Below are 61,334 nucleotides of genomic sequence, written 5' to 3' on the forward strand. Positions count from 1 at the left end.
GCGTGGGTGGGGGAGGGAGTGGTTGGGTGGTTAGTTAAGGTAGGGGTTAAGTGTTAGGAGGTTAGGATTGGGGCTTAAGGGTTAGGGTTAGAGGATTAATTAGGATGAGTTAATTAGTATTAATGAGTAACGTAAACTTAACACCGTTAGTCATTCAGGGCATTTCGTGAATTTTATTGAAATAGTAAGGGTATCTGGTACGTTTTTTAAAAATTAAAGATACCACATAAACTTTGAAAAAACATAGGAGTATCTGGCGAGAAAACCCAATAGATTGCTTGCTATAATTGAGATAGCTAAGTGCAGTACATCCACATGAAAATTGAAAAGCCATATATTTTGTGGGGGCAATGAAATCTCTTCCTAGTAAAAGTATCGAATTGTCATTCGTTTTGTACTAAATCAACCTAAAATAGTACTGTTTGCAAAGATTCCACCCTAAAATCTGTTTGGGTACAGTTCTACAGAAACAATGTGCTCAAGTAATCTGCGAAAAATGTGTTTCCTGTCGACTGTCGTACGTGGAAAAGCTTACTATTTAAAGCAATCGTGATTCGTGGGTGTAAGGTTGTATACCACATTATTGCTCAACCTTAAGCAGAAACCTCATAAAATCACAATTGGTTGACTCCAATACTACTATTATCATACAAGTTAACTCAGACATTATTAAAGCTTGAATTGTAAGACTTTATTCGACATAAATATAGAATTAAATCAAACGTTAAATGATCAATAAATGTTCAGATTTGCTGATATAGAAGTGTTGTTGCTTGTTGAGTTGTTTCAACTTAATTTTCAAGTTGGTATTCCAACCCTAAAAAAGCTTGTTAGAAGAGCTGTACACATTACATTTCAATGGAGTCTAACCCGACTCGAATAAGGATCAGTAAAAAAAAAAAAAGTAGACTTGTATATTAAAAAGCAATGTGAAGCAAGTTTACACGTTTAATGGTACTATCCCTTTAGTTGTATGTTTCGTTCGATATCATCATGATATATTAAAAAAAATTCATAACATGCATGTTCTGTACAACATTTGATCTCATGACCTTAATTCGTATAATAAAGTTCTAACTAATGAATTATGTAACATTCGATGCTCTCTTATAACATAAAATTTTAATAACTCGGAACATCGCTTGTGTCTAATAACTAGTTAATTGATCAATATAGTGTTAGATTCAATTATTGTAGTTGGTGTTGAGCTTCTAGACGTATAAGTTGGCATACATCATTACCAGTCCAAATGGGGCATATTATAAAAATTAAAAAAAAAAACTAATTAGAAAATTAGTTATCTCCAAACAATCTTTTCAAATATCAATGAAATCAAAAATTAAATGACAGAAGTGCTGACAATTGATATCATTAATATCGTCAAGAATTGTCAGTAAAAAGTATAGAAATCAAAGACTATTTTTTAATAATAATATATATTGAGACAAACATAGTAATATTAAACTTAATGAAAGTTGTTTTGATGATATATAATTGAAAATATAATTATTTAAATAGTGTAAAAAGAGCTAAAAACTTAATTTTCCAATCTAAATTGAAATCAATAAGAGTTTGAGTTCAAACCAATACAATTCGAGTTTTCATACACTAGATTGAATCCGATCCGAAATATCCAAAATTTTAAACTATGTTTTTCGCTGAAATAAATTTGGTGCAAGTATCAAAATAAAGTGTTCGACAATAGAAGTAATTCATACAATTCCATAAAAACTCATTAATAAACTAATAACAACTCATAATTCATTACAACAGAAGGTTAAACAACAACATAAAAACATGTTTAACTACACAGTAGGTTTAACTTTACAGCAACAAGTCAGGGTTTAAACTTTTAAGGGAAGGTAAAGGTTGCCCGACATATATGTGGGGTTTTTTTCTATAAAAGAATCAATCAATATAAGCCCACTCATAAAATAAAAAATATAGAGCATATTTACTATTCGGATATATTGGATTTCCGGATCCAATAACACTCAATCCAATCAAATCCGAAAATTTGTTTTTTCAAAAAAAAAAATCAATATGAATCCAGCCCAAACATAATCCATATTCAATTCGAATTACTAATTCGGTTTGAATTTAATTAAATTTTAGTTTATATCCGAATAACTTTCACCACTAATGGTTTCAAAGTTTATGAGAATTTATTAATTGTGTGCAAAAGCTAAATTATCATATTGTTCTAAAGACAACCAATAGACTGAAAAATAGGCCCACCACATACATCACGGCCCAAACGTAATTCTCAATCTTCAAAACACAAACATATGCAACCAATAAGGCAATAATTAGGCCCATAAATCATAGTGGGCCTCTCCTGCGCCCAGAAGATCCACATAAATATCAAAAATGAGAGGTGGAGGTTGAGAAGACAAAAAAGATAAGAAAACAAGAGACTAAACTTCAAAATCACAAACATTTAGTACTATCTTTTTGGTCAAGTTATTTGTTTTGCTTGAACATAGAAAAAAAACACAAAGTAAGAAGATTTATAAGCAAAGAAAACTCATGGAAATATTTGAAGTTGGACCATGTAAGAGCTCCTATGAATTGGGGTATCTAATAGGAGAGAAATTCTCATCCTTAATAAACAGCAGATTAGCAACAGACCTTATTCTCCAAACACAGCTTCGCCCTTTCGCTAAAACCGATCTTGCAAAATCACTTATCGATTCTCTTTCTAACAATAACCGCAACAAGTTTGCGCGTTACTGGGATGAGCTCATTGGGATTGCGGAAGGAAGTGGCATTCCTCTCCTTGATGTACAGATAACATACTTGTTTTTTATTTGCTTTAATGTACATTTTGGAGAAATAGTCACATTCTATTCTGTTAGACCGTCTAACTTGGTCACAGAAGAAGATTATGCTGACCGTTTGACACAAAAATTTGCATTAGTATTCTGTCAGACAGTTTAAATTGGTCACAGAACATTATGGTGACTGTTTAACACAAAAATTTGCATTGCCAGAGTATTTCAAAGCACCATGTGTACTGCAATTATGTTTATGAAGTCTTTTCTTTTCCTGTGTTTATGTGTGCAGATAATACTAATCAACTTCAGGAAAGAGATATTAGCATTTATGCCAAAGAAAGAAGGCGCGAGCACACCTGTAGAAGATACGCCAGATGATTGCTCTGATGTTCTGGTAGTAAGTAATAGCATAGCCATTGCAGCACACAATGAAGACGCAAATGTTGCTTTAGTTGGTCACACGTACGTATGCACTGCATGTTCCATTCAGTAAAAATATTTCGAGTTAAGACATAAGCGTTGAGAAGTTACATACTTACATGAACTGAGCTAAGTACTGGCCAAAACTGACTGTAGTTTGACATAAGACTATATGAGATACTTCTAAGAAAGAAAAGAAACAAATTAACATCCTTCGCTTGCAATCTTCTGATCTTCATCTTGTGTGTTGTAGGTATTTGATCCGAGCAACTTTAAGCAATGGACATTCTTTTACAGCATATACATATGCAGGAGAGCTCCCAAGCTGTGCATTTGGCTTCAACAGCCATGGATTGGTACTTTCTGAACTTTATTATTATGTGCATAATACACTTTGAGGTCACATTTTTATTCTTGGGGGAGTGGCGCAAAAATTAGGTTCATAGCAGTTTTAGATGCAACAGAGTTATATCAGGAGATCCCACCTATAGATTATTCATAACTACATTTGGTTCTGAAACAGTTAATAAGTACTTCATTTTATCGTCAAGTACCATTTTGGACGCTTGACACTCAGCATGGATAAAGACACCATGATATATACTTTACCAAAAACTTCCAAGAACTACATAAAATAGACGAATTAGACACTTGGGTATATCCGTATATATCCGTATCCTATATGGATACCGAGTCAAGGATATGAAGAAACCTGCTTTCCTGCATCTTCTCTGAAAAATGTAGCCTTTCACATAGAATGGATTTGTTTCATCATTTATGTACCTTCATGATGTTTTTCAAGGCATTCACATTGAACTCAGTACCACCTCGTGACGATGAAATCATAGCTGGAGGTATTGGACGAAACTTTATTTCAAGAGATCTGCTTGAAGCAACGAACATAGGTGATGCACTCAAGGTTAGAGCTTAAAAACCATATATTCTAATAATCATTATCCAAATGGAGCAAAAAGTTCCCTGTGAGTAATCTTAATAGTCATTATACATGCATCTTTTCAGAAAATTCAGTCATCAGAAGTGTCTGTTGGACATAGCTATAACCTAATCGATATACCAACACGCAAGATTCTGAACGTGGAAACAGCATCGAGGAATCGATCATCAGTCTTTGAGATCAATGCAACACCATTTTTCCATGCAAACATGTATCTTCACCTTCAAGTTCCACAGGTAAGAAAGAATGATCTGAACTAACTCTTCATTTAACCAAACAAAAATAATTAATTCTAACAAGAAATCATGTCTTGTTATCAAAGATACAGGATGAAAATTCAAGAAGCAGACAAGAAAGAGCATCTTCATTGCCAAAAGAATCAATAGATGATTTCCTTTCACTTCTTGGAGACATAGATGACAAAAGATATCCCATTTACATGACAGGTACACAGCGACATGCATATGATCCCTTCTTCTTATACGCGATTTTAGAGTAACTTCATGCAAACCTGTTTTTGCAGGACCGACATTGTACACGTTGTGCACAGCCGTGTTCAATCTTGATGGACCAACACTATCTATCATTGAAGGGAACCCAAAAGAAGGAAAGGTTACTCATTTATTCCAAATGCATTAGAGGCTCTTCAACTATCAAATGCTCTTTCATGAACAACAATCTCAAAGAGGTTCGTAGAGGCCAATTGCGTAGCCATCCGAGCGTCTCATGGCTGCAACATAATTACAATGGCAAGAAACAAGTATTAGATGCTTTTGAATTGCAAGATAATATTGTATCTGTATTCTTTTACGGCATAATTTTTAGAAAAAAGGTATACTTGCTAACGTTTCCATGGATTTTATACTTAACTGGACCATCCAACTCTGCACCTAACAATGACAACATTAACACCTCCTGCATAACATCCTCACTGTGGAAATGCAAACATAGTAGCTCTAAAGTGAGATGAAGTCATGAAGTAATTGGTAACCTCTACTTGAAGAACAGTATAGATATTCTTTTCTGTTAACTTACATTTTGCTCTAAAAAACAAAGGAGAAGGGAAATTAGAAGCCATTTTTGTAAGTTGCCAAAAAAAAAACATTAAGAGAAGGAAGCCATTATTGTAAGAGCTACAGTTGCAACAAATGTGAATAATCGAGAACTAAACGCTCGAAAGCATCCAGAACATGAGCATGCATTCAACAAAAGCTATTAAAAGACAGAGGGAGTATGTACATATTTGTAAGATCATTACAAAAACAAAAGCTATGACACAAATTTCATACAAAGTCCAAATAATTAAACTTTAAGAAAGAAGACAATTGATGAAAGGAGCTCTAAAAACATGTTAGCAAGACAAAAAAAATCAGTAAGCTATACATTTAAACTTCTGCAATGTCTCTTTATAATTCATGATGAACCTTTTAGAATCTTCAAACGTGAACGCTGCCCCTTTGACTTGGGTTCTAGTAACTTGGCTTTTAGAGAATTCTCTCTAACTGACTGCATTTTTGAAGATGATTCAGAAATTCTGGGATCTGGGGATTTCATTCTTGTCATCCACTGTCTTACAGGGCTGGCATTTCTCTTCAGTGTAGAGGTGTTACTCGAAGCAGCTTCTTTATAGTCATCATACTCGGTAGGAAAACTTCCACCTTCCGACAGTAGCAACTCACTAATTAGTTTATCAACTGTTTTCGAGTTTGACCCATGCCCCTCTTCATCGTAACTCTTTTTCTTTTGATACGAATCATAAATTTCAGACTTCTGCAGCATGCTGATCTCGCCTGGGGTTGCTTCACTGGCTTTCATGACCTGCAGATCAATTTCACGAGGAGTGGTTTGAGGTTCCGACATCTGAATACTAGGAGGACTTTGACCCTTCCTCCTCCTGTTTAATGCTAGCTCTTCCTGTTCCTCGTAGTGGCTGGGGCCTGCTTTGTTTCTCTCAGCATAGCGGGAGTCAGAAAAGGCAGAATCTTCAGGGGCTGTCCCAATCTCAGGAATCGACTCGAGCGAACGGCGCCTTAAACGGCTCTCTTTGTGATGATCAATAGTATCCATATTGTCTATTTTTGGTGTTTGTCGGGTTGTGAGAAATGTCTCTATTTCCGGTCTCAATTTATCAACTATAGATGCTCTTTCTGCTCCCGGGTCTCTCCTTTGCTCTCGTTCATCAAGCCAAGATTCAGCAACGTGTAAGATCAAATTATCATGACTACCAATACCATTCCAGTCTTTCTCAGAATTTTGTTTGACATCATGCATTTGTTTAGCATATTTCCTAATACTTTTAGCAAACTCATCACAGAGTTCTTCAAGAAGGTCACTTGATTTCTTTTCTTTTTCAAGATCTTTTACAGTAGTTGAAAAGGAAACCTTGATTTCGAACAGTTCTCTAGCTAGCTTCCTATGTAAACTTTCAGATCTTTTTCTCAACTTCCTTTCATCTCCTAATTCATCTCTTACGGACTGAAGAGCAGCCTCTACTCGCTCTTGTTCTTTGCTCTTCTTGTTAGCTAGGTTATTATCTTGTGAGATTTGTTTCATCAAATCATTAATCTCATGTCGATTCGCCTGCTGATCTCTGAGCAACTCTTTGATCTTACCACGGGCATGATCCAGCTCGTTTTTCATAGCTTTCACTAGAGACACATTGGAAGCATGCTGCTCTTCTAGCGTCCATATACGGTTTAACACTTTGAGCAATTCGGTCGATGTTTTAAAGCCGTAATTAGGGTCACCAATCCTTCCCCTTAACTCAATCGAACTGCCGGGAGTTACTGCTGGATTATATGGAGCCATCTGAATAAGGACAAACCAAACCATTAAGAGCAGAAAAAGTAACATGAAGAAAAATTGATCCCGCAAAAAGGCTATCTTAGCTAGACTATTCATTATTACTTGGATTCTTCATATTGCCTCAAAAACCCATGTCGATTCCCCGACATTGTAACATGAATATGGCCACTTCTATACTTCATATTTGGAGAAGATCCCGAGTTTTTACAAAATAGCCAAGCCAGACTCTCAGTCTTAGTTACATGTCCAATCCAAGTCTTTAACCTTAATTACTTATAACTTAACTTAGACTTGCTCGAAAAACTGCAAATTCTAGCACTTGGAACAGGTCTAGAGATGCAATTTGCTACTTCAGTAATCATTATGCTGTAACGGTACTTGTACTACCTGCTAATTTGCACCTTAACCATGGACCCCCCCCCCCCCCCGGAGAGGCAATGGAAGTATAACACTAATTCAAACCTCAGACATGTAACTATACATGTTCAACTATTCATTTCACAGCTTGGATTACCAACATTTTAACATGGGCTATGCATACTCGACAATTGAGATATAGGGCCAAATAATGCAAAATATTCACAAGATTTCCTAGTTGACAACTTGACACATTCCAAATATCTGGTACTAGTAACTGTATATGAGTAAGTTGACATCCAATTCAGTTTAGATCTGCTCCACGGAAAAAAAAGAGAAGAAATTGGTGCAGGCCCACACCCTAGTGTATATACTTGAATACATCCCCATCTACGATTCAAACTTGTACAAGTGTTCATCAAAGTAGCCTACAATGGCGATAGCAAGTCATAGATGAACGGAAAAGATTTGGAAACTCAACTGCCAGAAATCAGGCATTGCAAGCTATATTCTGGTCATCACAAAGACAGAACAAACTGTTTTGATTTACAAGTTGCCATACATTACTAAATGCACATGCTACACAAAATTGTGTTGGTTTGATAAAGACACAAAATACCTCTTCTTATTTCTATGAACATTGGACAAAGATAACAGTATTAAAAGATAAGTACCTCCAAGGAACTACCATAGCTTGCAGGAGAAAGAGGCTGCAGAGCATGCTTATTCTTTTCTGCTGATTGATGATGCCGCATCAGTGAGGCTGCAATATGTCTCCTCAAGCTGCCAGCACTTGAAGGCTGCCATACATCAGATTGAATAAGCTTAAATTGGCGAATGACCATGATGAGCTATTCCTTTTTCCAAATTTTTGGAAAAAACATTCTTCTTGTCATATTATTCAAAGTAGGTGTTGAATATCTAGGTGAGAGTGTGAGCCAAAGATAATGTACATTTGTTCAATGTAGAGATTGAAACTTCTACTCAAAATTATGGAAAAAGCATCCCATGATTTCCATCCACGTAAATGTTTTAAACGTACACTCAAAATTCCAAGCTTTCACGAGGCATGTCTGAGAAACTAATGACACCATTTCTAGGAGTAAATTATGGAACAATCGTCTCCTTCATTACTTGTCAAATTCATCATTCATCCAAGTAATAAAAGCATTATGTTTCCCCAAGATTACCAGCACAAGACTACTTAACAGAACAACAAGAGAAGTCGTCAAGTGAGTCGAAATCCTTCAGTTTTAGAGAGAATTCGATTGAACAAACATAGCTAATGAGCATTAATATGCACAGATAGTCAATCCTAAGTCCTTGGCTCATATCATCCCATACAAAGCTACTCTATTTCGGAAGGATAATTGAGCGATCAGCGGCCGAGATAGTAATATGGAGTCCATTCATGCCCTGTCCAAGTTTTCACCTATCCAAGATCTTACTCAAATTGTTATGCTGCTGATTTGACATATAAAATTTTGCTTTAGGATTGGCTTAGATACCTGTTTGGTGCTATATACTCATTGTCATTCTAAGGGAAGATAAAAGGGATATTATCTTAGGTGACCCTGACATATAGGCCTTTTTCTCAAATAACCCCGACATATTCACCCCTATCGCAAAAATAACCCTGAACTTGCATTTTGTCATTAAATCTGATGGAATAGCTAATGACGTTAACTATTTAAAATAAAAAACCAAACTCATGTCTTTCTCTCTTGTTCTTCAATGCTCACTCTTCTCAAGCCCTCATCAATGGTGTCAACTCCCCTCTCTATCTCCCATCCATCCCCTCCACGGCCCTCCTCATTTCCTCTCTTTCCTCCACCTCCTCCACCAACCCCTGATTTGTCCTCCACCTGAAATTCGCTATCCATTCCTATTTATACCCAATCTTTCACATTTTCCCTTGCATAAACAACCAAACAAATCACATTATTGCTCCTAAAACCTCAATAAAATTTGGATACTTGTGCACCCAATTGCTCCTGAAATCCCATGGAAACCCAAAATCCTTCCTAAAATGAGGAATCTTATCGACCCACATCATCAAAACCCTCTTCACATGCTCAACCACTTCATCAGAATGTGCCTTAGTTTCTCGCTTCTCCTCCTTAAAGAACTCCTCAACTTCCTTACCATCTTTATACATGTCAAACAATTTCGAGGGTTTTCGTAAGAAATCAAGTAATTCATGGGGTTTAGGGATGCTAATTTGATGACGATGTTTCTCAAGAAATTTAACTGAAATTGCTTCTTCTTGCTCTTGTCTTGTACTTTTTCTTGTTGTCATTTGACAATTTTGGTGGGTGTTTGAGAGAATTGTTACAATTTTACTCAAAACAAAGCAATTACCCAAAAGAATCACCAAACCCTCGCGGCTCTGTTATTGTGTTGTTGATGTAGTTGTCACAAAATCCCAGCACAAAGAGGAACAAGAGAGAGAAAGAGGAAATAGGAAAGAGGAAAATTTGAGGAGAGAGAGAGAATGAGTTGAAGGCCATTGATGAGTGACTTTGAAGGAGTAAATTATGGTTTTTTGAGGAGTTCAATTAGTTGCACAAGACGAGAAGCTACCGCAGTTAGCCATTTCGTTAAGTTTAATGACAAAATACAAGTTTACGGTTATCCGAGATAAGGTTGAAAATGTCGGGGTTATTTGGAAAAAATGCTATGTCAAGGACTCAAGGTCATCTGAAATAATATCCTAAGATAAAAAAGAAATTTTTAATGCTTGTTTGGTTGACATGGAAAAAATGAGAAGTGGAAGTTTCCAGAAGCTGAAAATTGTGGAGTTATTTAGTTGACAAAAAACTCAGGGAAGTCTTTCCTGGGAACTTAATGGAGGAGATTGTTTGCCTAGACCCTCTAGGACTCTAGGTTAGTGGAACTTCCTATATCAACAATACAACTTTTCTCAACGTCCAAGAAACAAAACTACAATAGCAAAAAATCCCAAACACTTCATTCAACCAATCGGCCACTTTAGAATAGCAACAATTAACAACAAACTATCTCACAAATCATAGCAAAGTGAAGCAAAAGAGTATAATAGCAAAAAAACGTAACATTAGAAGTTCATAACATTGTGGACAGACCTATCAAACATACTCGACTACGGCATTGATGTAGATGGGATTCGATCCCCCAAGTCTTGGGAACCACCCCACAAGACTTCACTAACTAAGCTAGATGTCATCCGCACCTATCAAAATACTAACTAATCCTATAGATTAAAGTTAATTAACTCAATAAAGAAACGAGTAACACCACAACAAAAGGCATGACACATGGATGATGAAAATACACCCATTTTTAAGAAACCAGAAGAAGCTACAAAAATGGTCATCAAATTCAACAATTAAGGTCTAAAAATAGAAACCTAAAATCTACAAACAAATGCATCAACATCAACATAGGTCTAATAATAGCAACTGTAAATGACACTAAAACAGAATGTCATCAATCACAAGTTCACAACTCAAAAAGATCAACACAAGTAAATCTTCTGAAACAAAACCCAATTCTACAACAAAAAAAACCATCAATAAAACCAAAAAAAAACACAAACTTTACATCAAAAATCACCAATTCCCAAAAAAGTGAAACATTTTACCTGATGATCAGAAGAACCACCATGATGAAAATCAACAGCTAAGGAAGGATGATGATCAAAACCCTCATCTTGATTAATCCTATGATGAAGACGACGACCTCTTTGATGATTATTATTATTAACACCCAAATACATTTTAACAGATGAAAAATATTGGTAAAATTCCCAGAAAAAACAAGCAATTTTTCTAGCTGAGAAATGAGAAGAAGAGAGAGAAAATGAAGGATAAAGAAGAAGAAAAGGGTTTGTGCCTTTAATTATGGTGTTTTGAGCTCCACCAACCTCCTTCCATGAGATTACTGGGGTATTAGCCGTAGTAGTAGAAGTGGGTCCACTAACTTTTTTGCAGAAAGAGTAATACTTTCTTCTTCTCCTAAAAAATTCATCCTTTTTTTGCGCTGAAATTGTACCTTTTCCTTTATTTTCTCTACTTTTTTCTGTTTCTTCTTCTCCTTCTTCCTCCTTTCTTTTCATTTCTCTCTCTAAAATTCTCACTTTCTCTCTCTAAAGATCTCATCTTTCACCTCAATTTCACACTTTTCTGACTGTTCTTCTGAAATTCACCCATTTTTTTGTGTTGTGTCTGATTTTGTTTAGATTTAAGAGGAAAAAAATTGAAGATTTTTGAGTGTGTGTTGAGTTAAGCTTTCACTTCAGTCAGTATACTCTGTTTGTTGATTTCTACTACTCATAAATCTTCTGTATTTAATTCTCTCAGTCTCTGGGTTTTTTTTTTGGATTATCTGTTCTTTGCTACCTGGCAAAATCGGTGTCATCGTCAAAGAGTTGCATGTAAATTAATGTGTGTATATTTTTTGTAGGAGAAGAAAGAAAAAGTACGGACTATGATTGTGATTCTTGCAATTGGGGTAATAAATTGGTCCCCCTATAGTCTCTTTCTTTTATTATCATGGTTATAATTTTACTCGAATAGTCTCTTTCTTTTAGATCGAGAGAGGTTGAACTGGATTGAACCAAATTGAATCGAGATAAATTAAGAGAAATTGAACTGCAGGGAATTGAATTGAACGGAACTGAACTAGACTAGCTCGTTCATTTCTAAATAAATGCTCCATTTTTTGCTTTATGTTTATTAGTGTATCACGTTAATCATTAATAAATCTAATTATTTATTTGTAAAAAAAATTAAAAAGTTGACATTTTGAAATATAGATAAAAACACATCCAACAACATCTTATATATAGACTTATATTCGTTAAAAAAATATGATCAACGTAAATTTTGTAAATAGTGAAAAGTCAAATTGAAAAATCTATTAAAAATACCGGGAGTACTAGCTATTTCACTGAATTTAGTTAGCTACAAAGCAGATAAAAGGATTATGAACCCCTTGTAAAATAATTAGTTAGCTAAACATTAAAAAGTATCACAAATGATTGACATTTAACCATTGTTTATATGGTCATTCTTCAAGATCTTCTCTAGACAATCTAGTTTGAGTAGTACTCTTTTTTACGAGTATCGACTGAATTTGTCGTGGTGGAAATTAATAATGTTTTAGAAAAATTGCTTGTATCAAAGTATAAAATATGATTAGAATAAAAACCATTGTTCTCATAGATATCCTCCCTCAGCTCTTGTTGCTGAAGCCTAGGGTTATGGAATGGACTTCTTGCCATCCATTAGTAAATCAAAGATTTATATATTGAAGGAGATAACCAAGTAGTTATAAGAATTTTAAAGGACACTATGCTTGCCCTTGGAACATCCAAACACCCATTGAAGATATTTTACATCTGCTTCATTATTTCAGGTTCTACACCATTAAACATATTTTTCGAGAAGCCAATCGAATAGCAGATCTCCTATAAAAAAAAAAGGTCATAATAGTTTTGTTGCTTAGGTTGACATAGATGTCTCCGCTAATAATCCTAATCTTCAACAATTTGTTTCACTTGGTTCGTTAGGGGTCTCCCTTGAAAAAACGGTGTCCTAACTTCACTCATGTATCAAAAAAAAAGAAGCAAATAATCACCTTCTTGTATCCCTTTTTACATAGATAGCATGTCAAGCGTTATACTCTTAGGCCTTGTTTGGTTGACAAAACAAATCATAGGAAGTGCAAATTCCTAGGAAGTAGAAGTATATGAAGTTGTTTGGTTGGCAAAATCATGGGAATTTGCACTTCCTAGGAAGTTCTACTTCCTCCAAAATGGAGGAAGTTACTTACCTAGGTCCCCCTAGGTAAGAAGAACTTCCCATAGGAAGTTTTACTTCCCATTATCAACCAAACACAATTTTACACTTCTTAGGAATTTCAAATACATGGGAAAAATAACTTCCTAGAAAATATGACTTCCTATATACAACCAAACAAGGCCTTATTAGCTTCACTACTTGATAGAACCACGCAAACAAGTTAATCCTCATCTGCTTTATTAAATAAGTAAATAATATTTTTAAAGATAAGATGAAGTTTCTTGCAAGGAGGGGGGAAGTGGGGATCCCTCCTTGCAAGAGGTGAGACTCGATCTCAAAATCTCTGCAATCGAAAGTGATGCCAACGCCACTAGTATATCACCCAGTGCTCAAAATAAGTAAATAATTACATTTGTGCACATCCCTAAGTTCCCCTTATTAGTGTACAATATTTTTTCAGATAAGGTGGGTCTCTAGATTGAGCCTCTATCTTAGGGAAAACTCAATTGAAATAACATGCCAAGAAAGGGAAAATGAGGACTCCAACCTTCAACAAGTATTTAGGAGACAGTATCATATCAAGTGATCCAAATTTTGATCATTATTTATCAATATCGTTAATTACATAAAACTATTGAAGAATTTTTGATACATTAAGACAAATAAATAACATATCACTTGATAATTAATTTTGATTTGTACTCGAGTAAATATACAGTCAAAGTTTGTCAAGCTTGACCATCAAGATGGAGTATGTTGCAATCGAAAAAGAACGGAGAAAGTGGATCGAAACCTAGTAACCTTACAGACAAAAAAAAATCTAAACCAGGTACATACCTTGGTAATTGTAACCATAGACAAAGAAGCACAATTTGTTTTCTTGTTGCTGGAATCATCTAAACCACTGAATCTAAAGAAAATGTCATTCCTAAAGGAAGAAGAACAGATAGATGACGCTTGTTATGGTTTCTAGCTCCCAGTCCTTATTATGCGTGGACTGCAGAGTATGCAAGAAAGAAACACACGTGCGCAGAGAACAAAAATGCTCCACAAACAATAAAGGCAAAAGTACAAACTAGCTGAGTTATGGAGTTTAAAATGTTAAAACATCAAAACTAAACATATGAAGTCCCCTGTTGCCTGTTGGTAGGGGCTTCCAAGTTACAGGTTCTGGTATAGAACTAGCAGAGGAAGAAAATGCTCCTCCCTTCCTCCGTTCCTCGCCACCCAACAGGTGTAGTATCGGGGGGAAGAGGGAGGGGGATGCACCTGCCTCGCTCACACCTTTCTCCCCAGCCTCCACTTCGGCAATTTGTCGAGCTTGGTTGCATATTATTGAAGGATAAAATTGCAATGAGAACTCAAAGATGGTTGATGCAAGCTTGATGCGGACCGAGGAGTGATAAACACAAGTTAAATACTACTAGAAGACAAATCTCAAAATGAAATTTAAATTTTAAAGCTAAATTAAAGAGCATATGTATCCTACTGTAGCCTGCAGGGAGTATCTTGAAAAGGTAGAAATAATAATTAAGGAGAGACATCCACAAGAAACACAGTCCACATTTCTCTCATCAACGTAGAAACAAACTACATTTAGGCAGTTCTCCAGACAGGAGTACAGATATGTTACTCAGGGGGTGATCGGGTCGGACAAAGGTACATGTCCGAGTGTCCAGCTCAAATTTTTATGGAAAATTACCATGTTTGTGGCCCAAAAGTGTTCAAGAATCTATATTCATGTTAGAGTGTCAAGAGTTCGACATAGGTAATGGAGATATAATGAAGCGTCCGAGACTCCAAGTAACATAAGATATGATACTTGCACAGGCAAGCACATCAAGCATGGTGAGAACAAGATAGTGAACAACAGAAAAATTATCGCAACGCAATAACCCTCCAAGTTCCTCTGTATTTCACCCCCAAAAAAAAGTTCCTCTGTGTGAACTGACAATACAAGATTTTCTTTAACAAGCTTCTCTTGAGCAGAGGAAAACGAGCACAAGATTCTTGAGAATTATTATTAAGCACATACATTTGAATCACATTAAATCAACCAAAATTGTAACCAGAAAGTATTTTTTGTCTCATAATAGAGAAGAGAAGACAAGGAAGCAAATCAAAGGCTATATAACACTTACCTTAATACAGCAGCACTAAAAAACTACTTTGTCTTTAAGGTTACTGAGCTTCGATGTACTCTTGTGAGTACTTTTTGATGTTACACCAACTCTCAGCTGAATACGGGATGTACCATCATACGCACACTGCATACATTCATCATGAGCAATGAATGGAGGGTGTGCCTCTTGCTTGTTATTTTATGCTTAATTTTCGCATATTACTGGAAAATAACACTAGACAAGCAAAATCCACAAGACATGACACCAAGTGCAGAATGCCCAGATCAGGGAGAAATATCAAGCCGGGCCTCGAAGCAAATTCCAGAAAACAGTTGGAGAGGATTCTTCTTGATGGCAGGACATCTGTGTGACCACCTCCATTCTTTTGAATTCATTTCAAACATGAGAAGAACAGGAGATCCATAACTTTGAATGTAAATGAGGTTGTCAAACCCACTACTGGCAAAAACATCATCAAACTCCCCAAATCCTCTGAAAAATTTGTTAGGCATACGAGAAACCTCTTCCCACTCCTTTCCTCTAAGAACCCAGATACCGATGCCCTTAATTACACCAAACCGACCTTGTTTTTCAATCCCGCCTACCATGACAAGCTCCTCTTTAAGGTTTATCAACCTCATGCATGTGACAAGACAAGGTGCGGGAATCACGCGCTCATCCACATCAGGGTCAAATGAGTGAGAAGCAAGGTCATATGCCAGCACACCATAGCGAGGACGAACAAAACCCATTAATCTTGTTAGATAAACCCCGAAATAAAGAATCCCGCCACATATCACACTGTCGGTCCTACTTCTCCAAGCTTGTAAAGTAACATCCACAGGGCATTCCCATTGATTTTTTTCTGAGCAATAAACATCAATTGAAAGATACCAATTTTCCTCTTCTCTAGGATCTTGCTTAGATCTGACTACTGCCATGGTATAATTCTGTGATGATTTATCCAGTGAGATTGCAAGGGCACAGTAATCATAGACTTCTGCACCAGCAGGTCCTGCAAGCTTTCGACAATGTTTAGTGATTGGATTACAAACATATAGCTTTCTCATGGAGTCATTATTCATAAAGCAAACTAAGCCGGAAGATGAAACAATATTCCAAGTAGGTCTTTCAACATAAGGGATCTCAAACCTATACCACCTCGAAAACAAGGGGTCATAAACATGCCCACGTGGATCACTGTCATTGGTAAACATAAAGTACCAGGGTTTTTGAGGTGAAACGTTTGGGAAGTTATGTATGAATTGTCCAGACTGCAAAATGTCATTCCATTTCTTACATACACAACCTGCTTTAATAATAGTTGAAACTGGGAGATGTCCAAGAACTTGTTCAATTATATCATCTGGAAGAATGGTGTTAATACAGACAACATGCCTTTCTTCATCATCAACATAAGTTCTTACAAGTGAATCAACTACTTCAGGATCAACCTTTCTTGTACGGTTTTCTTTTCTGATCGGCCAGTATCCATAATCCTCCCAAGATGGTTCTGGCTCCATGAGTCAAACTGTGAAGTCCATAGATAATAATGAGGAGAGAAGCTGCAAAATTAAATAAAGACATCATGGAAATTGGTGAACAATCAAATAATAGATAGGGGATAGGGATATCATTCAGATGACACATTAACACTCTGTGAACAGCACTTATGTGAGTGGTCAACCAAAATACTTAAAGATGTAGAATAGACTTGAGCCAAAAGAATACTAATAGCATTTTAACACCAAAAGCAACCTTCCAATGGCTGTTGTAGTGGTTCAAACTGGTTCCATGTGGCGTAGTCGTCTTTGCTGAAACAAAAAGGACCCTGCAAAGAACCACTAAGCTAGAAGGTAATAGAAACTATCATGATCTTAAGCAGAAACTCATTTGATAAAATGCGAAGAATCTGAAACTCAGCCGATCAACCCCTTACACAATTGTATTGCAGAACCATCTATTCCGAAACATGGATCACCAGCAATTAGGAGTTCAGTTGTGTTTGATCCGCATATATACATCAAATAAGATGGTAGCATAACTACACCAAAGGGGGGCAGTATTAAAATTACATTACATAAAACATTGCAATTAACAGAAATTCTTTGTCGCCATCCAAAAATAATTCTGCATATCTCTACATTACACTTTGTTTGGATAGATAGCACACATATAGGGAAAGGTATGGGGAAAGAGAGGAAGGGAAGGGAAGGGAGGAGTGATAAATCTGACCTCTCACAAGTCACCCTCACACCTGTTCATGTGAGTGGTTATTTCCTACCCAATGCCTCTTATAGACATATACTTCCCAACGAAAAAAAAGGAAAAGGAGAAAAAAGTGAGTTTGCATTTTCCTCCGTAATCGGAAGGAGTTCGTTTAGCAAGATGGGAAGGAAGATGTATCATTCCAAACAAGGGAAATGACTCCCTCCCTGACCCTCCAAATTCCGCTATCCAAACACCCTCTTACTCATCATTTTTCTAAGTCTAAAACTACACTCAACCTTCTACATTCCATGCCAACCTACATTCCGACCTCCCAAGTTTCTGTTCCACTCAAACCAACCGTACTATCCCAATACTTGGTAGACGGTAACAACAAAAACATTGTCAGAGCCTTAATCCCATTAAAACAGGGTCAGCTGCCGAATTTCCAATGCTACCAAATTACACCAACGCCTTATTATGAACCAAAAAAACCAATCAGCGTGAATAAAAGCTTGTAGCAATCTATCTTCCGTTAATGTTGGTGTTCAACAACTGGACAATATATTTCTTGTTTCCTAATGTTTAGTTTTCTTTATGTATTACTAGATTCAAATGCATGCAATGCGTGTTTCAAATTATAAAAAGTTGTATTTTTAACATCAAATTGTGAAATATTTTTTTAAAAAAAAAATATTTAAAATGTTTCAAGCGGACACCAAATTGGTCTAGAGTTCCCTTATGTAATAGATAGAGATGTGACGATTTTTCCAATGTCAGAACCAAAATATATAGGAAAAATTGATTTAATCAGTCCCAACTATGGACGTCCTGACAACAACAGTCCCAACTATCATTTTTTTGTTGTTCAGTCCCAACTTTGATTTTTACCTGCTGGGACTACTATTGTAAAACACCTTTCAAAGCTGGGACTGAACAATAAAAAACGATAGTTGGGACTGTTTAAATCAATTTTTCCAAAAATATATATGTTACATCTTCAAGGAATTTCACTATATTACACAACAAAATTATAAATAATTCAAAACACAAACTATTAAACTTTTGAAAAATTTAGTTGCATGTACACTCCAATTTAACCAATCTAACATATTGGAAGAATCTGAAGCCATTATACAAATAAAACACACACAAACATTATTTCATATAAACAAAAAAAAATCTTCAAGGAATTTCACTATATTACACAACAAAATTATAAATAATTCAAAACACAAACTATTAAAAAATTTCAAAAATTTTAGCTGCATGTATGCTCCAATTTAACCAATCTAACATATTGGAAGAATCTGAAGCCCTTATACAAAAAGACACACACACATTCTTTCATATAAACAAAAAAAAAAATCGAAATTTTTAACTAAAAATTAAAACTTTAATACAGGAAATACAAAAAAAAAGGTTGATGATGATCATATAATTTCAACGAATCGGAAATTTCCATGAATAAAAAATGAAATCAGCAAAAAAGAATTTACCAATTGAATGGAATCGGAAGATCGGAGATGAAATTAGGTGATTGAGAAAGACAACGACGGCGGAATAAACGAGTAATGAAATCCTTCCTCAAAAATTATCCTTTTTTCTGGATTAGATGAGTTTATATATGGAGTTTTTTTGAACTATTATTATTTTCAATTCAATTTTATCGCCCTTTCCTTTTCAGTTTGTTAGGTACATACATTGTGGGCCATTCTTTTCTGATTGTCAGACCCTTTCAACAGTTCTCTTTTTGTCTACAACGATTCTAATTAAACTTATTTTGTTTTATCTAAGAGTATTATCAAATCTTATCTTATTTGATATTATTTGATCTGATCTTGTTTTATTTTTTTGCGAAATGAATGAAGAAAAGTTTAAACATAATAAGTTTAAACATAATCTTATTTGTCTTATCTAAATTTATCGTATATGATCTTATCTTATTTTTTTCTGAAATGAGTTATATAAGTTGATTAGAACAGAGCTTTAGGCATGTTCTCCCCAACTTATTTTCAGTTCAGTTACAATCAGCTCAACAATCAGTTCAGTTCTATTAGTTATAATGTAATTCAGTTCAATTCAGTTGTTTTATGTCGAAGAGAACAAACCCTTAGTCACCCCATCCATCGTGATTTTGTTGGACTAATTTAGGATTTTATTTGATTACATTTGTTTTGTCTTTGTTAACTTTGTGTTTCTACTACCTTTATATGCATGCTATGCACACAATATCATATACTTTTTATGTTCTATTTAAATGAAATGTAGGGTGTTGGTATGGGGATTTAGAAAATCATGTGATGAAGAGAGATAGAGAGAAGTCAGTACAAGATATAGTAACGTTGCTTTTATTCTTAAAAGGCCTAAAAGGACGAGTGTTTCATTTATTTTAGAATACAGGAAGTATATAATTTATTCAATAGTAATTTTTCAAATGTTTATATACTTTCTTGTTATTTCATTGTTTCAATTTTAAGATGTTCGATTTTTTTTAGGTGTACTAGTTATACTATAAGAAATGATGCAACGAACCCTTTCACACGTGTGAATCTCTAAGCCAAAACTTCTATCCTTTTTTCTCATTCCTCCTCTTTTTCCCCCAGTGTTTCCTCTCACCACTTCCCGCCTCCATATTCACCGAAAGTGAACCCTAGCTTTACTCCTTCTCAGCATCGTTTCAACGCAAGAGAATTTTGAGATCGTCGTTCTCGACTTTCAATGGTGAGATCATTGACCTTCAGCTGTTAAATTGAATCTTCATTCTACACAAGTTTTGACAAATAGAGTTTTACATATCTTTTTTAGTAAATAATGTATAAAATAATTTAATAATTAATGTTGTTGATATATTTTGATTTTTTTCATTAAGATTACCACATTGATGTTTTGGTTTACTACTATGCTACTTGTATACTTTGAAAGGGTAACAATCAAACCCTTGAAGAGGGGGTCGGATTGAATTAGGGTCTCGCAAGTCGTAACCATTAGGATTTAGGACAACCTTGGTAAATTAGGCAAAACTCAAATAAAGGATGTTAAAGTATAAACACACGAGTACTTAACTAATAATTACTCATGGATGATTTCACTCATAGTAAACCTCTTTTCCTCTCTTGTTTTTAGTTTTTAGTTTCTTGTTTTGTTGAATAAGTATGTCTTTATGAGAGTTATAGGAACTAAAACTCGTAGATCAATCGGAACAACTTATTTGAATATGTTGGTTCTCGCAAAAAAGTAAGTAAATGAACTAATATGTTACACAACCGCAAACATGCCCGTGCACGCATGTGGTGACTAGTTCCTTCCCACTCAACCTGTAACAAATGTATAAAGAAGGAAACTCTATATAAGGAAAGAAAAAAAACCTCAAATTTAGTTTTTTTATTTTTTATTGTTGAGTCTCCTTATCACCTATTCCCTATGTCTATAAATATGGAAAATTACTCTCAATACCTGAAGTTTAAGACTACTAATATGAAGGTATTGGAAGCTCGAATGCGGTCAACATGGTTAGATCAAAAATGTTATTCTTTAAATTATGTCAAAATGATAGACAATTTCATAAATAGTTGTTTGATCCAAGAAGTAAAAGGGCCATACACTGTATATATTGTTTAATCTGATTCAATGTAGTTTCATCCAAGATGAAGTTGATTTGATATTGTAGGATTGTATTTTGTTTTGAATTTTTTCCTTGAATAATGTAAAAGTGGGTTTTAATTTCCAAAATATGCCCAAAAAAATTAAAATTCCCTGCGTACCGTTCACGTAGGACGGCACGCGAGAAACTGTTTTTTTTGTTTTATCCCAGGTAAACCGCTACTCAGAGTAGCGGTTTATTTTATTTATAAACCGCTACTCTGAATATCGGTTTACTTGGGCAAAAAATGTTCCAAGCACATATCAAACTCAACTTGATTAATGAAATAGCGGTTTACACAACATAAAAAAAAATAATTTTTTTTTTGTAAACCGCTACTTCAAGTAGCGGTTTTACTTAAGTTGAAAAAAAAAAAAATTCTCGGCACTTGTAAACCGCTACTTCAAGTAGCGGTTTTACTTAAGTTGGAAAAAAAAAAATTTCTCGTGTGCCGTCCTACGTGAACGGTACGCAGGGAATTTTTATTTTTTTGGGCATATTTTGAGAATTAAAACCCACTTTTGCATTATCCAAAAAAAAAATTCATTTTGTTTTTCTTCAATATAATTTGACTTTTAATTAATAAAATTTCTAAAAGAACCACTAAGATACTCCTTAAAAAGAATAGAGCATATTGGCGAGCTCCTGAAAATGAGATGTTTAACCCTAAACATTAGCACTCCTTAAAAGAGTTTAATAGTTTGATTAGTTTAGCTTAGAAGCAAAACAATAATCAGCCTTGTTTCTTCCCAAGTCTCAACCAGTCAATCTCTCTCCTCACCATCTTATTAGCAGTGCGCGTCTTGAACTAGCAGCATCTGCTTCAATTTTTGACAACAAACCCTAATTTTACTCACTTCGTTTAATTTTTTGGTAAACTCCATTGATATATGTTGTCTGAATTTCTTTGCTGTTTTGATTAGTTCGCCATTTCTGACCATTCATAAACCTCAAAAAATGGCGCGGAAAAAGATGGAAATACGATCAAAAACAACGAAATTGCAATTAGTTTGGCCATTCTTCTTCATCCTTTTCATCCATTGCATCGCCATTTTTCTCTTCACTCGAGGATTTCTTCTCACTCGCACTGAACTTCCTCATTATAGCAATTGCTCCGATATTTCTCACTCTTCTTGCTTCGATTCATCATCTGTCTCTTCTTCTTCTTCTTCTTCTCCTTCGTCTTCGTCTTCTAGTCAAGAGAGTAATGCGACTTGTTGGACTAAACCTGCTATTGATCGTCTTGTCATTATCGTTTTCGACGCGTTGAGGTAATTAGTAACTACATCAATTAGCAATTTCATTTGCATTGGATTTGAGTTGATAATTTTGTCAATATTGAGTATTTTTGCTTGTTCTTTTTAATATTTTTTTCAGGTTTGACTTTGTTGCTCCGAGTAGCTTCTTTCCAGGTTAGTGGTTTCTGATTTTAATTGTGTCGAAAATTACTAGGCGAAATTTGCTTAATCTTTATTTCAATCAGTAATGCGTGAAGGTGTTTGATGTGTGAAGTTATTCGTTGATTTGGCTCACTTGGTTGAATTTTTAGAAGTTTGTTGTGTGAAAAAAATAGAGAGTAAGGAAGCTGGAAATATTGGATGCCTTTTAATACTATGCTATCACATCATCTCGCCCCAATTATAACTTTTAGTTTCGTGGATACGGACTTCCCTTTCTCCGTTATAGATTATGATATATGGCACATCGTTTTCTTGTTCGTCTGCAATTGATAGTGCATGCTCAAATCCCTCAGACTGAAAATATTGTTTTCTTTTTGTTTGTAATGTAGTTCGAGTTCCTCTTTTATTGAGATAAGAAGTCAAATATTCCTTTCATCCGAAAAGAGTGGCAATATTACAATTAGGAGGGTCTGTGATAAAGTTGTCATATTTTTTTCCCTAAAATAGCACTGAATGACTGGCAAAATCTTGTTTTTTTCCGGTGCCCAATGCACGCCTTTCTCTTCCCAGCCAAGGCGGAAGCTACCAAGCTGGCTTGGGCAAGAAGATAACTTATCATCCCATCTCTTGTTGTCTGTTGTATAACATGCCATGAGCCCACGTTGGCTTAAAGGTATTCTTGGCTTGAAATTTAATAATGGCTCTTGCTAATGGTTTCATTTGGATATTCTGCGAGGCCGAGCTGTGTCAGCTTTTAACTTTTTGAACATTGTCATTGTAAGCAGCTAATGGAATTTAAGGAAAAGATTAATTTTGTGGCATCTCTAGATGACTGCTAGTCCCAGTTTCCGCTATTTTGTGAGAAAGTTTTATGGTCAAATAATGCAAACTCCTTCAAATTTGGATATTTGAAAAATTGTGACTATCATATCCGCATGGAGGAAGTATAAATTTTATGGTTGTCGGATCTTTTCTTTCTTGCGTATGCTATGTTTCATCCTTGCAAACGAGAATTCTTTTTTGAAATATGTTATAGGTCAATATTGAGGTTTTCTAGTGACTCTTATGCTCGCTCAATTTTCTTGTTGGTCTAATGGTACTTCTGATTGTGGACAAACATTTCTACTCTTTAGCTTAGTAATAGCGACTTATTGTTGCAGAGAAGAAACCGTGGATGGACAAGTTACAAGTAATACAAAAGCTGGCAGCTGAAGCGGGGTCAACATCTAGGATTTTCAAAGCCATTGCTGATCCTCCTACAACTAGTTTACAACGTCTGAAGGTGAAGGTTATTGCATCTTATATTCCTGTATTTTGAGTTGGACCTTCTATTCCCTTCATCTTTAATATCCTTCTTGTTTAGGGTTGACACCTATAATAAGAATCACAATTTAAAGTGAAATGAAATTTGGAACTTGGAAGTGGTATAGAATTAGTGTTGGAACAGAGAGGAAAGGGTCGATGTGATGGGGAAAGAAGACCTATCTCTAACACGAAAATACAAGTCTGAATAGAGGGAGTAGTATAAGATTGGAGTAGTACACTATAGTAGAAAATGGCTTATGGGGACTCCATAAGTTGCTCTGAGCCTCTTCAGTTTCTTTGTTAGTCTAGAGTTATTAAATAGTAGATAAGAAAAATTTGAAAAAAGTATCTGCAAATTGCGAGGAACAGAGTCAGAGGATAACTGGCAAGGTGCTGTCCAATAAGTAAATAGATGAAAACAATAATGCATACCAATCTGCAATCATCATTCATGTGTTTTTTCAGTATTTTTTTTAAATATAGAACCTATTGAACTAGTAGCTTTTGTCCAAAGGAAAAACGAGACACCATGAGCTTCTAAAAAGATACCAATCATTGGAACTTTCTCAGTGTTCTTTAACCAGAACGAGATAGTTTTCCGAGAAAGGACTCCTTGGGAGCTGTAGTCGGAAGGAGTTTTCGTCTTTATCTTTGCTAAAGGCTGAGATCTTTTAAGCATGAGCTTTACATTTCTGGGAACTTCTATATGAGGTGGAATCCTCTTCGTAGAAAGTTCAGAGGATTACTAGGTTGTTGGGTGGTGACTATGTGGTGGATTATATTCTTGTTTTAAAGCTAGATTACTAGATATATAAGGGTGGTTCTTCTGGTGAGTTTTATTGCAAGTTTCTAGTGTCCATTGGATAAAGTCCTTATCTGCCCTACTTTGATGGCTTCCACTTTCTATTTATGTAGAAAAATTAATTCCAAACTTAAATTTTCTTTTTGTGAGGCTATAATGGAGAATAGGTTCTCCAATTGTGTGTATTTTTTGAGCAAGGTAGTAAATCATGGATTAGTTTGCTTTGATAAGTTCGAGTTGGCCCTGTATATGGTAGAATACTTTGACCTTATTTGGTAAAGTGACTCCGACCTTCCTATTATCTTTTGTGGAAATGATTTTCATGTTTGGCTTATCAAAAAGCTTACTTGGGACACTATCAAAGTATTAATTCCACCTGCAAGGCTGCATATATAATAAGTATATCAATGTACATCAAGGCGAAATTGTACCTTGTGTAATAGAGAGATTATGAAAGTGCATTTTACCTTCCATCAACTTCCATGGTTGTGTAGGAAACGATTCGTGTTCGTATAGATTTGCTTGTTTATCCTTTGAAGCCCTTCTACAATTGGAAGTATGTTGGTTTTGGTAGAGATAAGGAACATTGGATTCTTTTATTCTATGACTTGATCTGATAAAAGGATTTTCGATCCGAATGTCTGATTCTTTGAACTCTAATTCTAATGTGTGTTGTTTATTTTCCAGTATTTTTCTTGTTATTACTTTTATTTTAATAATTATACTTATCATCTTTCTGTTATAAGTAATTAAAAGTAAATGAAATCATGAGGAAACCCAATATTATCCTCTGAAACTAACACCTTCTGCCATGAGCAGCCTAGCAATGAATATAGATTGTAGAGGCCAATGTAAGTTTCATTTATACTCCTGTGGCACACAAGTATTAGGTGGAAGTAAATTGCGTGGTCTTCGCCAAGCAAATAATCGTTAATGATGACCTTCCTTTCATACATACTATTTGACGTGAAAAGTAAGAAGTGGACTTCCCAGTTCTAAATGTAGCTAACAAGTGACAGCAACCATTTTTTACAAGAACCGAGTATGGATTTTGTTAAGGCAGGTATTGGGGAAATCCAGACATTAATATATATGTAGACTTGGGAAAAATAATATCTAAATGAGGGTTACAACTTACAACAACCATATTTTTTTTTTTTATTGCAATAGTACCTCTGCCTCTTGGCATGCTTTGGACGTATTCTATTGGCTGTGGTCAAAGATCTTAAGCTTATGGCTATCTACTGTAATACATGTGTGCTATTGTGTTTTTTTTTTTTTTGAAAGAGAAATTTCATTAATTGAAGGCCAAACGGCATCTACAATAGGTATTAAAGTAAAACAAGATACAATTAATCAAGACTAAATCAAATTCGTCTTCAAAGAAACTACAATGAACCAGATCGAACAATACAACACAACCCTCTTGTATTTGCTGAATCAAGCAGCTATTGTGTTAGTTGTAGGATGCATTTTCCTGGCATTGGTATCTATTATCTAATATATTTAAATATTAAATCTAGTTTTCTTTCATCCAGAAATTTTGGCTTATCACTATCTTGGTTTTTTGCTTTTATCTAGGGCTTGACAACGGGTGGATTGCCAACTTTCATAGATGTGGGAAATAGTTTTGGTGCTCCTGCAATTGTTGAGGATAACTTTATCCAACAGGTTTTGATTTTTCTTTTCTCATTTAGTTTTATATTTTTATACTGCCTCAGTTTTTTCATGAGGACGTCTATATTATTTGTTCCATAATAAAAGATGCTTTACATAACTTCTCAACTTTCTTTTATTTGATTTTTTTAACCGACAAGTTTTACCTTTTAGGCTCAAGATATGAAATTTCATTTTTTAGATCCAAAGAGACAAAATTACATTTCTAAGATTTAGCATAATATTTTGGGAGGCAAATTACTCCATCAACTATCTTGTGCCTGGAAATATTCCAGCCTGGAATCAAGATTTGATGGGATTCAAGTTTCCTTTTTAAGAAAAGATTTTTTTCAGGATATATTAAAAGCAAAAGAGATGATTATCCTTACTTCCGAGCCTCAATCATCACTTACAAAATATGGAGAGAGAAAATTTTTCATCTAATTTTCCTCTTATATTTTTTCACTAAATAATTAGATTTATGTAAGAGACGTGAGGTGTGAAGGGGGTTCAACACATTATAATCACTCCTTACTCTCTTGCAAATTTTTTCTGATTGTTCTTGTTGTATAGGTTGAATTTATAACTAGATCAACTCAGTTGAGTTGGTAAAATTGTATCTCTTCCACAACCAAGACAGGCTCAGGTCTCAAGCTCATATTTTGAGTTGTGGACATATTATCTACGGTAGGCCGAAGGCATTGGGCTTAGGTTGGTATTAATATCTATTTCCCTATGGCTTTCTATGATGGAGGGCCTAATGGCTGGCTGTTCTTTACCTTTCCATTATAAGTAAAATATATGTGCTATATATGTTCTCCTCAACATTCATTGTCTTAGAATAAATATGAAGTTGGACTTGGTGCAGTTAGTGGAAAATGGAAAGCGAGTTGTGATGATGGGTGATGATACATGGTTGCAGCTGTTCCCTCACCATTTTGAGAAATCTTTTCCCTATCCCTCCTTTAATGTGAAAGATCTGGATACGGTATGTCTTGCTCCATGTACCTTTATCAGCTACTGAACCTTGTGATGCAATATTGTGATTGTGAAGCTAGTAACTTTGGTTCTATTTTGCAGGTTGACAATGGGTGTATTAAGCACTTGATTCCATCTCTTCGTGAAGGAAATTGGGATGTGCTAATTGCTCATTTCCTTGGAGTGGTATGCGATCCCTTTTTCTATAACGTAATATTGCTCTAGTATTTTTTTTGTCATCTGGAACATTAAAAGAGAATCTGTATAAGCAATCCTTACAAAGGAACTTATGGCCTCTTTGGTACTCTATGTCTATATAACTAGGAATTACATTCAAATGTCTTGTTACTAGTGTGCAAATGCGATGTTGAGCAAATCGTTTTGGGTCAAGTGCTTTTTTTTTGGCGGAGTGATTTAAAAAAGGCGCACTTGAGGCGCACGAGAAAGCGTACCAAGGCGCATTTAAGGCCCAAGGCTATTATCAATTCTTTTACATCAGATTGTAATTTTTCTTTGTTGCGCCTTGCCCAGGCGTGTCTAAGGCGCTACTAGGCACACTAGTATCCTGATCACCTTATGCGCCGTGAGCTTTTTATACATTGCTTGTTATGTGCTTCATAGATGTATGCTAATTTGGACATTTGTGTACATTTAGTTTGCACTACTGAAGAATTTACCTACTTAGGCATCTCCACAAACAATATCGAGTAGTTCTTATCTTGTACACAGAGAATTAGAAAGGTTTTCTGTTTTTGGGTCTTGAAATGGTGTCGACTCCTGAAGCAGAAAATGATAGATGCCTAAGATATACTTCCTTTGGTTTTTATTAGTTAACCCACTTTCTTTTTGGGTTGTCATTAATGAGTTACTCGTTTCCCTCTTTTCTTTTTCCTGTTTATGGAATGGTTCTACCAATTTTATATTATAATCTTTACAATAAAGTTTTTTCTCACTCTAGTTTTCTTTGGCCACAACATTAACTTCAATATAATATGCAATAAATTAATACTTCCTCTGTCCTTCTATGACCCACATACCTATTTCTCCTAAAACTCTGTTCCCAAAGAAGTGGGTAAAATAATAATGTTAAAAGTGTCTAGTGACGAATAGCCAAGAATTTTTGGAGCTTTTGTGGGTTGATATATAGGTTTTGTCAATATGGAGAACGGCTGGTGGCTGGTGCAACGGATACCTTTTGGTTGAGATAAAGTTGGATATGCCACCAAAAGGGTTGTTAATTGTTTAGGAACTTATGTGGTTGCCCTAAATTTGGAAGTTTCTTATGAGACCTTTTCTGTTTTAAGAGACGAGAAAGGAAGATATTTTTCCGGAACTTAGAGTGTGTTTGGTTGAAGGGTTTTGGAATGGAATGGAATGAATGTGATGGTATTGATGATGGAAATGTTGTTTGGTTGATTTAACTTAGGTATGAAATATCAAAGCCTTAGGTTTCTCATCCCCCCCCCCCCTTTAAACCCCTTCAATCTCGTATCCACCCCCACGAGATCCCCATACCTTCCCTAAGTAATAGATTTAACTCCGTACTTTGAGTGAACCAAACAACTGAAATTAGTAATAGATTTTCAATCCATACCCCGGGGCTCTCATTTTCATACAATTGGAAGGTATTTTGGTAGTACCATGCAGCCACGTGTAGTTAGTTAAAGGTGTAGGATTGAAAGCAGAGTTTTCATAGTGAACAAGGACTTATTCCATCTGAGAAAATTTTTTAAGTTTATGGTTGGTAAATAAATAAAGACAAAATGTAAAAGAAAATGCTTATCAATATAGCCTTGCAATTAGTAAGAAGTATGAGATGTTAGCAATAGACAATGGTATCAACTGTCTATTGCGTACTGCATGTCATTGGGTATAAAATAGATTTGGTTCTCTTTGTTCCTACAAACATAATTGCTCCATGGTAACTAGAATAGAACGAACATTAACCCTTCTTTATAGAAAATATTCAGTTCTATATTGGAGTGATGTGCAGACTGACCATCGACCAATTATCACACTGGAAATTTATAGAAAACCTTTATGCGTATCACTTAGGTTGGTGTTACTCAGTTGCCGGGAAGAATTTCAAGTGAGAGCTCTAACTTAAGGTTTCTTTTGGCTGATTTCCACGGAACTATGAAAGACTGGATGTTTGACTTCTGACTTGGGTGCAGTCTTCTGTTGACTGTAATTCTGCTGTACCTAAATGCGCTTGATTGTATGGTATAGAATCAGCCACATCCCTGATCTCTATTAAATTCCTAAGCCTCCAAGGTTATAAGTGGAGTTCTTTTATTTATGAGCTGTCTTGTTTAGTGGCATGAACTTGGGTCGTCCTGGAGTTTCACTTTTGTCCTGTATGCTTTGTATCTCACAACTTATGTCAATGCAACATATGATTTTTGGATTTTTTTTTATCTTTATCAGGATCATGCTGGGCACATTTTTGGTGTCAACACAATGCCTATGATACAAAAGTTGGAGCAGTATAACAGTATCGTAGAGGTTAGTTCTATGAAGCTTTATTTACTATAGTCTTCCCCCGATCATTTTTATATTTATGAGAGCAAGCCGTATTTCTGGATGGATAACCTAACTTGTAGTAGACCAAAAAGGCAAAACTGGTTATTCGGTTTTTTTGTGAGAAATATGTGTTCAGAGAACCGTAATCTAAGAGGAGCAAAAGGGGTTGTGTAGCCTCCTCCTATGTACTAAATTTTATCGTTGTTTCTGAGTGATTGCATCAGTGAAGGAGAAATGTGAAGAATGTTTCCCAAAATTTGAGATTTGTGTTCATCGCAACGGATTTTGTTGCCTCTGATAGGTCTCTCTGCTGAAGTTCATTTGGTTGTTGAAAGTACTTTTATCTTTTAGAAAATATATTTCTCAGTATGTTGTTGATAAAGAGCATGCTAAGTGAAATTGCAATTTGATTGGCTGTAGTTCTTAGATTACAATGTTTCTATAAGTTGAGTTTGTTATGTTAGCTGAGTTCCCAAATATGGTTGAGAAGATATTTGGTATGATAGTAGGGTCATAGTGCAACAAATCATCCAAGGCCTCCAATACTGTCGACTTATGCCAGACTTGGCAAGAAGGGCAATGGAAAGGGAGGAAAGGAGAATGAAACGTGGCAAGAGGGAGTGGAGGAAATTACCTGAATGTCATGGGAATATCAGAATGGCAGAGTATGGCAGAGAATCTGCTAGCTAGACAATGAGGTGGCAATCATCATGTGACCAAAGAAAAAAGGAGCGTGTGATTAGGCTATAAATAGATAGTAGAAGTAATGAATAAGGCATCCAGGAAAGTGTATTAGCTCGCTTATTTAGAGAGCTCTTCGCCTCTCGAAAGCTTTTAGATTATCCCAGTGTTACCTAATTCGCTATCTAATTCGCCTTTTGAATTCGCCAATTCTCCCAAAATGAGCCAAAAATGAACCAAAACCGACCATAATTCGCTTTTCTCAATTCGCGATTCGCGGGGGAATTAGGTAACACGGGATTATCCTTGTTCTTCAATATTGAATGAATATCACTGTAACTCTGTGCTGCCATCGATCATTTTTGTGTGTGTTTGCTGTTAGTCCAATTCATTACACATAGGTTCATATCTCTATGAGAATAGTGTCAGATATTCATGTGTCTTACTGCTTATAGATATGAGAATTTGTGGCGTCCTCTATCACATTTTTAAGGAACAAATTTCAGGGTGGTGGTATGAGGTTCGTGTGGAGGGTGGAGTGGTCAATGTTAGTGAGGAAGTTGAGATCTGAAAGAGAGCAGTTGAAGCTTGAAGGTTGGAGTTCAGAGGAGCTTGGTGATATTAGGGTTAAGAAGAGATAGGCTATTCAAGGTAGAGATCACATTGATTAGGTGGAGAGTGAGGGTCTTTTAACTGTTCAATTGGAGCATCAAAGATACAATCTAAAGAATGTTAGAATACTCAGAAGTAGATGTCAGAAGATAAAATCTAAGTGGCTAAGAGGGAGACAGTGATCTGAGTTTGTTCTTTAAGGTTGTTAGTGGGACTGTGGGAGGCTATGTTACCGAGGCTCAAATTAGAGAATCCGGTATGAGTATGTATTTCAATATCCGATAAACAAAATGATGCGGGGACACTGTCCTTAACCGACATGGTACAGGGAATGTCGTCTGTACAACAATGTCAAAGCAAATATCAAATATTTCGGAAAAGATAAATCTCTGGGAATAATTATTGAATAAATGATTTTCCAAAGTGAATTAGTAGAAGTAAGTCAAAGAATAGTTAATAGGAAAAATCCTCATAAGAAAAGGAATAGATATTAGGAGTAATATGTAAGAGCATATTCTCTTTACTGACTATTCTTGAAACATCAATGACCTTGCAAAAAGCCAAAGCACTCGCCTCCCATTTTATCAAACCCTAACCCCCCCAAAGAAAAAAAAAATTTGAAACAAAAAATTTTGAAAGATCGGAAACGAGACGAGTAAGTGAGTAACCCACGGTTTATGCCTTTCCACCTAAATGAACATAACCTCAATCAAAAACACAAAGTAATCACCGTTTCACACATCCTCTTTCCCTCTTTGGAGAAGTAGCTGATAAGATGCTGACGATCAAATTCTCATTGATGCACTGGAATATCAACCTTTACAGCAAAATCCTAAACATTTATAGAAAATGGTTTATTTCACCTCAAATGTACATATCTAGGGTTAACCTTAGATCCAAAAATGTGGAAGTAGGTAATATATCTTTCTGTCTTCCTGCAAATATAGCCATATCCGAGTCTAGATTCACCTATTAGACCCATATTCCGCAAGGCCAAAAGGTCGTGTCCAGTTGACAAGATGGGAGGACAAGGAGATGTTTCATTACATAGTTTGAAATAGAAAGTGGGGATCCTATTAGCTAATAAAATTTCATAGTGGAGGAGATTTCTTCTTTTTTTGAGCCTTTATAGTGATGAGAAGGTTGATTGTTCTTTCATTGTTGGTCTGGATGGGGTCCTATGTCTAAGGATAATGATATTATTTGGCTAGAGCCTTTTGATATTTACTTCCTCTGTTCCATATGAGTTGCAACACTTTCCTTTTGCAGAAGTTTCAAAGTAGTTGCAACATTATTTTATTTGGTAATGAGTTCTCTCTGTTTCTCTCTTCATCACACGGATCCAGCCTTTTCTATTTCTCTCTCTCTCTCTCCACTTCTTAGAGCTTGTGCCTCCGTCCTGTGTTGCAAGTTGCAACTGATAAGGACTGAAGGAAGTTTAAGTTCAAGAGGGCCTCTGTACAGCTTATGCCGATTTCTTTTCCAACCTTGTTGGAACGTGCTTTAAGATTTCTGATTCAGGTGCTTGAAATTTTTTCTTGAGACTAGGGGTTGTCTATAAGAGTATGAACTCTACCTTTATTGCATTAGTTGGGAGAAGGAAAGATCAGTTGAAGTGGAAGACCATGTTAACCAGATTTTTTGATAACCACAATGGTTTTGTTGACGTGTAGATGAACTTGTGATGTTGCTTTGGTAGCTAATGAGGTGGTGGATCAACCCAATGATGTTAAGCAGAGAAAATATCTGTGATCGAGATTGTGATTTTTATTGCAGAAGCAGATCATGTCACATGTGTCAATCTGTGCTTTGCAGTCATTGAAATTTTTGCTTTAGGTGTTAAGAGTTTTCTTGAGACTAGGGTTGTGTATAACAGAGTGACTCTACCTTTATTACCTTAGTTTTAAGAAAAGGAAAAGATCAGCTGAAGTGGAAGACTTAGGACTTTTGGTTTACTCACAAGTGTTAAGAAGACTTATAGATAGCAGTAATGTTTTTGTTTAAGACAGATTCTGATGCTGCTTTGGTAGCTAATGTTAAGCATAGAAAATATTTGCGGTTTTGATTGTGATAGTCACAAAAGCAAGGCATGTCGCTGTCATTGTAATTCGAGAGTTATAAAGCACACTTTTTACATTAATTTTGAAATGTACATTTTAGAACCTTCTCTCCTCTCTCTCTCTCTCGTTTTGTTAGAAATGCCTCTTCCCCAACAGCATTTCTTATTAGACGTATGCTACAAAATGACAATTTGGAACTCCGTTGCAGATTGACCTCTATGTAAGAATGGCCTTCTTTTAGTTCCGCAATGCCGAGATAGAAACAAATGCCTCAAGACCCTTTTCTGGCTAGCACTGAGAAAGACCTTCAGTAGGAAGTCAGCAGCTCTCTTATGATGCTTTATAGTTGTTTTAGGGAGTCACTGGGTCAGTCACAAAACACGTAGGGGTTCACTTTTGCATTGGTTTATTATTTTTTTGACCTCTAAGAAACTATATAAATATGAGCTTGTAATTAGGATAATAAATGGATGGTTTATGATGCAGTTAGGGAGTGATATTGAATTCACTTCAACATATAGGGGTTCAATTTCTTTGGTTGTCTCAAAATAAAGGTTCATTTGTATGTAAGAAAAACATATTTATGGTGCTTGCAGTTAGGATGATTGCATGGTTTATATTGTTGATGTCATTACTGTTGAATTTAGTGATTTGTTTTTTTTTTCCCCATTTGTTTCTACCCCCTTTTTTTTTGTTCTCAGGATGTTGTTGAAGCATTAGTGAGTCAGTCAGGGCCAGGTGGCCTCCATGAGAATACATTATTGGTTGTGATGGGTGATCATGGTCAAACATTGAATGGCGACCATGGTGGCGGAAGCCCAGAGGAGGTGTGATATGATCATTTTATATTCACAGAAAGAATTGATACTGGTAGCCCAGAAATCTGTTTAATATGAAGCATGTTGATTGCAAATCACAATGTTCTGAAGTGGATGTGCATCATTTCATGCAGGTTGAAACATCAATATTTGCGAAAAGTTTTAAGAATGTCACTTTTTCATTACCGCCTGAGCTTGATTCTGTATCTTGTGGATTAAATGCGGTAACTCTTTTTCTTCTTTATTCACTTACCTATGTGCTGCTTATTGTAGCATGACCTCTTCATGCTGTTGGAGAAGAGGTGGAAAACATTATTTTTCTAAAGAAGGACCCGCGGGGGGGGGGGGGGGGGAGGGGGAGGAGGTTGTTCAGTTATTAGTGTGTTGGACTTTAGATGGGAAACATACTATATGAAGGTATATATGTTTCAGGATGGAAAGCAACTATGCATTGGCACCATTGAGCAGGTTAGTGTGTTTTGTTAAACGTCATGTCATGCTCTTTACAGTCCCTGTCCTCTTATAAGTATAAAACATTGAGCGTATATTTAATTTACTATTTGCAGCTTGATTTTGCAGCAACCATGTCAGCAATGCTTGGTGTTCCTTTTCCTTTTGGAAGGTGTAGTATAAGCTCATATCAGCTTCTTCTTTATCAAGCATTTCTTTACTTCTTGTTCTGATAATTTACTGTATATTTTGTGTGACATGTATGATATATGTGGAGTCATACTTGTTTACAAAATGTTTTGGTTATCATTGTATGGAGGGGAGGGAAGGAGTGTGCTTCCATTTCCTTCCTAATCTTTCCAACAGTGGAAGGATTTGGTTTATTGAAGGGGCAGGAAAATGAATCCCTCCAATTCCTTAGCCTTTTCTTCCGCCGGTCCATATACATGCAAGAGAAAAATAGATCCCTCCTTTCCTTCCCCTTGCTTCCCTCGGAATTCTCTCATCAAAATTCAAAATCCTATTTTTGGTGAAACAAAAGGAGAACTCAAATAGCTTAAAATTATCTTAAATAGAGTGTCAATAAATTATTTTTATAAAGGGAAGCTTTTGAGATTGATTGATAATATTTAAAATGGACACAACCTACACTGATAAGAGTATATATGACACAAATTTCTTGTGGTTGCAGCATATATGGCCTTACTCGTCAATGTGGTGTGATTGCATCTAATCTTGCTGTGACTGTCCAACAGTCTCTGCAGAGAGCTCAAAGTTTCTATTAACTTTAGGAACTAATTAATGTAATTGAGCTAATCTGGTGAGGAACCTAAAGAGAAACTGGAGAACCAACCCCTTGAGGACTGTATGAGAAACATGAAAGAAGTAGGTAGAGCAACGAATCATGTGAACCATTGATCTCCTCTTCAGTCATGATGTGGAGTGAGCATTATGATATGATGGAAACTGCATCTAGATGAACTGATGAACATTGCAGAAAGAGTCACTAGAATCAGAATGCTCCACTTGATGAAATGCTTATCTAATAATTTGAATCTCCTAGAGAACTTGATATATAATCATGATTGCTTGAACATGTCTTATTGCATTCTGCTGATTTATTTTGTATTTGCCTTCTATGTAGCTGATATTAGAGTGAATTAAATAGTGTCGTAGCCTCAAATATACAACCTCTGCTCCATATCAATTGCAACACTTCCCTTACATGGAAGTTTCAACATTACATTTGGTACTGGTTTCTCCCTATCTCTCTCCTTTCACACGGATCCCTCTTTTAATTATCTCTCTCTCTCTCTCTCTCTCTCTCTCTCTCTCTCTCTCTTCTTCACATGACCTCTTTAAAAAATTTGTCATCCCTATATGCAATTAATATGGAACGGAGAAAGTAATATGGTTGTACAATTACTATGAGCTGATCGTTATCTGTAGCCTAAGTGTTTAAGCATGTACCATATGTCTGTCTGACTTTTATTCAAGTTCTATGAGCATTGTTGTTGATTTTTGTCATCATAGTGGATGTTCTTTTAATGCTTAAATCTTAAATTTGGTGACAGGTGCTTATTTGTTGTTGGCCTTATTAGCATTTTCATATTATTCTTCCTTAATAATTTGATGTGATTACATCTTCATCCGTTTTGAATTTTTTTCCAGCATTGGGCGCATAAATCCACAACTATATTCTCTTGGTGCTGGCAGTTTTCTTTCTCAAGGTGTTCAGTTGGAAGTTCATGAAAATTACTCAAACCTTATGAGATGGATGCAGCATTATGTCAATGGCCTTTGCATCAACGCTTGGCAGGTATATGGTTTCAGTCCGACTCCAACTATCATGACAATAATCGTTTCCATATTCTTTCGCCTTTCTTTGGAGTCGTATATAGATGGCTACTGTCTTGGCCCTACCAAGACATGCAAGAGGTGTTTAATTTGACAATTTCCTTTTGAAGCTTAGATTGAAGTTTGTTGTAAGTCATATTAATTAATTCTAAGAGGCAAGATTGTCTCAGCAAGCAGCCAAAATATCCCTCTGAACAAAGACAAAAATATACTTTACATGTTACTGGAAAATAAATTTGAGGCTGATATGCTTTGGTGGAAATTCTTGTGAATGACGACACATAGATTTAGGTGAGGTTTTTTGCTGATAACCGCATCATTTTCTAGATAGGTCCGGGGATATGTTTATAGCCTAAGATGGTGATTCCACTGCTGGGTTAAGCATTGACGGCCAGTTTGATTAACATTTAAGCCCTAGGTAATACATCACTCCCACAGTCAGAACATCAGGTACCATGAAACTATGAAAGAGAGGAATCTGTTAAGGAGAAGAAGTACTATAAGTTCCCCTGATAATCAGGATTCACTTTAATTCCTTTTATCAATACTTTAGTAAATCAATATTTATCAATAGAGGGACACTTCGCCAGGTGAATTTTTCTAATTTATAACTTTATTCAGTAATTTGTGCTCTAAATAGAATTTGAAGCTCTAAAACCTTTGGGGTTGTAATTAGGGATCTGCAGTTCCTTAGAACATTTAGTTTCTCCCAAAAAATACATCAACAGTTGAAGAATGCATTTATTAGTACAATTCTCCATAATGATCTAGGTAGGCAGTAAAATCACCAAGTGGTAAATTGTGATAGGTATTGTTAAAATAATTTTTTATTATATTTGTACATTTTTGTGCCAAGCAGATCAGTTCATGAGGATATCCAGGCCTCCTTAGATCCAAACTATCTTCCTCTGAAAGGCTGGGCTACTGTTCCCCGGAATAAGGGATGATTTTCAGCTCTCTGGGTTTGGAGTTTCTTAGTGGACAGGTTTTCTAAGTTCTAATATTGGAAGCCTGCTATTTGATAAGGTTGATCGTGATGTTAGCTGCCATTTGTTTCACAGCTCATCTTTCGACAATGGATTCATTATGGGATAGTATGCAGGTTGGGAAAACACCAGATCTTGATTGTAGTACCATTCTTTCTTCTCTCTTCAATCTTCACTAGACAACCCAGCCCTCCTCTGCTTTTCACATATGCAAGGAAGAAGCCCAAGAAAAATGCAAAGGCAATGATTATTGAAATAGATAATTAGTCATGATGTCAGTGGGAGAGGAATCATGTAATAGAAAAAGTTTAGTTACAACTTACAAGGAAGGGAACATGCAAGAAAGTGGAGGGAATCTTGTACTTAATAGCAAGGTAAATAGTAAGAGAATATCATCCAGAATATAGTGAGCTCATCAGAAGAATGGGAGAGTCTTTAACCCAAGGAACTAAAACTCTCCCGTTCCGTTACAGAACGGCCGTTCTGTAACGGATTTTGGATTTGCCGTTCCGCGAAATCCCGTTACGGAACGCCATAATAATATTCACATACTTCTCGCCGCGTTGTCCGTTCCGTAACGCGAACTCGCCGCGTTAGAACGCTTTTATCCCCGTTATATCTGTTTTTTTCAAACATTGGCCAAATTCTTTGTATGATTTAATTATATAGTTGATGAAACGTGATATTCTATTAGATTTGATTATATTATGTTGTAATAATGCTTCATAAACTAAAAAATGCAAATAAAGTTGAAACATATTTATGTGAATTTTTTTTAAAAAATCACGCTGGGTCGGCCGCGAAACGTTCTATTTGCCCGTTACAAGTCGTTCCCGCGACAACGTGACCGTTCCCGCGAACGCGAACGCGACCGCGTTTTTTTTCCCTGCTTTAACCTCTCATAAGTTATGGGTTGTCCCTGTAAAAGCTTGAAGCTTATCTTTGTGAAATATAACAGGAACATAGTTGTACTATGTGCCTCCCTTAAGTTGGTAGGATTTTATAATGCATGGTAGGTAGAATTTACTATGAGAACTTTTCTTATTTGTTGCCTTCTTTGATCTTATGAACTTAGCCACTGTCTTCCTAAAGAGGTTCTGTAATTTGGTACAACGGTACAACCTTCTAGGCTTTGTTGAGCTTGATCATGATATGGTTTAAAGCCTATTGGTCTACATTCGATTAGATCTGTAATAAAATGCTATTTAACTTGTTTAGGTGAAGAGATATATTGATGTATACTCTGCTTCATCAGTCATTGGATTTCCCTCCGAAGACTTGATGCATGTGGCAGACATGTATTCTCAAGCACAGGAGAACTGGTTGCAAGTCGTGAAAGGTTCAATGTCCTACATGAATGAAAGTTGTCCTTCATCATTATCTGCACTAAAAAGGCAGATTGACATGTATGTACAATTTCTTGACAGTGTCGTTGGGCTTGCTCGCTCCAAATGGACGGAATTTAATCTGAAGCTCATGGTGGTTGGCTTGAGCATTCTATTTTTGTCACTTCTTGTACAAGTAGTTGCTATCAAGAGAGTGGACAAGTTTTATGAGTCTTCTCTGTCTGCTAGATGTCCTCAGCTATCTGTTGGTTTAGTTTTTTCCATTTTTGCAGTAATTATTAGAGCAAGCAGTTTCCTTTCAAATAGTTATATATGTAAGTTTTCTTCCTTTTTAATATAAATTCCTGTGATTTGTTGCAGCAGATCATCTTGTATTCTTGACATTATATCTAATTCATTTTCATTGTGCCACTCAGTGGAAGAAGGAAAAGTTGCGATATTTTTCTTGGGCACATCAGTCATCCTCGTGTTGCGTTATTCATTTAAGAAGGCAAAGATGCTATTAGAAGTATGGAATATATCTTAGTTGCTGTTTCTATTCCTCACTTCCATTTTAAATAAGCATTTATGTGTTCTGCTATCTATAATCTTTTACATTTCCTGTTGCACGTATCGTTTTTACTATTATGATTGTTGTAGCTTCCTTGGTTATTGATTCTTTTTGGGTAATTAATTGCAGGCAGCTTTATTATTACTGCTGGTTACTGCACTAAGATTTATTATGGAATTGGGACTATCAAAGCAGGCGGCTAATCTGTCAAGTGTTGCATCAATGATTGGGATTGCTGAGGATCACCCTTTTTGGATCTTTCTATCTTTAAGTGTGCCTGTACTAGCTCTATTTTTATTAGCATGCCTGTTGCTCAAGTACCTTCGCAACAACCCTTGTCAGAGGGTCCAAAAGTATGTAATATTGGGAACCATCTTGTGTTATGCGCTCATAGCATCACACTGGATTCTGGATAGTGAACTTCTATGTATTCCTGCTACGCTCCACTACATTGGAAGAAGTTACATTCCTCGAGTAATATATGTTGTTGGGATTGCCCAATTGGTGGTGTTACTGACAACTCAGCTGTTGATTAGAAAGAGAACCTTACACCATCAAAATGACCTTACTAGTAGGATAATTGCCATGTTAACTGCGTGGAGTTCTGCTATCATACTATTGTCAGGGAAACAAGGCTCTGTTGTTGCTCTAGCAACTGTCGGTGCAGGTGCTTATGCCATGTCCTTTTTTAGCCTTTCACAAAGTCTAACCTGTTATTTCATCCTAATTTAACACATAAATTGGTTTAGTCGTTTTCGGACCTATTATATTTCAGTTAAAATTTAGTACAAGTAACAGTGACTTTATAAAAGGGGTTTGATGTGGAATTGATATTCCAGAATGCTAGAATGGAATGTTGATGCTATAAGGTAACACTTAAGATTGCATTGATTTGGTGGATTGTCCATCTCTGGGATGAAAAAGATTGGCTAAAACTACATATATTTGGATCAGATTATACATAATCTACATTGATCTAGTCTTACAATAAATACTCTCTTTCTTTTCTGAAATTTTCTTTGGTCATCCTTCTTCCAGCATGTTGCATTGTGAGATTGCAGAGCTTGTCGCCAGTTGCTACAAATGACACATCAAGCAATGTTTCTTTCTATTCTCTTCCTACTACTCAGTGGAGTCTTCTTGCAGTTGCTCTCTTTTTCTGCAGTGGTCACTGGTAAGGATCTGCTTTGCTTATTAAAATGTTTTTCTTTATGGAGTCTAATCCAGTTCATTTATGAATAATAATAATCTCTAATATAAGATCCATTTGGTAAGAAAACTTTAACAGTGTTTCATCTTCACACAGGTGTGCGTTTGATGGCCTTCGATATGGTGCTGCATTTGTAGGGTGAGTATTCCTTTTCAACTCTGAATTCTGTTGAAAATAAATTGTTAGAAATGCGATACATTAGACAAGGGGATGGGATCAGGGGAGAGAGCTGGTTATGGTGAAGTACTCATTTTGGCTTCTGATTATCTCACACATATATATGATCATCATTAGGCTAACTTAAGATTACATCAGGTTTTTGTTTCCTATACAGCAAAACGGGTCATTTATTCTTTGCAACTTTATAATTCACTGCTTTAATCTCATATGCAGATTTGATGAGTTCATGCTTTTTAGACAAGCAGTTCTTCTAGCTATTGACACGTTTGGCTTCTCTCACGTTCTACCAATTTTTGGTCTTGCCATTTTGGTTTCTCAAAGACATTCAAATGATCAGAAAAGGCAAAGCAAACTCTCCTTGAGTGTGCAATTATCTCAGGTAAATTAATCCACTTGCATATGTCCAGATGTTGTGCTCTCTTATCATGGAACCAGTTCTGCAGTTTTTGTCAGTTGCTGATCAATTTTTTACTGTCAAGTTGCTCATCAATTTATATTGTCATATGATTAGGTATATTTGATGTATGGATGCATCATCACCAGTGCAGTTGCCTTTATGGTATTATGTGTTACAATACAAAGGCGGCATCTGATGGTAACAGCAAGGCCTTTCTTAGTAATTCTCTGTGCATTTGTCTTGGCTTTGTTGAACTAAAGTTTTGCTTCTGTCATGCAGGTATGGGGATTATTTGCCCCAAAATATGTTTTTGACGTGGTGGGTCTTATCCTGACAGACGTCCTTATTTGTCTGGGATCGCTGTACTATATTGACTCTGTAGAAGACGACTTCAAGCAAAACTGAGTTTCTCTAAAGAAAATGGCTATCTACAGAACATATTCTTTGGAGAACAAGAGAGTGCAAGGTGATGGGCCTCATTCCAAGGTGAAATCACCCCCCCCCCCACCCCCCCCCCACCCCACAAAAAAAAAAAGAACTCTTTGTTCTCCAAATAACATGCGCAGTTTATAGCCCAACATTTTTTGAAATTTCTGGGATCAACTGTTTGTCTGGCAAGTCTCCTTATATAAAAAATTCCTTTCTTTTTAGACTTTTAGATTAGTTACTGACAGGCTAGGTTTTAGAAATCAGCTCCGCAGGACTATGGCTTTGATCCATATTGAGTTGTTATTGTTGTTGTTGCACTTAGAAGAAAATACATAGGAATGTATTGTATTTATTGCTTAGGAAGGAAGGAATGTTGGCGATCTGTTTCGTACTGCCTTCTGGAGCTTTTAATTTGATGATCTAATTTTGTGGCTAGATATGTTTGGTGTATAGCTTCAATGAGGGATAACTAAGAGTGAAGATTTCTAGACTCTGTCAAAGTAAAACAAGAACAAGATGTCTAGACGAATTAGTGTTTCATTTCTGTTCTCAACATGTATGTCATTTCAAAGCTTTAGTTTTTGCTGGAACTTGGGGTCTTCAGCATCTTGACATCTTGCTCTAGTATGTACATAGGCTAAACATTCATCCAAATGCATTGTCACCTTTCTTGTGTAGACTGTTGGATACAGAGTAAAGACTTTGCTTAAATTAATCCAGTGGGAAACCAATGGAAAAGGCGTAGTCTTGTATGCATTGTACAGTGTATAAATTTGTCGATTTTTACATTGTATCCCATACTTTTAACTCTCTATACTGTACTCCGAACTTACTAATTTTTTTTTTTTTGGGTAAAAGTGCATAATTAATTAATACTAGTGTTCAATACATGCCATTGAGGATCACTGATGTGGTCATGATCATCCGAAGTGACCGAAGTAGCGGGCTTCAGTTCGACATTATTACAATTAACTTTGTCTGCAATGTCAAATTTAATACAATTAGGGGGTGGGTTTAACAAAATACAAATGTTGTTGAAGGCTCTGAAACCGTCTATTTTCCCCTCCACAGTTCTAGCCAGCGAATCAGCAAGGTGGTTTGCTCCTCTTCCGTCGTGTCAAATGCTAGTTCCTGATAGCCCTTGGAGTAATACCCTGCAATCATTAGATATTTGAGATAAATGGCCATTGATTCCCTCATGGTTGGAAATTGCTTCGTAATTTAGTTATCATACTGCAACTAGTCAATGTTTTTTGCACCCACTCTAGAGCCATTAAAGATTGCTCTTAGTTCAACTTTGCTAGCGTCTAAGGGACGCACATTGTAAGCCCTCAATCCAAGTACCTGTATGGTCTCTACAGAGCTTTTAATTTCCACGTACAAAGTTTGTTTGATTTGCTCGCCTTTACGTTGTTAATTTCATTCATTTTATTAGTTCCATCCATTTTCGCTGTGAGTTTAATTACTTCGCAATTTAGTTATCATACTCTCTCTACAAACAAACTTGTACATAATTTGGCCAAAACATATTTTACGTAGCTCATCCATAGTAATATTTTAAATAAATGTATGAAAAAGCATTAAAATTATCAACAAAGGTAAAAAGCATTAAGCGCAATAAGTAAAAAAACACTTTCGTATATAGTACATTCGGGTGTATAAACAATTTGCATACCCAAGAACGCGGAAAAGGGATTTCAATTTAATTTTTATTTAAATATGAGAAACTACAGCACTAAGAATTTCTAGAATTGGACCAGTATTCCCTTACAAGACGACCAAAAAGGGAGCCCTCTTCATTCATCAGCCTTTTGGGATCATCAAATTCAACCAACTCTCCTGCACAAATTTCAACCAGTTTTTCATAACAATCAACATTACATTACATGCTTCGACTGTATCAACAAATAATATTACACATTTTTGTTTAGTTAGATGGAATACATTTCTATTGGAACATTACTTTTCCATGCAAAATATAAATAGTAGAAAAACACAATTGTAGATTAGTTTTCTTTTATCTAATTCTTTGCAAGAAAAAATACAAAGAATATATAGACAAAGAATTAGGGATGGATGGGAGGAGAGAAACATGAAGGGAAGCAAGAGACTGCCCCGACACAAACAATATTGAGGTCCTTTGCTGATGTCGAAAAATAGGCTCCTCTAAAATCTATCTTACGAGTTTCTAAATTGTTTCTAAAAAATTCAAAGGCACAAAAATAATTCTATTTTCACCGAAATAGGGGTGTGATTTTTAATAACTTCATAATATAGCTGGTAAGGAGAAAGAGAAAGTTTAGAGATTTCGGGGGAAAAAATAAAGAGAGAGAGAGTACAGTAAGCGTGGTTCAGCAAGGGGAGAGAAAAATATTTTTTTTGTCAAAATTTGGGGGCCATCTATATGTGAGGTCCTGTGCTGAGTCCCATTTTAAACTGGGACAGGGCTGGGCCTGGTAATAGAGAGGAAGAAGAGACATTATTTCCATTCACAAACAAACATTTTCCTCCCATATGAAAATTAAATTTCACTCTTGGGAAACTATCTTCCACTCTTTAGAAACCAAACAAGGAAAGTGAGAAAAACCAATTTTCCTTTCAGCAAGATATCTTCCTCTTAACCAAAGTACTGTTTTTTTTTATCATTCCTACTTTGACTTTACACGTTTGCCAATGCACGTTTTAAAACTTAAATATCTTTCATTATATATTAGTAAAAATTATAACGATTGAATATTAATAAAGTACTAATTGAGACGAATCAAACAAGACCCCACATGACTATGTTTTTTCTTATAAATTGAGAACATTTGAGAAGATTCTCTCTATGCATGAATAGTGTCAAGATTCTAAGTGAGAAAGATAAAAAAAAACAGAGGGAGTATCTCTCAGAAAAACTAAAGCAATAAATTTGAACATGTATTAAATTACTTGAAAAATGAAATCTTAAAGAGGAAAATTGTATACTAACCATCACTCAATGCAAGAACCTTATTGCAGTCCATAACTGTTGGAATCCTATGGGCTATTGTTATCATTGTACTGTCATTAAATTCAGTGCAGACGATTTTCTGAATGATCAAATCAGTTGCATTATCAATTGATGCAGTAGCTTCATCAAGCACTAGTATTTTCCTCCTCTTTAGTAATGCACGTCCCAAACAAAACAATTGCCGCTGTCCCATGCTCCAGTTTGAGCCATCCTTTAGAACTGCAAATTTTTCGATTTAGTTCGAAGGCCGAAGCGATCTAACACAGGAAACCTACTTACTGTCTTACTTATACTTCCTCCGTTTAGAAATAGTTGCACCATTTGCATAGTGTTTACTGTTTACGTCTTATACTTTGATTGTATATGGTGTTTTATATTTTAGGAAGAACATATTTATGTAAGATCTTATTAGACTCTTCTCAATGTATAATTTTTTGATATCAACTTTTTATAATTTTTACTATAATTAGAGATATTAATGTTCGAAATAGTGTATTGGCAAGCGTGAAAACATGAAATAGTAAACAGAGGAAGTATTTCATAGTTTCTTACCAGTAGTGTCCAGGCTTTCAGGTTTTTCTTGGACAACCTCCTTAAGTTGACATTTTCCAAGGACCTTTCACATTGAGAACAACATTTTTGAGTGAGGCAAAATCAAGCTTAAGGAAACAGTGTAACACACATTTCATCATTGAACATTCTATTATGATGAATGCAACACATAACTGCTCACCATAGTTTATGATTCTATTGATTACTTTATTAGGGAAGCAATTACTATTTCTCTATACTTCTTTGGTATCAATCAATATGACTAATAATCTGCTTACCCTAGTGCATAATCCACGCTTTGTCATGCAGTTAAGACTTTTTCAGGATCACAAAAAGATCGTACTCTAGTCCAGGAACAATACTACAATTGTTATTCCATTATAAAGGTGTAACATCAAATAGAATTAGATTATCTTTTACCTCCCAGATGTCCTTATCGCTATGCTCCGACAACGGATCAAGATTGAATCTCACAGATCCATGGAAAAGAATAGGATCTTGTGGGATGATACCAAAGTTTGATCTCAGATCATGCAGTCCAATTGTTGAAATGTCTATACCATCTACCACAATCTTTCCTTCAGTAGGCTCTACCAAGCGAAACAATGTACTAACAAGAGTTGTTTTTCCACACCCAGTCCTGCCTACAATCCCATATTTGTGTCCTCCTTCAAACACACAACTAATTCCTCTGAGAACAAGGGGTGCATTGGGCCGATATCTGACCTGCCCGACATTGTTAAATCACAGTTCAGATTATGTACTATAATGACAGCTATCAGAAGAAGTGAGAAAGAAGTGCAGAAGAAGTGAGAAAGAAGTGTAAAATAGACATGTACTTTGGGACTTAAAATCAATCATTAGCAACCAACTACCTTTAACTCACATATCTCCACCTGACCTGTGGAAGGCCAGTCAGGAGGAGATCGATAGTCATCGATTATCTCCGGGGCTTCACTGGCAATATGCATGTACTGGTCTAGTCTCTCCATAGATACCATCATGTTTGCAAGATCACACTGGCCTTGTACAGCCAAATTGAAATTGCCACTCATTGATAAAGCGTACATCAGTGCTATTCCAATAAATCCTGCATGAAATCCATTTTTTAGGCTTTGTTCCATTAGCAAAAGTAAATATTGGTACATGCATAGGTTATAAGCTACTTTATAAGTGGTCATAATGAATCCTGTCTTCCTTAAGAACTCGTTTTTAGCTTCCTTTCTTCTTGTTCTTCCTCTTTCAAATATCTCCTCACTCACCACGCCATGAAGTATACTAGGATCTCAGTCGATATTTCCAGTAAGGTATGTCCAAACAAAGGCAGCAACTGTAAGGCAGTTAAGCTGGTTGCCTTCTTCCAGATTATAATATGACATACTTAAAAATAGTGTAAAGATAATAAGATATACTATGATGCAACAGTTGAGGGTGACAAATACTAACCAGATGCATTTTCTTTATGAGGAAGCATTGTCATGAAGAAGGCAGAAGCTGAGATAACAACTGCATACATTATCTCTAAATATAGAAGGCACCATTCATTAGCCGCGAAACCATAGAAAGATGAACTAGCATTGTTGTCAAGAAGCTGCAAGGTTTTCAGAAAAAACTGATTTTCCTCTCCAAAAGCTCTGATTGTCATTGCTCCTGTAGAAGTTTCAGCAAAATGGTTGGAAACAAGAGACTTAGTAATCCCCTCAATCCTCATAAGTTCTCTGGCAGAAGCAGTGTAGTAGTCCTGGAAATCAAGACAAAAAGTAAGCACTAAGCAGCTTCCATCATGAATAACATATAACCATTGCATATAGATGATTCACGCGTTTACCTGCAAGACACTGGCCACATATATTGTGGGAATAATTACTAACAGAACTTCCCAGGCAAGAACAACATATACTGCGAAACCAAAATACGCATATATAGTTGATCCAAGTGCGAGGCTTAACTTTAATGGTATGTCTAGATCAACAATACTCAGGTCAGAAGACACCTATAAGTTCAAACAAACATGAGTATCTGAGGAGTTGAAGATTCATAATACTAGTTCTACATATTTTTCCATTGCTGAGATTCCTACCCGACTGAGTATCCTTCCCGAAGGTGTTGAATCATAGAAAGACATTGGAGCCCGGAAAAGTGACTTCAGCAGCTTGGAGAAGATAGATGTTGATACGCCTATACTTAGAATATATAAGAAAAAGGTTCTGGCAAATAGAAATACTATCATGCTAAATCCAATTGCTGCATACACTGCAATGACGATTGGTCTGCTGACGCTACTAGATTCTCGAAGATTAGTAGCCAACAGGCAACTTTGAGCGAACTGACCCAAAATAAACAAACAGTGCATGAAATTTGACAGTGAGAAGTATAACAAAGCTTTGCCATGTTTGAGATACTGTAGGTGAGGCTTGATGCCAGCATCTCCGATTTCCCTTTCTTCTTGCTTAACCAACTGATCATTTGCATTCAAGTGCTCATTCCTGTCCTCACGCGGTATCTCTGTTGAAGCTTCATTAAGTAACACTTCCCTGGAGTTTTGAGAAGCAATAATATCATCATGTTTGACAAGGCTTCGGAATGTTTCGCTTGTCACAAGCAACTCATTGTAAGAAGCTCTTATGATCTTTCCCTCAGATATCAGCTGCAAGAACATTACGATTATCTCGAGAAATTAGTATCAGTTGAAGAAAATATCATTATACAAACAAGAATATCATTTACATTATGACTTACCATAATAGAGTCGAACTCATGAAGAAAGTAAACTTGATGGGTCACAAGGAAAACCGTCTTTCCTGATAGAGCTACCTTGACATATTCCTTGTACAAAACAACACACAGGCTAAGAAATCATACTATATATGAAAATTCAACCAAGAAAGGAAGAATGTAAGTTACATTAAATAGATTGGTTGCTGTATGAGCATCCACAGCACTAAATGGATCATCCAAGAGATATATGTCTGCATTTTGATACAAAGCTCGTGCAAGTTGAATTCTCTGTTTCTGTCCTCCACTAAGATTAACTCCTCGTTCTCCAATCATAGTAAGATCACCAAAAGGTAGCATCTCAATATCTTTCAAAAGTGAGCATTTCTTCAGGGTGTCATGGTATCTAATTGGATCCATAATTGATCCAAACAATATATTGTTTTGTATAGTCCCTGTCTGTATCCAAGCAGTCTGAGAAACATAGCCTATCTTTCCACATCCTTCAACCTATATATATGGTAATATGGAGAAGAGAGTAAAGATATTATAAGATAAATGCTTAATAAAAAAGAAGCATATGTCAATAGGATGAGCATTTTGCTCATGGGTCAATAATCCTAGACTCATACTGCGAGTTGTTTCATGCCATAAATAAACTCGAATGCTTAAAAAATTTGTTGGATAAGCGGATTCACATATCTTACCACCAACACAATCCTCTACTCCAAGAGCAAAAGCTATTTGTATAACCTTACATCCATCCCATGGTATATATCATTTCTAATACATCAGTGGGGGAAAACTCGGACATATTGAGTACATCCTATACATGTATCATAAATTTGAACTGAATGTGACATTAGATCTATAATATTTTTTTTAACTACACGGTATAAGAAAGTTGTAAAAAAATATCAAGGTAATTAAAAGAGCATCAATTAAATTTTGAAAAATCAAAATTTACAATAGTGGGATCCAACTCTAACCTAATTAACTATATCGAGTCTCGACATCTAAAGAACCTCCGATTTTCAAAATATAGCTTCTCATTCACATCTTCTGACATTTTGAATCTGTAACCTATTCATGTTGACATAAAAAGAACTTTAACACAAAATGTTCTTTTGAGTTCTTCATCCACTTAAGACCACTTTGTGGTCAACTTTCAGAAAGACAATAACAAAGGGTCACTTTGCAAAAATCAGACTATCTTAATTTCCCATCATAGTAGTACAGGATATGCAGACAAAAGATGACCAAGTATATTTTTTCAATTTTTTACAGAAATACATGTACTTTGTAAAGGGATTACGAATGCAGGGAACATAAATCACTGCATATATTTTTAGTATGGCAGACAGTTATTATTTAAGCCTTACCACTCCATTGATGTATGGAACCTCTCCAAGTATTGCAGCTAAAAGCGTTGTTTTTCCAGCTCCAACCTCTCCACAGATTGCTACTCTTTCTCCAGGATATACCATCATGTCTATATCTCTGAGTGTTGGTCGAGGAGAACTTGCAATCCATGAAATTTCAGATGCTTTTATATGTATGGAGTACCTGCACTCCTTCCAAACGCGCTTTGGAACACAGTCCTGGGACGATAACTGTGGAGCCACAGAAAGCTTTATAATCCTATTTAAGGCAACTCTTGCACCTATAAAAGCTCCAAAAACATCAGGGATATATTTCACAGGATCCTGAATGAGCCCTATAGTTGCTAGATATGTGAAAACTTTGCTAGTTTCGAGAGGAATCTTAAGGAAGTAGCAAACCGCCAGACTAGCTATTGGAGCCAAAACTGGAGATGACCAAAAGAGTACAATGGAGTAAATCTTCACCTTTTGAACTCCCATTAGCCACCTATACTGCTGATTTCTTAAACCTTCAACGACTTTCATGAATCGAGTCTCCCATGCATAGAGTTTCAAGACCTTCATGGTCGTAACAGCTTCAGTTAAGGCCTGTGATATCTTGTCTTGGTCATTCATAAACTTAATCTGATACTTCTGCAGGAATTTTGCTACTGGAAAGTTTCCAATTATTGCTAGAACAATTACAATTGCTGTAGCAAAAGCTGCTACACCCATGCAGTAATAAACAATCAGAAATGCAAGGAACAGCTGCAAAGCTGTTGCCCATGCATGATGAAGCCAGTAAGGAAATTCGCTAATTCTATAAATGTCAATGTTAACACAGCTCATTATATCTACAGGCATAGTGTTAGAAGCAGACGAGAGCTTCAGCAGCTTCTCGTAGATTATGGTGCACAACACAGATCGCACCTGCAGCCCAATCAACCTCATTCTGAAGTACCACTGTCTTTTAGATAGTGATTCTATAGATTTAACAAGAAAAAGAGCAACACTTAGTACATAGCCTTCATGCTTGAAAGCCTGCTTACCTTCAGCCAACCGAACAAAGTTCAATAAAAGGAGAGGGCTGACAGATATAGCAAGAACGTTTGTTAGTGCGAAAAATCCTGCAATTACAGTTTCTCTCCAGTGACATAATAGTAATGTTGACAGAATAGGAGGGGAATCTAGTGGTGATTTTCGTTTTCTTTTACTCAAAATCTCAATAAAAGCAGAGTGACATGTTTGTGCTTTATCTGCCTTCCTTAACCTTGGTATATCTTTCTCTTCAAGAGGTTTTTTCTTACCCTTCTTCATCAACGAGTTCACCCACCAGAATGTCAACTTACTCAAGTATCCAGCTTCACTGAAAGGAGTAGTACTTCTGTCATCTGCCTCCTCACTTTCATCTTTTGAAGGGCGAGAAAACCCAGCTTCGCTACCATCAAAACTAGATTCTGCATATTTGCACTCTTGGAGAGTTGAAAACAGTAATAAAACACTTCCTGGAAACACTAAGACATCCAGAATTCTCTTAACTGAAAAATCATTCCTAGCAACTGTTTCCCATAAAGAAGGTATGCAGAGAAATGCAGAAAGCAAGACAGCCAAAGCTAAATAAAGTTTCAACACCGCGGTATATGGAAATGCTCTCTTCAGACACAAAGTAACACCTAACAGCAACCATGCTAAACCCTGAAGCAAAACAACCACCCAATCATCTAAGGGCGAAATAATCTCCTCTCTGATCAGCTTCAGACACAGTATATAGACTCCAGAGCCCAAATACACAAGACCCAACCCACAATTAAAGATAGCAGATGTAATGGCCACACTTGAAGGACATTGAGGCTTTTGGAAAGCCGGAACTTTTCGAACTGATGACTGATATACTAGTAGGAACATGGAGATGAAGATCACCATTACATCAGCTAATATTAACAAAATGTGATTGATATGTGAATGCACATTGAAAATTTTGGAAGAACTACCACTCTCCATCTTATCAACTCAACTAAATACTGAAAACTCCAGCAACAGCAAACACCAGACAGCACTTCCCTATTCACCAATGTAATTAACTTAAAGTGAGAAGAACGTAGCAATTACAAACAACATATATAAATGTTACAAGGCTACTTCCAGAACAAAGTATCTGAACAAGCAGCACATTTATTTATTTTGTAGCTTAATCAATCCATTGTAGAAGAACACTTTGAGTATATGCCCTGTAAGTTGGACATTCTAGACAAGAGAGATACGCTAACGAATCAAAATCTTCTACAAAGGATGTCTTGGCCTAGTGGTTAAGTTTGAGGTGCTGTGAATGATAGGTTACAGGTTCAAATCCTCCCTCGCTTCTTTGTACTACCTTCCTGACTCATATGGATAAAAAAAAATAAAAAAATCAAGATCTTCTGTCCCATTCTGTCACGTGCCATGATTGGTAATATCACTACGGCCTACCAGTTTAAATATATATTTTCGAAACACATTATAATCAACCAATGAAAATAAGTAGCAGAACATCTTGACGACGAAGGTGGGTTGGATTATAATATAATCCCAAAGCCATACAACAAGGGTCTTAACAGCCATCAAAGACCGGGCATTCGAGCAACATGCCTCGACAGCGACTTTGATATCTGTTCTGCCAATTATTGGATTTTTGCTAAGACATTTCTTGTTTTCTACAACCGTCTAGTTGTATATCGAGGAGGGTGTCGGAGTTTTTTTTATCCATATGAGCCACGAAGGCAGTACAAAGTACAAAGAAGGGGAGAGAGAATTTAAATATGTGACCTATCATTCACAGCACCTCAATCTTAACCACTAGGCCAAGACATCCCTGGTTGGAGTGTGTCAGAGCTCGTTGGTCCTTGAGGTGGTTGAGTGTAAAGTGTTCCTCATGGTTCCTATACTTGGGAAGAAATATGGCCTTGATTTGAGCATATTAATGCTTGATACACATTTCCAGGTTGTTGTCTAACTTGTCTTCCGATTACCAAAGGCCGATGTTTACTTGTTTGAGCTTGATGCTAGTAGTAATCACTAATCACTGTCTAAACCACACCAAACAGCCACAACAGGAAGTTGTTTTTTTGTTAAAAAAACCTACTAATTAACCACAAAGAATAAAATTTAGGCCTTGTTTGGTTGAGCTTTTTGAGAACCGGGAAACGGATTCAGTAATCTGAATCCATTTTTCCTGGTTTGGTTCGGGTAGTAGGTTAACTATTAACGTTACTTAAGGGTTTTTTAACCCAAACCTGTAAAATGTTACTCTCCAAATTAGAGGAGTAACAAAATTCTTTCCATTCTTTTACAAAGTGTTTCTTCTTCATTGAAATCAAAAACCCAATAAAAGAAACAATTATTATTACCATTCTTCCTCTATATCTGATTCCATTCCTTTTCCATTCCACTATTTGAACCAAACATCCCTTTAGATTTCATTCCTCTATTTGATCCAAGCACCCCTTTAGATTAAAAAAAATTCAATGTAACCCCTAAAGGGGACTCGAAGGAACAATTATTGACTGCCCCTTGCTCTCTTTATCTGCCTTTTTTAGTTCGAGAAAAGTAAGCAGCCCCCGTGGGAGACGGTACTGCATTGCATTTTAATAAAGGCTAACCTTCTTTTGTTTTAAACTGAAGTCAGTACTGCTACCGCTTTTCAAGAAGTTCGGGAGCCATCAAATATCCCATCTTATAGATTAGATTTTACTATCACTATTGTTGATGCTCTACTACTATCCTATGAATTCTCAAACAACGCTAAATACTAGCATATACGACATAATGAGAGTTTTAAAACTTTAATGGATGTTCTTGAATTTAAGATATTAATAGCATATACGACATAATGAGAGTTTTAAACTTTAATGGTTATTTATGTTTTGCCAATGACAGATTCACGCTAAAGAATGGAACAAGGAACAAGAAGTGTTTCCGTTATCGTCAAACACACCTTTCTAGTTAGATGCACACTCTCTTCAAGAAAAATGCACGCAACAAAAAGTTGCACATTTAGCATAAGAAATTAAGAATGTATGTTCATTAGAAAATAGATGCAAAATATTATATTCATCTCTCTTTTCAGTAGACCTAAAACTTAGTCGGTTTCTAAAAGTGTTACAATGAGTAAATTGACACTATTCATGACTAAATTTAACTCTATTTTATCTATTGTATAAAGAAAAACATAGTCGAATAGCTTAAGTAGGATCTTGTTAAATTCGTCTCAATTTATACATTCAATATATCAGTTTTTTTTATAATTTTACTAGTGCAATTAAATATTAGGGCTGGCAAAAACTGACCCAACTTGATAATCCGACCTGAAAATTCTGGGTTTGGGTTGAGATTCTCGACCTGAAAAAAATGGGTCGACCCAACCCGACCCGAAAATATAATGGGTTAGGTTCAGGTTGACCTTTTGAACCTGAAAATAACCCGAAATGACCTGATTTAAAAATAATTTATATTATGGTAGGTTAGCCCTTAGCCGGCTAGGTTATAATATTGGGCCAAGCCCAACTCACTTCAAAGTTCAACTTGAAAATTTCGGCTTTGATTGTTGGAACTTAAACATGTTACATGAATAGTACCTTCTGAATTAAGCTGGCAGTTTCTTTTACCCTTGGATATTTAGGGGGCGTTTGGTTCATGAAGGGGAAAGGGAAAGGGTTTAAGAAAGAGAAACTAGGAGAAAGGAAAAGAAAACCCTTTCTTAAAGAATGTTGTTTGGTTTGAAAACTCATCTTCCTCCCATTATTTTTCCTCACATTCTTCCCCTATCTATAATGATTATATATATACTTATTTCATTTTTCTTAATTGCAACATTAATGTTTTCACACTTGTCGAGACATTATTTTGAGTATTAACATCTTTAGTTACATATTTGTAAATACTATGCAAATAGATTTTTATTTCAGGTCATTTTGTGTTGATTTTGGGTCAACCCGAAAAATATAAGGTCGGATTTGGGTTGAGATTTTCGCCCTAAAATATAAATCAGGTCAACCTGAAACTAACCCAATCTGACTTACGTAAAAAGTGAATATAATACTTGTTTAGGAATGGATGAAGTATTTATCTATCTATAATGATTATATATATACTTATTTCATTTTTCTTAATTGCAACATTAATGTTTTCACACTTGTCGAGACATTATTTTGAGTATTAACATCTTTAGTTACATATTTGTAAATACTATGCAAATAGATATTTAGAATGTATCCACTCAGACGAATTAAATAAAATCTCATATGAGTATATTTTTTCTTACCTAATATTCATTATGAAGGTCAAGGTTGAACTATGAATAATGAAAAAGTCAAAATATTACCATTAAAAAAGAGCGAAGAAAGTGTATGCTATGTAAACTATCTAATAAGCTAATAAACTTATGAAATGATGCCAATGGAAATATGAGAGATTTAATAACGGTTCTTTATATTAGTATAGAGGATCAATAATAATCTTATTATCTAAAATGCTGAGAAGTCCTGCATGATCAAATTGTGCTCAAATCATGCCCATTGTTTTGCTAGCAAACAGAAACATACATCTACATTTTTATTAAAAAAATTAGAGACTTCAAATGATTTCTGTTCCGGTATTGGAAACGGTGACGGACCCAAGGAGTGTTCGACAATGAAAGGGGATATCCTCGGGGTGGTTGTGAGGAAACCCCCTCTAACGCTCAAGTCAGCTAATGCCCGATAGGAATATAGAGAGAGAAAGCTTAGAGAGAGATAAGCTATTTTTAGTATGAGAGAGAATGTACCTGCAGGAATAGTACTATTCACCTGTTTATAGGCGTACTATTCATCTGACAAGATAGGTAATCCTTTGACACGTGTATGGCTGTGATGAATCTTTCATAGGGAAGATTCCCTTTGTTTTGTCCTCTTCGGTGGCCGTGACGGCAGTCCCGACCCTTAAGTAAGTAGAGGATATTTAATTTGTTTGGTGCAAGCTCACGTCTTAGACTTCTGCTACCGGCCATTGTATTTGTGCGTTAGCACACTTGGGTATTACCCATACAATTTCTATATAAATTTTTATCATTATCATAGGATGGGAATGTCTATCATCGAAATGGTTGCTAGGGCACTAAATTTACATGATTTAATGCCCAATTCGATTTTACTTGGACTAGCACTGTTGCATATATTCTTTAAATAGGTAAGATGAAGTGTCTTACTAAACCACGACCTTTTATGAAAACTCTACAAAGTAGAGTTGAATCTTGACCATAAATTATACTTCCTCCGTTTCTAAATAAGTGCAACACTTCTTGTTTTCACGTTTGCCAATGCATTATTTTAACCATTAATATCTTCAATAATCAATAAGTAAAAATTACAAAAAGTTGATATTAAAAAAATTCACATTCAGACAAATCTAACAAGATCCCACATGACTATGTTTTTCCTAAAATGCAAATCGTCAAAGCTAATTAAAGATCAAACTGTGGATAGTAAACACTATGCAAATGTTGCACTTATTTAGAAACGGATGAAGTAAAATCAAGGGCTCATAATTAGTGGGAAAGAAAAAGATATAGCAGGTTATTCAGAGAAAAGATAAGGGGATTTTTGGGAAAGAAAATGCAAGCTTTTGATTTCTTAATCAACGACTGATATTTAACAAACTCTACCGTGTAGAGTTATTTTGAAACTCTAGAGGATGTGAACACCTACTTCACTATCTCGACCTCTCGAACTATCGCAGGCAAAATAAGCATGGGACCACAACTAGTCCAAATATAGAAAAAAAAAAAAATACAAGTAGCAGAACATGTTGATGAAAAAATAATAAATTAAGCCCATAGTCACTCAACGACAAAAAATGGGTCTTAGCAGCCATTATAGACAACGGGCAAAGCCTCAAAGTCAATAGTAATCTAAGATTTGATCTGGCAATTTGGATTGGACTCAATAATTGCATCAAAGGAGATGTACAGTTGGTGTAGCCCATATACCTCCAGAAAAGAGAAACAAATATAAAAGGGCCCATGTGATATAAAAGGAAGATAAATAAAGCCCTTAATTATATTAATTTTACCACTTTCTTGAAGGAAAAGTGTTTACTTTAGTGCTTAATTATTATTCCCTTCATTTCAAAATATAAGGCATGTATGATGTTTGAGATCGAATTTTATCTGTTAATTACTTTCAATTTACGTGGATAAAAAATTTAAAAAATTAATGTTATTATAGTATTTTTATTTATCATATTATGAGAGATATTTATGATCAAAGTAAATTTTCGTAAAACGTGAATGTTTTATATTTTGAAACGGATGGAGTATCATCTTTGTTTTCTATTTTCAATTTTTTTTCAAAAACCAAGAATAAAAATATGAAACTAAAATAGTTTTTAATTTTTTGTTGTCAGTTTTCAAATTTGACATATTTAGTATAGAAATAACTAATTTGAAGTTTATTATACCCCTTATATCATATAGCTTCATGTTTATAAAATCAAAAACCAAAAACAGATGGTAATGCCGATGAAACCTAAGCATATATTTTTAAACCTTTGCTAAACAAAATTGATGAATATGGTAATTAATTAAAGGCATTATATTCATAACTAGTTTTAAGACCCGTGCATAATGCACGGGAGTATTTATTGCTTTATTACATATTTAAAGGAAGTCACATAATAACATTGATTTAACTTCCCGTATTACACTAATATTGGCACTCAGCCATACACCTCCTTCCAACAGTCCCAATCACCCCTTCTCTCCATCTCTCTCTATCTCTCTCTTTCTTGTCGTCATGCACCATCACTTCTCACCACCTCATGGCACTCAATGGCCTCCGATTATGTATAATATTATAATATTTTGATTTTATAGTAATTTACGAAAAGATTTCTTGCTTGTCAATTATTCATTTACAACACAAATGATTTACGATTTCGAGTCATTTTACCCTATATATATATATATATATATATATATATATATATATTATATATATATATATATATATATATATATATATATATATATATATATATATCAGGTTCCTTTGATGCTAAAAAAGATATTTTAGAAGTTCTTGCTAATTCTTTTTTCTAATTTCATGTAGTTCTTGCTTGCTTATACTCAGACCTGTTCTCCTCAATTTATTTTCAGTTCAGTTCAGCTCTGGACGATAATACTTTTACTCTCACATATCACTATTCAGTTCAGTTCAGTTCAGCTGTTTTATGCCGAAGAGAACATGCATCAACTCTCCACTTTATTTTTACCAATGATGCAACTCCTTCGATTAAATAAATCCTATAGCAAATAAACCCACTACCCACAACCTATCACATTTGAACATGGAGATGTAAATAAACAGACGAAGGAATTAATATTAAGTGTAAGATTTGTGGTGGAACCTAGTTTAGAAGTTGTTTGCCTCTTATAAAATTATTTCAGGCGTTAAAAAGGCAATGATTTTGATAATCCGAAATTAAGGTTGATTGGGGATTAATGAGATTCCCAAAATTTAAGTTGACTGAGAATTTCAAATCCTTAACATAAATTACGTTTTCCATATCAATCAAATAAATCAAAAAGGCAAAGATTTAGTATTGATTATATACATAGAGATTTGATGATAGTAATTGCCTAATTTAAACCTAAAATCACTCAAATTAACCATAATCTTGGTTGATTTGCTCAAATCTCTCCCATTCGAATTTCATTGTGCCACCTATTTATTCCTTAAGAGCAAAAAATTGGTGTTTAATTGACACATAGGATTTTTATGACCCTGTCTACATTCACCTAAGCAATTTTTTCAACCTTTATATAATATAAAAATGTGTAGCAATTGTGTCTGTCAGCAAACTAACATTAATGACAGTTTTATTGGGTGGCATAGAAGTAACAGTTGGATGATTAGGTGTTAAAGTTATAAATATGGTGCATAAAAATATTGCCGAGTAAAAAGAAAAATAAGAAAGTAAGGATATTTCTATTAATTTAATAAGTCATGTTAGAGTCTGTTCTATTCGGCATAAAACAACTGAATTATACTGATGATTGCAATTAAACTGAACTGATTGTAACTGATCTGAAATGAACTGATTGCAACTAAACTGAATTGAATTGAATTAAATCATAACTAATAGTAATGATAATAATTTAGGAACTGAACTGATTGGAACTAAATTAAATTGAACTAAACTGAACTGAAAATAAGATGGGGAGAACAGTCACTTAGTAATTAAAGATTGATATTTTCCTTCATTTGAACTTACTATATGGTTGTATTATATAAATACCATATTTGATTAGTATTTGTTTTTTCATTTTTCAAAAGTTTTGATATGTAATAAAACTGATATAGATTCGCATATTAGTCCTCTCAAATTAATGTAATTTTTCATCTTTTATTTATTCAAGTATGCAATAGACATAAAATATAACAATTCATTGAAATGAAGAAAGGTGGTAAAAATATACACCGAAAAAGAAGCAAATTATTGCTTAAAAAAAGTAACTGAAATATCTTGAACAGTGCAAATAACCATTTCTACATCCAACAAAACAACTCCTCAAAAAATATTAAGGGGCTTGTATAGATTTAAAGAACTGCATGTATTATGCATAACAGTGCATGAGATCCTTTTATTTAATTAGGTAGTGATAATAGTAGTACATAAGATTGTGTCTTTCACTTGGTGTATGATCACCAAAGTTCCTCGAGATCATATTGCTAAAAGATGCTTAGCTACTATGACTTTTTTTTTTTAGTCAAATAATATATTGGGACGATAATTATATAGTTTGTCTAAAAATTGAAGAGTAACTAAAAAATAATAACAAACATATATTAAACACATATACATTAAGATAAACACACCATAATATCTTGCATAACGCACGGGCATATTACCAATTTGTATATATATAAATAGATAGATAGGTTGACACATGAATCATAAAAAGTGAAGTTTTGATGCTTTCAATTTACAAATTGGTCATTATTATGTTTCTTAAGCAACAAAACGTTAAGTCTTGTTACACTATTGATCCATTTAGCCATTTTATGGATGGCAAGCAAATAATTTATTACCGAAAGTTTAATTTTAAAAAATTGTATCACATCTTTCGTGTAAAGCATCATATTAAGATAATTTACTCAAGGTGGAACTTAACAATTTTTTTTAATATGTTATTGTTCTAACGTCCAACTTTATATGTTTATTCTATAAGCCCTATGTGTTTATATTCTCTCTTAGAAAATGGGAGTTTTGCACTATTCACATACAAAGTAAATCTATCTAATTCTTTCATCGTGACCATGATAAATCTATATTTCAATATTATCATTACCTCGCCATTTTATACGCACAATGATGGTTATTAATGTCAATTACTTAAACAATCGAATAGTTCTAATATATAATGTTCAATTCATTATAAATCAATTCAATCGAAATCAACTCTAATAATTTTGATAAGTCAAATCAATTTAGTTAAACCAAATTTATGTGAACAATCTATACTATTATCTAAAATAAAATCCGAAATCCTACGTGTCAAGCTCACAATAACCGATCACTAAGTCATTGACATCTTTAACATGCTTGGCAATTTGAGGATCCATGATTTATGTGTTGATAATAATGGAATTTCAAGAGAGAAAAATAAAGAAAAGGAGAGAGCCGAAAATTATATTTTGATGTGAATTGAAAAACAATAGAGCTAGACTATATATAAAGAGATGGATATGTAGTTGGGGACAAATTTTTTTGCCATTTGATGTGTCTTTTGCAATAAATTTAGGAGGTTATTGTTTTTATTGAAATGATGATGAAGAATTTATATGGGTCAAAGTATTAGAATTGAACTATCAATGCATCATCAAAACCAATACATTGGACAAAGTAGTTAATAAATTGATAATGACATAAGAGAAAGAGAAATAAGTACATAGAAAAAAAGGCATAAAGATGTAAATCATCTTATTACAACTACATACTAAAAATAAATATGAAACAAAATAAATTAAAAACGTTATCGATAATAAAAATGTTATATGACAACTACATAGTGACTTTAATTACTACGTTTTAATCAATTGAAAGATAATCAACCAATACTTTGTTGTTAACGCCACAACATTCCGTATTGTTTAATCAAAATCTTCAAAATACTCATCATCAATCTTGTAAGCTCTTGATGGAATGCATTGTAGATCATATAACATCATGTTCGAAAAATCAAAATACGGACGATAACCATGTATTGTTGTCTTAACGTCTTCAACATAAGCCCAAACTTCATTGCGTTTATTAAAATGATATGTAAACATAAACATGGCCTCCACGAAAAAGAGTTAAAACCATAGATTCAATATCTGAAAAATTCGAATATTCAACTTTAGCGGACAATTTTTTGGATGGATTCTCTGTTTCTATTATGTTTAGAGGAGAACATACATAATATTGATGTAGAGATAGGGGAAGAAGTTGACATCAATATGCAAATTGAAAATCCGAATATGAGTTGGGATGTTTGAAGAGAAAACGACACTATTTATACAAAAAAATGATACGTTTATTTTGCATATTTACGTTATTTAGGTAATTAGTATCCAAAATTATGGTTGATTGACAATCAGAATAACTATTGATTGATTGATTGGTAACATAATTTCGGATAGTATCAATTTAAATTAACTGATTGATTGACAATTACCATTAAGGGAGGCAATAATTAAGATTGATTGATAATTTAAATTACTTCCCGTATTTAGTTGGTTAGTAAAATTTTCGTAAATACCCTATATGCATGACAATTAAAATTTTCGCCCAACACCAATATTAATTTGAATTTTGAATTATGTAATTGTACCCATAATTAACATCAATCACATTAATTTATAAATGGAATGTGCTTGATTTCCGGAAATCTCATATGATACCATGATATTAATTGCCTAATTTAAAAAATCAATCAAACACAAATCACGATTTTTTTTTGCATTTTTCATATAATTTTCGGCCAAAATATTTTGTATTGCCACGTGGACACTCTCATTGAGAGTTTTATTGTGAGAAACTCCAAGATTCATGTATTTTACCAAAGGCATGACACATCATTAATATTTAAGTTTGAAGTTTATACAAAAGCTTGACACCTCAGCATTTTTAACATAGACATGACACATAAGCAAATCCTTATTGCTTTATAGTATTATATAAATTCATATCTATTTCTACATATGATAATTTTGTGCATCTTTATTTTGTCAGCTTAAGTATATCAGTTTGGTTTTGACGTCAGCTCTTGTCGAAGACGCCTGGGGCTTCAAGTGCGGTCTCCTGTTGGCTCAATTTTAGCCAAATTCATGGTCTCTATATTAGAGGTGAT

General features: G+C 35.1%; 5 protein-coding genes across 14 annotated transcripts; 2 read left to right on the forward strand and 3 right to left on the reverse strand.

The window, feature by feature from the left end:
• The first annotated feature begins 2,390 nt into the window (after positions 1–2,390).
• LOC104892210 (hypothetical protein) lies at positions 2,391–4,997 on the forward strand. Of its 2 annotated transcripts, none has more exons than XM_010678065.4 (7): positions 2,391–2,784; positions 3,067–3,239; positions 3,451–3,553; positions 4,000–4,116; positions 4,218–4,388; positions 4,481–4,598; positions 4,676–4,997. In XM_010678065.4, the coding sequence occupies exons 1-7, from the start codon at positions 2,530–2,532 to the stop codon at positions 4,789–4,791; spliced, it is 1,053 nt and encodes a 350-aa protein (XP_010676367.1). In that variant the 5' UTR covers positions 2,391–2,529; the 3' UTR covers positions 4,792–4,997. The 2 variants fall into 2 exon arrangements, with proteins under 2 accessions (XP_010676367.1, XP_010676366.1); XM_010678064.4 differs by having other exon boundaries at positions 2,393–2,784; positions 4,475–4,598.
• On the reverse strand, positions 4,400–11,808 carry LOC104892211 (hypothetical protein). Of its 2 annotated transcripts, XM_048645202.2 has the most exons (4): positions 10,937–11,808; positions 7,989–8,114; positions 5,536–6,960; positions 4,400–4,882 (listed from the first exon to the last, which is right to left on the reverse strand). In XM_048645202.2, the coding sequence occupies exons 1-3, from the start codon at positions 11,408–11,410 to the stop codon at positions 5,566–5,568; spliced, it is 1,995 nt and encodes a 664-aa protein (XP_048501159.1). In that variant the 5' UTR covers positions 11,411–11,808; the 3' UTR covers positions 4,400–4,882; positions 5,536–5,565. The 2 variants fall into 2 exon arrangements, with proteins under 2 accessions (XP_048501159.1, XP_010676368.1); XM_010678066.4 differs by lacking the exon at positions 4,400–4,882 and having other exon boundaries at positions 5,304–6,960.
• A 2,051-nt stretch (positions 11,809–13,859) lies between these two features.
• On the reverse strand, positions 13,860–19,097 carry LOC104892212 (F-box/kelch-repeat protein At3g61590). 6 transcript variants are annotated; one of them, XM_048645201.2, is made up of 5 exons: positions 18,928–19,097; positions 17,160–17,264; positions 16,979–17,051; positions 16,675–16,785; positions 15,041–16,235 (listed from the first exon to the last, which is right to left on the reverse strand). In XM_048645201.2, exons 2-5 carry the CDS (start codon positions 17,178–17,180, stop codon positions 15,505–15,507), a joined length of 936 nt encoding a protein of 311 aa, XP_048501158.1. In that variant the 5' UTR covers positions 17,181–17,264; positions 18,928–19,097; the 3' UTR covers positions 15,041–15,504. The 6 variants fall into 6 exon arrangements, 5 of the variants coding, with proteins under 5 accessions (XP_048501158.1, XP_048501157.1, XP_048501155.1 ...); XM_048645200.2 differs by lacking the exon at positions 17,160–17,264 and having other exon boundaries at positions 15,041–16,785; positions 18,928–19,091; XR_007274656.2 differs by lacking the exon at positions 18,928–19,097 and adding an exon at positions 13,860–14,478 and having other exon boundaries at positions 15,239–18,882.
• Positions 19,098–21,737: 2,640 nt separating this feature from the next.
• Positions 21,738–42,705, forward strand: LOC104892213 (uncharacterized). Of its 3 annotated transcripts, XM_048645196.1 has the most exons (22): positions 22,243–22,342; positions 22,449–22,483; positions 23,042–23,144; positions 23,632–23,753; positions 26,160–26,249; positions 27,103–27,222; positions 27,315–27,398; positions 29,640–29,717; positions 33,790–33,915; positions 34,041–34,130; positions 34,339–34,374; positions 34,473–34,528; positions 36,028–36,175; positions 38,418–38,859; positions 38,962–39,053; positions 39,225–39,762; positions 40,134–40,269; positions 40,402–40,443; positions 40,699–40,864; positions 40,997–41,080; positions 41,162–41,368; positions 42,383–42,705. In XM_048645196.1, exons 3-21 carry the CDS (start codon positions 23,123–23,125, stop codon positions 41,285–41,287), a joined length of 2,598 nt encoding a protein of 865 aa, XP_048501153.1. In that variant the 5' UTR covers positions 22,243–22,342; positions 22,449–22,483; positions 23,042–23,122; the 3' UTR covers positions 41,288–41,368; positions 42,383–42,705. The 3 variants fall into 3 exon arrangements, with proteins under 3 accessions (XP_019104965.1, XP_019104966.1, XP_048501153.1); XM_019249420.3 differs by lacking the exon at positions 23,042–23,144 and having other exon boundaries at positions 21,738–22,342; XM_019249421.3 differs by lacking the exon at positions 23,042–23,144 and having other exon boundaries at positions 21,738–22,342; positions 41,162–41,348.
• Positions 42,706–42,804: 99 nt separating this feature from the next.
• LOC104892668 (ABC transporter C family member 10) lies at positions 42,805–51,342 on the reverse strand. The gene is made up of 11 exons (XM_010678658.3): positions 48,953–51,342; positions 47,760–48,080; positions 47,595–47,681; positions 46,936–47,502; positions 46,684–46,848; positions 46,302–46,596; positions 45,731–45,945; positions 45,276–45,581; positions 44,856–44,919; positions 44,283–44,522; positions 42,805–43,150 (listed from the first exon to the last, which is right to left on the reverse strand). Exons 1-11 carry the CDS (start codon positions 50,930–50,932, stop codon positions 43,047–43,049), a joined length of 4,344 nt encoding a protein of 1,447 aa, XP_010676960.1. The 5' UTR covers positions 50,933–51,342; the 3' UTR covers positions 42,805–43,046.
• Between the last annotated feature and the right edge of the window lie 9,992 nt (positions 51,343–61,334).

Source organism: Beta vulgaris, chromosome 5 (genome assembly GCF_026745355.1).
Source record: "Beta vulgaris subsp. vulgaris cultivar EL10 chromosome 5, EL10.2, whole genome shotgun sequence".
Lineage (NCBI taxonomy): Eukaryota > Viridiplantae > Streptophyta > Magnoliopsida > Caryophyllales > Amaranthaceae > Beta > Beta vulgaris.

Bases quoted from the DNA above. Each gene is read 5' to 3' on its own strand.
- LOC104892213 (XM_019249420.3), top strand. From the start codon at position 22,029: ATGGCGCGGAAAAAGATGGAAATACGATCAAAAACAACGAAATTGCAA. The intron at 29,718-33,789 runs GTTAGTTCTATG...TTTTGTTCTCAG, and splicing joins AGTATAACAGTATCGTAGAG to GATGTTGTTGAAGCATTAGT. The intron at 38,860-38,961 runs GTAAGTTTTCTT...TGTGCCACTCAG, and splicing joins CCTTTCAAATAGTTATATAT to TGGAAGAAGGAAAAGTTGCG.
- LOC104892212 (XM_048645198.2), bottom strand. From the start codon at position 16,743: ATGGAGCCAGAACCATCTTGGGAGGATTATGGATACTGGCCGATCAGA.
- LOC104892668 (XM_010678658.3), bottom strand. From the start codon at position 50,932: ATGGAGAGTGGTAGTTCTTCCAAAATTTTCAATGTGCATTCACATATC. The intron at 48,081-48,952 runs GTAAGGCTTAAA...CCATATATATAG, and splicing joins TTCCATACATCAATGGAGTG to GTTGAAGGATGTGGAAAGAT. The intron at 43,151-44,282 runs GTTAGTATACAA...AAATTTGTGCAG, and splicing joins GGTTCTTGCATTGAGTGATG to GAGAGTTGGTTGAATTTGAT.
- LOC104892210 (XM_010678064.4), top strand. From the start codon at position 2,530: ATGGAAATATTTGAAGTTGGACCATGTAAGAGCTCCTATGAATTGGGG. The intron at 2,785-3,066 runs GTACAGATAACA...TTATGTGTGCAG, and splicing joins GTGGCATTCCTCTCCTTGAT to ATAATACTAATCAACTTCAG. The intron at 4,389-4,474 runs GTAAGAAAGAAT...TTGTTATCAAAG, and splicing joins TTCACCTTCAAGTTCCACAG to ATACAGGATGAAAATTCAAG.
- LOC104892211 (XM_048645202.2), bottom strand. From the start codon at position 11,410: ATGAAAAGAAAGGAGGAAGAAGGAGAAGAAGAAACAGAAAAAAGTAGA. The intron at 8,115-10,936 runs GTAAAATGTTTC...GATGTATGGCAG, and splicing joins GTGGTTCTTCTGATCATCAG to CCTTCAAGTGCTGGCAGCTT. The intron at 6,961-7,988 runs GTACTTATCTTT...GTCCTTATTCAG, and splicing joins GCTATGGTAGTTCCTTGGAG to ATGGCTCCATATAATCCAGC.